The following is a 72,089-nucleotide window of genomic DNA, read 5'->3' on the forward strand; positions in this document are numbered from 1 at the left end:
GCAAAGCAGTAAACCCAATTACAACACTAAGAGTGATAACACAACTCAAAAACACAGACACTTGTTTATCATGATGTGATATACCAATTGTACACAATATAAACCAGCTGCAACATTGTTGTGTATACTGTAACATGCTAGCTCAAACCCACATAAACCTGGCCCAGATACATTTTAATACAACTGGGCCACATTTACAACATTACATCTGGGCCACTTTAGGCTCAAACCCACATGAGCCAGCACTAATTTTGCCATATCTTTGCCAAATCTGGCCCGGATACATTTTTATACAACTGGGCCAAATTTGCAACATTACATGTGGGCCAATTTAGGCTCAAACCCAAATGAGCCAGCACCAACTTTGCCATATCTTTGCCAAACCTGGCCCAGATACATTTTAATACAACTGGGCCACATTTACAACTTTGCATCTGGGCCACTTTAGGCTCAAACCCACATGAGCCAGCACTAACTTTGCCATATCTTTGCCAAATCTGGCCCGGATACATTTGAATACAACTGGGCCACATTTGCAACATTACATGTGGGCCAATTTAGGCTCAAACCCACATGTGCCAGCACTAACTTTGCCATATCTTTGCCAAATCTGGCCCGGATACATTTTAATACAACTGGGCCACATTTGCAACATTACATGTGGGCCAATTTAGGCTCAAACCCACATGAGCCAGCACCAACTTTGCCATATCTTTGCCAAACCTGGCCCAGATACATTTTAATACAACTGGGCCACATTTACAACTTTACATCTGGGCCACTTTAGGCTCAAACCCACATGAGCCAGCACTAACTTTGCCATATCCTTGCCAAATCTGGCCCGGATACGTTTTAATACAACTGGGCCACATTTGCAACATTACATGTGGGCCAATTTAGGCTCAAACCCACATGAGCCAGCACCAACTTTGCCATATCTTTGCCAAACCTGGCCCAGATACATTTTAATACAACTGGGCCACATTTACAACTTTACATCTGGGCCAATTTAGGCTCAAACCCACATGAGCCAGCACTAACTTTGCCATATCCTTGCCAAATCTGGCCCGGATACATTTTAATACAACTGGGCCACATTTGCAACATTACATGTGGGCCAATTTAGGCTCAAACCCACATGAGCCAGCACTTTCTGTGCCATACCTTTGCCAAATCTGGCCCGGATACATTTTTATACAACTGGGCCACATTTGCAACATTACATCTGGGCCACTTTAGGCTCAAACCCACATGTGCCAGCACTAACTTTGCCATATCTTTGCCAAATCTGGCCCGGATACATTTGAATACAACTGGGCCACATTTGCAACATTACATGTGGGCCAATTTGGGCTCAAACCCACATGAGCCAGCACCAACTTTGCCATATCTTTGCCAAACCTGGCCCAGATACATTTTAATACAACTGGGCCACATTTACAACTTTACATCTGGGCCACTTTAGGCTCAAACCCACATGAGCCAGCACTAACTTTGCCATATCTTTGCCAAATCTGGCCCGGATACATTTTAATACAACTGGGCCACATTTGCAACATTACATGTGGGCCAATTTAGGCTCAAACCCACATGAGCCAGCACTTTCTGTGCCATACCTTTGCCAAATCTGGCCCGGATACATTTTTATACAACTGGGCCACATTTGCAACATTGCATCTGGGCCACTTTAGGCTCAAACCCACATGTGCCAGCACTTACTGTGCCATATCTTTGCCAAACCTGGCCCGGATACATTTTAATACCACTGGGCCACATTTGCAACATTACATGTTGGCCACTATAGGCTCAAACCCACATGTGCCAGCACTTACTGTGCCATATCTTTGCCAAACCTGGCCCGGATACATTTTAATACAACTGGGCCACATTTGCAACATTACATGTGGGCCACTATAGGCTCAAACCCACATGAGCCAGCACTAACTGTGCCATATCTTTGCCAAACGTGGCCCGGAAACATTTTAATACCACTGGGCCACATTTGCAACATTACATGTGGGCCACTTTTGGCTCAAACCCACATGAGCCAGCACTTACTGTGCCATATCTTTGCCAAACCTGGCCCGGAAACATTTTAATACCACTGGGCCACATTTGCAACATTACATGTGGGCCACTTTTGGCTCAAACCCACATGTGCCAGCACTTACTGTGCCATATCTTTGCCAAACCTGGCCCGGAAACATTTTAATACCACTGGGCCACATTTGCAACATTACATGTGGGCCACTATAGGCTCAAACCCACATGAGCCAGCACTTACTGTGCCATATCTTTGCCAAACCTGGCCCGGAAACATTTTAATACCACTGGGCCACATTTGCAACATTACATGTGGGCCACTTTTGGCTCAAACCCACATGTGCCAGCACTTACTGTGCCATATCTTTGCCAAACCTGGCCCGGATACATTTTAATACCACTGGGCCACATTTGCAACATTACATGTGGGCCACTTTTGGCTCAAACCCACATGTGCCAGCACTTACTGTGCCATATCTTTGCCAAATCTGGCCCAGATACATTTTAATACAACTGGGCCACATTTGCAACATTACATGTGGGCCACTTTTGGCTCAAACCCACATGTGCCAGCACTTACTGTGCCATATCTTTGCCAAATCTGGCCCGGATACATTTTAATACAACTGGGCCACATTTGCAACATTACATCTGGGCCACTTTAGGCTCAAACCCACACGAGCCAGCACCAACTGTGCCATATCTTTGCCAAATCTGGCCCGGATACATTTTAATTCAACTGGGCCACATTTGCAACATTACATGTGGGCCACTTCAAGTCCACCTCCACTTTGTCCGGGCCACAAGACGGCCTGCAGTGCCACATCATTGCCGGAAGTGGCCCACATACGTTTGCTATCTGGGATACCTGCATGATTTCAACGAGAAGATGTCAGAGGACAAAGAGGAAATGTCAAGAGAGGATGCAAAGTTCATGGAAATCATGGAGAAATCTTTGACCTTCAAAGAGGGACATTATAGTTTGAAGCTGAAGATATTGTTATGTCAAACAATCTTAACATTGTCAAACAGCGTCTTGTTGGGATAAAAATAAAGTTTGAAAAGAATTTTTCAATGACATGGTTATCATAAACACCTTAGAAAACAAAGATAAACACTTCATGAAGCAAGGATCGAAGATTTCCATTACATTCCCCCCTTTTATCAAATATGATTACCAAAATCTGTATGCCTCAACCCGTAAGATGAGCACTGGCCTTTCTCCTACAGGTTTCACTAAACAGTTCTGAAAACAGTGAATTAAACATGGTAACATAATCATAAGCGACAACAACCCTACAAGAATCGGCAATGCCACCTGCATGAGCCACGCTCCCCAACCTTGGCCATTCCACCACTTCAACAGGCTGTTAGTCATATCATCCGGCTCCCTGATAGCATTCTTGATGTGCTTTATGATGTCTGTTACATTATCAGCATAATCCGAAATGTAGAAACAACAACTGACCTCGAGCATTTTGCACACACCACCTTTCTCTGCGGTTTGCATCTCTAAAACTAACCTACTCTGCAATACTACTTCCCTTCTTCCAAACCGTTCAATTTTGTACTTTATTTACCACCTGGTTCTCTGCACTCTGTCTTTTGTTCGGCCTCTGCTGTGTTGGTGCTGTTTGCAACCGTCAACAGGGTTGTGGCCTTGCAGACCCTTCAGCCTTTTCCGGTCCTCTAAAATTAGAGGACTGACTTTCCATGCCTGCTCTCATTTGCATACCACACCAACAGCTGTCCTCTTCTTCTGCCACTTTTTCTGCACTTATCTTAAACCTTCTGACCTGTGTCCTTTCTCTCCTCGACCACATACACTAATACTGACCTGCTTAAACCTTCTGACCTGCTTAAACCTTTGTCACTTTCCACTTTCCCTTATATTAAAATTATAGTTAAAGCTAGTCGAAAACACTCTCTTTTACCTTTTTATTTGGCCGTCCCAGGGACATAATGTCCCACATTTTCAAAATGTATTGCCTTATCGCCTGCAACATGTGATCCGTCCGGTCCCCATGTCGTGGCCACCACATCACCTGAGGTACACGTACCTCTACACAAATACATATTCGTTCCACAGTACCTAGCAGAATTGGGGTCCCACTGTCCCTCCCCATACCATTTAATTAAACCTCTGTATATAGGGTCGCACAGAAACCAAATGTATTTTCCTTCTTCCTCTCTAATTGCCATTGTGATGGGCCTATGGTTGGGGTCGCCAATCCTTGGATACCCCTTTTTGCAGTGGGAGACGTGTCTTTTTCACGACTTCCTCCTGAAATCTTTGACCACCACAAAGTCTCCTGGTTGGAAGCTGTGTAATGATTTATCATCTCCGTCGACCATGCGTCAAAATCGCGAAAGCAGGGAAAAAATGTTTTGGCAGACAGGCGAGGCCATTTGGGCCCCACCAAAACGCTATCTGTGTATTTACATGAGCACTTCTTCCAGAGTGCACGCTCAACTGGTTCTGCAAAATGTTTGCAATGAGCTCTGCTGTCTGAGCAGAGAAATGGTCTTTTCTCTTATCTTATTAACTGCAAACAAAGCCGTGCGCACAGGTGAATTTGGGCATGGCACAACTATGCCTTTTTTGAGAAACTCATTAAATATTGGCCTTATGCCATTGAGGGCTTCTGGTTTGAGGGGGTATTGCTGTTTGCATGGGCGGAAATTGGGCGTTATCACAACAGGGTCACTGTTCTTTATCAATCCAACATCATATTTGCCTGTCACCCACAGTTGTACTGGCACATTCCCCAGAATGTCTGGTATGTCAACATTCATGTTGAAAACACTTCAAGTCCCCTTGTTGCTGACAGACAGGCATGACTCTTATGATGGGCGTGCAATGAATTTGAATTTGGCACGTCATCCCTTTGAACCCATTCTATGGCGTGTGCACATTTGTCGGCAAAAACACCCACATGCAATTGGCTATGTGAGGCTGATGTTAGGCACTACCTTCTTTACATCGTACAGAGACCGCTGGTGTGCGGTGAGCTGTATGAGTGCTGCACTCGGGTCTGGTTGGTATCATGCTCCATCTGTCATCATATACATTATGTCTCTGCCCAGCAAATTAATTGGGCAGCAGTCAGACATGAGAAACCTGTGTTGAAATTTGCCACTCCCCAACTCGCATTGCACCCTTTTTGACATAAATTATTTTACAGTAGAGTCACTAGCATTAAGGGAATAAACAGCTAGTTTAGACAAATTTAAACACTTCTTGTGAATCACAGTATTTGTTGCCCCTGAATCTTTAAAAAATCCAAGCGGTGGACGCATCACGGGCTGTGGCATGTGCAGCACTGGTGCGGGTGGAGACACTGGTGGGGGCACTGGAGCTGCCTCGATCGGGTCTGGGATTGGGTTCAGACGTCGGTGAGGAGGGACACAATCATTCATCCGGTTGGTGTTTGCAACACGTTATAGATGGGGGTAAAGGAGACAGAGGGCTTAAATCATTATATTCAGACAATGCAGGTTACAATGGAGCATGCGGCAGTGGGAGTGTATGACACGGAGGTGGCAGTTCTTTTTAAAGCCTTTTCATTAAAAACATGGTCCCGTCTATTTGCTTCCCTCTCCCATAACTCTAAACATTTACATGCTTCGTCATATTTTTCTCTTTCTTTTCTAGACATTTTAAATATGTCTTTTTAAATATGTCTGTATCACAGTGAAGTGCTAGTCCTGGAGCGCTAGAAACCGTCTTGTGACCCTGGCGTTGGTGTCCTTGGCTTTGGCCATCCATTGTAGCGGTGCGTGATCAGTCACCACGTAGAAACTCCAACCTAGAAGATAATAACGTAGCTCCAGGACTGCCCACTTTACGACCATGGCCTCCACTTTCCACAGATTATCCCGGGCTGGACCAGTGTAATGGAGCTTCCGGAGTCCAAGGTGGCGGTAACCGGTCGGCCATCCACCCTGACCGTTCACTGTGGGGCTTCTGATGATACGTTCTGGTGCACCGCACTGTACAGCCCGGCAGCCACGCAGAGGTCCTGTGGAACCGGGCTCCATGGGCATCGGCTCGTCCATGGGAGTAGAAGCTGTGGGTCTTTGACGGGTTTACCCTCCGGGGTGGCGCTATAGCTCTCTCTCCTCCCTCCCAGGCTGCTGTTGCCTCAGCTAATTCCACTGCCTTGATGACTTCTCGGATGGTGGTGGGGCCCCGCATACTGACTGACGTCCTATACCATCGGGGTAGGGATCGTAGGAGTCGGTTGACCACGACTCATTCGGCTACCTGGAGTGCTGAAGGTTCCCCAGTTAGCAGCCAGAGATGTCCCAGCCGAGTCAGTTGGGCGGCCGAGCTCTTACCGGTACCTGTTCATAGTAGGCCCATTGCTGGAACTGTTGAGCGGGAGAACCGCTAAGATCTCCCGCTTTAAGGCCTCATTGTTCTAACTGGCTGGAGGTTGTAGGGTGAAATAGGCCCGCTGTGCTTCACCGGTCAGGAGGGGGGCCAGGATCCTCACCCACTCGACTTTGTCCCACATCTCCCGCGTGCCTCGATGTCATCTTGCGCAGTGAGTTTCGTCAGCAGCTGTTGGGCGGTATTCCTCGCGTCCGGCAACGGCACCCGGGCAGCGGCTGCATCTCTCAGCATCCCCAGTGCTTGGTCAGTGCTCTCCTGATGCAGAGCTAATTGCTACAAGAACCGTTGCTGGCGTGTCACCACCTCAGCCAGTCTGTAAATAGTTTCATCCATAGCCACCCTGGAGAGAGAGAGAGAGAGAGAGAGCAAATACGCGTCCTGTAAGACAGAGGAATGCGATATTATTAACTCGGTACGTGTCGTAGCTTCGTCACATGTGCCTGCATTCTCCACCAGTTGTGACCGGTGAAGTAACAACACGTACACAAGTATGCAATACATCAAGCCCGAAGGGTAACTTTTATTGAGAGCCTTAAAGCAATTCAAAATAACAATGAACAGCTGAGAGGTGTTGTTTAAGTGTTTTCCTGAGCGCTAAAAGGCAATTTAGGAGTAGAGAGACCCCAAAATTAAAAAAAGGACATTTTAAATGTAGTGCCCATTTGCCTTACTTAAACACAGACAAAGCGTCAACTTCTCACATTTTATTAATGCATAAATAAATGATTCAACGACGCATTACACATTGTAGGCGTTACCAGCATGCATGTTCTCTCTAGATGCACAAGCACTAAATAAAACAAAATGAAAATTGTTTTGGCAAAAATGCTTTTGCAAGAAACAGCTGTCACACATCCTCAGTTCATGTTTTCTGTATTATTAGAAATATGTTTACACAAATGTACAAACATACAAAAGTTTGTTTTAAGCAATTTGAAAAATACCAAAATGTCAAAGGGATTATATCAATGATCAAGCAACAACAGTCCAACCAAAGAAAAAAGACAAATATTATCGGGTTTGACAAGCTGTTCCTTGCACATAATTTCTTTACAATGAAGGAAAGATATAGTTTACCATTAAAAAAATGTAATCCACATTTTTTCACACTATAAAATAATAATTATCAAAAAAGAATAAACTGAAGCTTATTACTCCCTGTCTGCCCTTCCACTTTACCTTGGGATGCCCCTATAATCCCCAGCTGGATGCCAACCTCTCATAGACTCAGAGGAGAGATTACGCCCATCCCAGATATCTGTGACTGACAGACGCACAAATTCTGGATGGGCTGTTCTGGGACCCGTTTCAGAAAGCAGGGTAAGTGCAAACTCAGAGTAAGTTAACCCCAGAAAACGGGATACTCTGGGTTTTCAGTTTCAGAACGCGAGGTATATCAAACCCGTGACCGCGGGGTAAGTCAAGCCCGTTTCAGAAATCAAGGTATCTTATACTTAGAGTGAGTAACCATAGTAACCTACTCTGTGAACCTAACCTGGTCAGAAGCAGGTTTTATTCCACTAACCCGAGGTTTGTTTCAATCTCCGCCCCTTTTAGAAGCGCGAGCAGTGTTGAACTTGCCTACGCCGTTTGTTTTTTCAATCGTTTTCCTTAATCGCGCACAAGTTTATAACACAGACATTAATTATTCAGTACCCGTAGATGAGGAAGATGCATTCATTTGGAGAGAGTTAAATTTACGTCGGTAGAGAATATATGGTGAAGCCCCGTTTGGATGTTTTATCATATCCGGAGGATTTTTTATTTGAGCGATACAGTTTTTCTTTACAGTCCATTAAATATATCCACACTCTGCTTCATCCTTACATCACAAACCTCTCTCGTGAATGCGCTCTTACATCTGAGCAGATTATTTTTATGGTCACGTTTCTTTGCTAACGGAAGCTTTCTATATAACACCAGAGATGCAGAACACGTTAGCAAGGCAACTGTAGGCATAGCAGTAAGAAAAGTGTGAATCGCTCTCAAGCACTTTTTATACATTTGTGTTAAGCTTCCTGTGAGAGCCATCAAAGAGGAGTTTCATAGGATTACAGGTGAATGGTGAACGCCTTTCTGAATAAGCTGATCAAATAAATGTGGTCTTGCTGCCACCTCTGGAAGTAGCTAATAATTCAAATACCCTTAAGGATTTCCCATTGTGATTGAGTGCACATGTAGCCGATCCCACTCGCGCGGTTTTCGAACCGACGTTAGCCCGAATGGGAGACGGGCGCTCTAACGATGAGCCGTAGAGCGTCTCTGTCTGTTGGTCAGGGAGTTAGGCTTACACACTGCACAGCTCTTCACTCCGTTACACACAGCTGGAGGAGGGGCAAGCATCGCCAGTTTTTTGTCTTCTATAGCCACAGTGCTCGGTTCTCATATCCTCATAACTTTCAAAGCCAGTTTATTAAATATATCAAGCATTTCCCAGTCAGGCATCCTACAAGCAAGAGCATTTAAACTCACCGGACTGAATGATGTTTTTATATTTTATTTTCAGCTGCTGCCATGTTCTTTTTATTGCAAAAGGATTGCACCTACATGACAAAAACCGAAGGTATATATGTGTTTATATATATATATATATATATATATATATATATATATATATATATATATATATGTATATCTTACATGTAAATGTGTATATATAGACACATTTTTATATAGTTCCTTCCCATTCGTCTGCAAGAAATAAACGGAACGCTTTTTGTCACGTGGCGTTGCCATGGTGAATCGTGTTGTCTTCGCTCAATTGATGATGGCTTTTTAAAGCCGTGATGAACACGCGTAACCTGGAGTAAACTTACTCAGAGTGGATTGAACTGATTGAAACCAGCTGTTCTGAAACAGAAAACTCAGAGTAGCGATTATCTGAGTAAATCAACTCAGAGTTCATATTTTAACTCAGTGTTGCTTGAACCTCCTTATTGAAACGGGTCCCAGAAGGTACTCTATATGTTTGATTATTTTTATTAATTAATTTTTCGCATGGTCTGTGGATTCTGGTGACACATACATTGTGTAATGCATTGTTGCATGTATTTATGCATGAATAAAACGAGAAACGTTTACTTTGCGTGTGTGTGTAATAGAAGCAAAGTTTTTTAATGGGCAATATATAAACAATTAATAACAACACATCTCAGCTGCTCGTTGTTATATTGAATTGCTGTAAGGCTCTTGAAAAAACAACTAGACAAAATAAAACCAGAGAACATGAAACAAAGCTTCATTTTTAAATGCATCTAAAGACATCTGAGTTTTATTGCAGCAAATGTTAGAGTTGTGAAAGTTACGATGCAGCAACAAAAAATAAAACACACACACACAGCAAGTAGGAACGCAGTTAACAGCTTGAAAATAAACGACAAAACAACAACAAATGTGTTCGATTCGATCTTAGAATCATCATCCACTTAAGCTACACAGCAAAAACATTACCAGCGTTTTTGTAAAATGTAATAAGCATAAGCATTTTAGTCTATTGTGTGAATAACATAAACAGTTATGGTACATCTAAACGGGGCATATGACCATTCGGTTGTATTACCTTAACGAAATAATGAATCAGAAAAGCGCTAAAGAAGAGACGACAACACTACATTCCATTTGCTTGTTCGTAGCTGAAAAGGCCACGCCCACCGCGTAACGAGTAGGAATGTTCACACTAACCCCGCCCACTGGAACAGGTTTCACAGAAACTTAATAAATGAAACAACACCTGGAACTATATCTTAAGTTAGCCGAACGGAGAGAAAACACAGACACAGGTACAGTAACATCATGTTATTTTTACTAAAGCATGTTTAAATCAAACTCTGTATCTCTGTTAACATCAAACAACGAGCAACTGTATGTATTAACATTAATAAAGACCGATAGCTTGTGTTACGCAATGTCAACGAATAGACTTTTACTTTAAAGTGCATGTTTAACAGTCACTGTATGTCTAACTTCTTTAATATGATAAAGTTATATAATAAAGTAGGAATGTAACAATATTATTGATATTGTTTTATCGCAATCAATATTATCGTGGTCAAATGACTGAATGATTCGATAGGTCTTCCAGGCCAGGATAGATAATCACATAGATAATGTTAGAAAAATGTTACCTTTGTCAAAGTCGGTCTGGTGCAATTATTTTTGTGATGCACGATAAACGATCGCCCATTAATTGTCATTTTTAATGTTATCGGTATCGGTTAATAAAAAAATTTAGGCCGATATATTATAGCCGATAAATCATAAATCATTTCCGCTGCTATTAGCAAAGCATTGTTAATGTAGGTACAGTATGTAGATACGGTATTTATAAATGTGTAAATTATAGGAACAAAAGCATATTGTTTGAATCAGAATGCTTGAGATCTGTTAGACTCGTGGCTTTTAAGAACATTTATCTAGGTTGCTCGGGAAGAACATCTATCATTTGTTTGTTGAATAAAATATATACCAGAAAAGAATGAAGGTTAAATCATCTTTAACTAGTGTAATGTAGGCTAGGTACATAATTTTCAATATTGCATCAAATATTATACCGTGGACTTTATACCGAGATATTATCATACAGTGGGATTTTGATATTGTAACATCCCTATTAAAAAGTCTTATTAATGTGAAAACATTATTTTATAAAAAACATATAAACTTTATTTTATGTTTATCTTGACAGTTTAGTTCATGTTTACAATAACACTTTACTACAGGTGTGAAAATATGGATCCGTTCTGTTTCATTTAATTGTTTATTTATCATGACACACTTTTTTATTAAATTTACAGACACGCCTGTTTTCTCAAACACATCCAGGAAGTGTTCTTAAGCTGAGATAAAATGGCCAGTATTTCAGTGGATCAGGATCAGTTCATGTGTTCAGTGTGTCTGGATCTACTGAAGGATCCAGTGACTGTTCCCTGTGGACACACTTACTGTATGAGATGCATCACAGACTGCTGGGATAAAGACGATCAGACGGGAATCTACAGCTGCCCTCAGTGCAGACAAACCTTCAGCCCTCGGCCTGTTCTAGGGAAGAATGTGGTGTTTGCTGAAATGGTGGAGAAACTGAAGAAGACCAAACTTTCTGATGTCTGTTACGCTGAAGCTGGAGATGTGGAGTGTGACGTCTGTACTGGAAGAAAACACAAAGCCATCAAATCCTGTCTGATGTGTCTGAAGTCTTACTGTCAAACTCATCTTGAACGTCATGAGGAATTTCTCTCTGGAAATTCACACAAAATAGTGAATGTGACTAGAAAACTGAAGGAGATGATCTGCCCTCAACATCAGAAGCTTCTGGAGGTTTTCTGTCGTACTGATCAGCAGTGCATTTGTTTGATGTGTTTGATGGATAAACATAAAAACCACGACACAGTTTCAGCGGAAGCACAGAGGACGGATGCAGAGGTCTGAACTGAAATCACACACTGTTGTAGACTCTTAATGTTCACACATCATCACATGACTTATGATCTTTACTTTCTATGTCCTTCCAATACACTTGAAGGAGATGCACAGAAAGTTTCAGATGAAGATCCGTCAGAGAGAGAAAGATGCTCAGGAGCTCAGAGACGCTTTGGAGTGTCATAAGGTGATGTGATGAGATGTCTCGCAGTAACACACCCTGTGTGTGTGTGTGTGTGTGTGTGTAACTGTAATGTGTGTGTGTGTGTGTAACAGCGGTGTGCACAGACAGCAGTGGAGGACTGTGAGATGATGTTCACTGAAGTGATGTCATTCATTGAGAGAAGACGCTCTGAGGTCACACAGCTGATCAGAGGTCAGGAGACACCTACAGTGAGTCGAGCTGAAGGACTCTTGAAACGACTTGAGCAGGAGATTGATGATCTGAGCAGGTGCGACGCTGAGCTGGACAAGATTTTACACACAGATCACATCACTTTCCTACAGGTAACACACAGATGTGTGAAGTCTCTTCATTCATCAACATTACACTGACAGTCTAAACAACATCATAAATTGTGTCAGTATGGCTTGTTTTCATGTGAAGTCATGTGTCAGGTTCGATACGGGAAGAACCCAAGTGCAGGCAGCAGTGCATAAGCAGAAGATTTTTATTAATAAAATAAAGCCCACGATGGGGTAAAACAGTAACAAAACCAAAATACAAACAAGAACAAAAGACTTCCTGCAATGGGGCAAAAACGAGAACACAGGATATAAACCTTTCTAGTGAAAGGTAAGACCAAATAATAGTTCACGATCAAAAACAAGGCATGGGATCAATATGGCAAGGTAACAGGATTACAAGACAGGAATGCAATACAAAACGATTCCACCCAGGACAGCAAACGCAAGGGGAATATATAGGGAGACTAACAAAGGATAATTAACAAGGCAGGAAACACTATTGGAAGCTAACGAGAGAACGCACATTATGTTGTGACCGACAATACTGTGTTTCTCTCCACACAAAACACGTGGTACTGTCATGACCAGTGACTAAGGTTCCCTAAGACTAGAAAAACCTGACACCCAGTGGCAGAACCCTGACAGCCAGGGGGCGTCCTTTAAGTGATCATCACTAACAAGACCTGACGGACTGGGAAAATGGCAAAAAAATTACGGGCGGCTGAATCGCCGCTTGGACGGGTGGCTGGATCGCTGGCTCGACTGCAGACTGGACCGCCAGCTCGACCGCAGACTGGATATGCTGCTGCTGAGTGGAACTGGACCCCCTTCTCGGCTACTTCCTCTTAGACCGGCCGAAAGGACATGTCGCCGGCTGCAGAGAGGCGATGGGGGACCCGTTTACCTCCGTTACAGAGGAGTCGGACAGGGAATCCCACGACTCCCTCCGTCTGCACCTGCCACGGAGGTTTGCTGGTGGTTGAGAAACTGGGGATCCTGAGCTCTCCAGGGTGACTACAGCCAGGGAACAGTGCTCCAGGACGGAAACCAGACCGGAACGAGAGGAGACTGGACGGCAACTAGGAGAGAAGCCTTTACCTAGCTCCTCTCGAACATTCAGCCGCTTCACCAAGTGGGGTAACGGCTGATACACCATCTCCTCCCGTTCCGGAAAGGGTGTATGATCGTCTATCCCGGCCACCAGGTGTGCCCAGACCAGCACTTCGGGAACGGACGGCTTCCTGGCCTCGACGTCACGGGCGTAGTCTAGCAAGGGACGCTGGCACTGGGCGGGGAATGGACCTCCTCCAGCGTGGGACTGGAAGGCGATATTTGGGGTAAAACAGTAACAAAACCAAAATACAAACAAGAAAAAAAGACTTCCCGTAATGGGGCAAAAACGAGAACACATGATATAAGCCTTTCTAGTAAAAGGTAAGACCAAATAATAGTTCACGATCAAACACAAGGCATGGGATCAATATGACAAGGCACGGGATCAATATGACAAGGCACGTGATCAATATGACAAGGCACGTGATCAATATGACAAGGCACGTGATCAATATGACAAGGCACGTGATCAATATGACAAGGCACGTGATCAATATGACAAGGCATTGGATCAATATGACAAGGCACTGGATCAATATGACAAGGTAACAGGATCACAAGATGGGAATGCAATACAAAACGAAACGCAAACGCAAGGGGAATATATAGGGAGACTAACAAAGGATAATTAACAAGGCAGGTGAGGGGAATGAAACACTAATGGAAGCTAACGAGAGAACAAGAGGGGCGGGGCCAAAGACGAGACCCGAGAGAACGCACATTATGTCGTGACCGACAATAAGGTGCTTCTCTCCACACAAAAAACGTGGTACTGTCATGATCCTTCCCTAAGACTAGAAAATCCTGAAACCCAGTTGCAGAACCCTGACATCATGATGGTATTTGTGTGTTGTTTGATAGAGTTTTCAGTCTCTCTCTGCACCTCCTGAATCTCCAGACGACATCAGTGTCACTTTCCTCTTTTCTTTTGATGCTGTGAGAGAATCTGTCTGTCAGCTGAGAGACAAACTGCAGGATTTCTGCACACATCACATGAGAAAGATCTCAGGTAAAAATTATATTTATTAATTTGTCAGAATTGTTTTCTTAAGCACATTAAATTTATTTACAACACAAAATAATTTACAAGGCCATGTTACAATGAGGATTTCATCTGCATTTAAGAGACTCAAACCAGTTGAGTGCAGTACCAGAGATGTCCAGTTCAGACAGGATTTTGAGGTTGTACATAGACTATTTGTTGTGGTGGGTTCAAGATCTAGTTAGAAGTTAGAACAAGATCTAGCTGTTTTCCTCCTCTGTGGATGTGAGGGGAGTTGGTCCTGCCGAGGTCAGACCAGGAGAGGAGAGCGAAGTCAGCTGCTAGTGGTTTGTCTAGGTGGGCATTAAAGTCACCCAGCATTGCCAGTGTAGTGCTATCTTCAGTGGATAGAGGACAGCAGCATGTCATGCTCTTCTAAGAGGTTTCCCGGATTACCTGGAGAGCGATGGATGAAAACACAATGTATTTTTGATAGATAAGTGCTGGTAATTGCATGGAATTTGAATGAGGAGTTACTGTAAGGAATTTCCAGGTGTTGGAAACAAGTGAAACCTGTTCCACCTCCTCACCCAGAAGGACGAGGAGTGTGGGGGAAGTTGAAGTTGGTGGAGAGGGCCGATGGAGTGGCAGTGCTCTCTTTACAGATCCATGTTTCAGTCAGTGCCAGAACATTAAGGTTAGACTGAGCCCTACAGCCAGACAAACAGATTCTAGCGAGGGCTAGTGCAGAGGTAATGAAGCTGGTGCTGAGATCTACATTTACATTTATTCATTTGGCAGTCGCTTTGTAGTACCAAGGTGTTGTGTAGAGAGAGTGTGTGTGGACGCTGTTACTGGGAGATTGAGAGGACCGGTGTAAATGTGGATATATCAGTGTCATATAAGAGCATCATGAGGAAGGGACGGGGTCAAGAGTAGTTTTTTTTACAGTGACACATTACTGCAGAGCAATCAGGGGTAAGGTGCCTTGCTCAAGGGCACTTCAGTCATGACCTGCTGGCACTGAGATTTGAACAGTAACCTTCTGATCACAAGCCCAACACTCTAACCCCCAGGCCACAATCTTTAATCTCTGCTGTGTACATTTGTAAGTGCGTCTAAAGAAGACAGTTTAAATGCACTTGAAACACATGCTAGTAGCAAGAAAAATAGACTGTAGGAAAGTAGGGTAAGAAGGATAGGTGTGGGAGAACTCAGTGTTGTGCTGGTGTCACTGGTCGGTGGAGTTGCACAAGTAATGCGTTTTAGGTTAGTCTTCACAAGAGGGCTGCTGCTTCAGAAATCAGTGCTACTAATGTAGAGGCTTCCTAATTGCTTAATGGGTAAGTGATTGATTCAGGACTGAGCCCTCCTACTCAATTAACAGCTCAAGGTCAGCTCAGCTTTAAGTGACTTAAAGTGCTAGGTGAAACACTGGACATCAGACATCATATTAGAAATACACTCCAGTGAATGGACATCCTGATATCATGAGATTAACATTGTTTCTATCTGCTGATTTCCACAGTCACACAGACCATCACTGTCCCCAGGATCAGAGACGACTTCCTACAATGTAAATAACACACAATAACATACACTTCCTATAGAAGAGCATCTTTCTGAACCATGATAAAGGTTATAACAGGGTTCCTGAAATCTACCCCGGAGGGCCAATGCCCTGCAGAGTTTAGCTCCATCCCTGATCAAACACACTGAACAAGCAAATCAAGGTCTTCAGGATCACCAGAATGTTTAAGGGTGTTTTAGAACAGAACAAAAACAGAACACAGGTCAATGTTTTCTGTGGATTTTATTAATTTGGTGCTATTATGCACAGCAGAGTAAACAACACTTGGGTTTACTGTATGTATGTTCCATGCAGGCGGCTTTCTGCTGCTTACAAACAAACTGCTGCTTTCCTTCGTTCTGCTGAAGGCGTTAGCATTAGCCGTTTTATCTAGACATTGCAGGCTTGTGGCTTTGAGTTAAGTCAGTCTCACCGATGTGTGTGTCATGTTCTTAAACAGCACACCTGGAAACAACATAAAGCCCTCTGATCTATGAAGAAAGCTGTCATGTTTATTTCGGAGTCACTGAACATTTATCACAAGTAACAAATGCTGATTTCTTAAAAGTATGCTAGGTTCATGGTATAAACTCATAAGCGTTATCGGAGAGACATTTCCACAGCCATAAACAAGAGGCGAACATGAAACAAAATGTGATTGGTTGCTTGATCTGTCAGACCAAATGGCCTCTTAGGCGGTCCTTAAACTTATAGCGGTCAAGGTTATAGTAACTAGTAACTGAGTTAAAATCGGCTCTTCGGGACAGTCATTCATACATTAAAGAGTCAATGAAGAGTTCAGATATGAGACAAGGATCAGATGTTAATATTCATGTTTTAATTCATCATTCTGTAATTTGTTTTTTCTTCATCAGATTCTCATCAGTTGACTCTGGATCTAAACACAGTGAATAATAATATCCGTCTGTCTGAGAGAAACAGAAAGATCACATACACTGGAACACTCCAGAAGTATCCTGATCATCCAGACAGATTTGATGTGTGGTGTCAGGTGTTGTGTAGAGAGAGTGTGTGTGGACGCTGTTACTGGGAGATTGATTGGACCGGTGTAAATGTGGATATATCAGTGTCATATAAGAGCATCATGAAGAAGGGACGTGGTCAAGAGTGTTTGTTTGGATGTAATGATCAGTCCTGGAGTTTGATCTGTCGTGACTCCAGTTACTCATTCAGACACAATAAGATCAGGACTGATCTCCCTGTAAAGCCCCGATCTGATAGAATAGGAGTGTATGTGGATGAGAGAGCAGGAATTCTGTCCTTCTACAGCGTCTCTGAAACAATGACACTCATCCACAGCATCCGCACCGCATTCAGTCAACCTCTTTATCCTGGATTTAGAGTTAATATGAATTCATCAGTGGAACTGTGTGATTTATAAATTATAGAGAGATTCCACACGACACAGATTTAGACTGAATGGTGAATTATAATCTGACTATGAGATAAATCCACAAACGCTTTTAGTTTAAAGTGTGAAATTAAAAGAATTGACATTGAACATTTATTATATTACTATTAAAATCTCCCTTCACGTGGTTTTATGTTATAAACATATTTATTATTGTTCTTGTCCAGAACACGGGTCAATATTTCGTTGGAGCCCATACCTTATGATCTGTGTTTGCTATGTGTTCTTCAGTCTTGTGTTTGTCCATGGTTTGTTTTCTGTGTGTTATGTGCTTTTGTCATGATTCTGCTGCATCATGTCATGTTTCTAAGTATAGTGGCTGGATCATGACAGAACCTCATGTTTAATGTGGAGAGAGGCAATTATTGTTGTAATTGCCTTCCATACGCTCTCTCCAGGTCTTGTCTAAGTTCCCATCCTCTCGTTATTGATTAATGCCCTACACATGTTTCCCTCTTGATTTGCTCCCTTACTTAATGCCCTTGTGTCTTCTGTCTTGTGCTGGTTCATTGTGGTTCGTGTGTTGAGTTCATGTGTCCTGTTAGTTTAGTTATTTGTTGTTCATGTTTAAAGTTTATTGTAGTCTTGTTAAAGTGTAGTTAGTTTTAATCCTGTCTTGTTATTGTACCCTTGTCATGTTTTGTTATGTTACCCCACGTGGGTCTTTGTTTTATTATTTATTAAATTATCTGTTAACCCCTTGCCCGCTGTCTGCACCTGGGTCCTCACTCTGTGTCTCACCACGAGAACCATGACAGAATGAACCAGCCATAATCGGACCCAGCAGACAGAGAGATCGTTGTGGCAGCAGTAGAGGCTGCCGGGTTCCCCGCCAGGGTTAGAGGCTGCCGGACTCCCTTCCAGGGCCAAGAACGCCGGACTCCCTTCCTGAGTCAGGGCCGCCGGACTCCCTTCCAGGGTTGAGACTGCCGGATTCCTGCTCGGGGCCGAGGCCGTCGGATTGCCTTCCAGGGTTGAGACTGCCGGTCTTCCCTCCAGGGTTGAAGCTGCCGGAATCCTGTTGCCCGCAACCGATCCCCAGCCAGGCATTCCAGGTCGGTGCAGCTGGGCATTCCAGGTCGGTGCAGCTGGGCATTCCAGGTCGGTGCGGCTGGGCATTTCCGCCTGGTGGAGCTGGGCATTCCTGCCCGGCGGAGCCAGGCATTTCCGCCCGGTGCATGCGGCCATTCCAGCCCAGTGTATGCGGCCATTCCAGCCCAGTGCAACATGTCTGTGTCTGCCGGCTATCCAGTTTGTGTCTGCCGGCGCTATCCAGTTTGTGTCTGCCGGAGCTACCCAGTCCGTGTCTGCCCATGTTTGGACTTCCCTTTGGACTCTTGTGTGCCCCTTACCTTGGACTCTTGTGCTTGCTTGTTTTGATTTGTTTTATCATGTTGATTTGGTTTTGCCTTTGTCATTGTCTGTCTTGTCTTGTTTGTGCCTTGAGGAGCATCAGGTTGCTGCTCCTTAAGGAGAGGCTTCTGTCATGATTCTAGTGCATCATGTCATGTTTCTAAGTATAGTGGCAGGATCATGACAGAACCTCATGTTTAATGTGGAGAGAGGCAATTATTGTTGTAATTGCCTTCCATACGCTCTCTCCAGGTCTTGTCTAAGTTCCCATCCTCTCGTTATTGATTAATGCCCTACACCTGTTTCCCTCTTGATTTGCTCCCTTACTTAATGCCCTTGTGTCTTCTGTCTTGTGCTGGTTCATTGTGGTTCGTGTGGTGAGTTCATGTGTCCTGTTAGTTTAGTTATTTGTTGTTCATGTTTAAAGTTTATTGTAGTCTTGTTAAAGTGTAGTTAGTTTTAATCCTGTCTTGTTATTGTACCCTTGTCATGTTTTGTTATGTTACCCCCACGTGGGTCTTTGTTTTATTATTTATTAAATTATCTGTTTACCCCTTGCCCGCTGTCTGCACCTGGGTCCTCACTCTGTGTCTCACCACGAGAACCATGACAGCTTTTGTGTCTTGGCCCCGCCCTCTCGATTCCTGATTAATCATCATTCTATCATTATAAATTCATGTTCTCCACCACTGCCCTTTCTCTTTTGTTGAATAAAAGAAGATTTGGTGTTACTTTACACTGTTTATAGATTATTATGCAGAGTGAGCAGATACACCTTAAATCATTGCAAAAGAGCAACTCCCCAGATGTCAATCGCACACGGAGAACCTGTGACAAGCAGAAGCCCACAAATTGTGATCATCTCAGAGCACTAATAAGTCAAGAAAGGTTCAATCATCATTCAGGATTTAGCCCAGAAGCTAATATCCAGCATGCCAGAAAAAATTACAGACTGTAATTACACTGTATTACTCTTTGCATAAATTATGCTTTTGCCAATAAACACCTTTAAAACTTTAGATATGTTTATCATCCAGTATACCATAGAAACATGTGGAAAAATTATCTTTATGGCACTGCCATATATTGGCCACGAATTTATAGTTAAAGGTATATTACAAGTACTTCAAGTGCAAACATAATATCTACATAGAATGTTCATAAAAACAAGCATACTTTAACTAATACTTTACTTAGAATACACCTTGAAGTTTTGATCTCGTTAAGATTAGATTAGATTCAACTTTATTGTCATTACACATATACAAGTACAGTGTAACGAAATGTAGTTTAGTTCTAACCAGAAGTGCAATTAGCAAGTGCAGGATATACAGTTAGAATTAATACAGAATACAATATTGAGAAAATATTAAACAGTGATCATGGACTATGAAAATATTTTGCAGTAGGAATGTTCTATGAAAATATGACAATAGGTATGTACTATGAACAATAAATACAGATGACTATATACTATGAACATTAATGTACAGGTGGATATGAACAGATAATAATTTAGACTAAACAATAGTGCAAGTGACATAAGTGTGCATAGATATTGACATTAGCTATTAAAGTTACAATGCAATAGGTGAGTTAATGCAGTTGTTGAAGTAACAGTGCAGTGGATGAGTTAATGTGGTTAATAAAGTTAGGGTGCAGTAGATTAGTTAATGCAGTTATTGAAGTTACAGTGCAATAGATGAGTAGATGCAGTTAATACAGTTACAGTGCAGTTATGAAAGTGGTCCATTAGTGCAAATGAGCATTCAGTTAAATATTTCAGATGTGCAAGTGAGCAGTATAGAGTGCAAATGATGCTGTGCGTGTGTAAACAGTCCGGTAGAGCAGATAAACATGAAGTACTGGTGTGTACAGTTCAGTCATGCATGGCAGCCCTATAGTGCAATGTAAACGATGTTATAGTAGCATTGGAGTTAAAGGTAAGAGAGGTAGTGGAATCATTGGGGGGCAGAGTTCAATAATGAAACAGCTCTGGGAAAAAAGCTGTTTCTTAGTCTGCTGGTTCTTGTCCGGAGGCACCGGAAGCGCCTACCGGAAGGCAGGAGAGTAAACAGTCTATGAGCGGGGTGAGAGGAGTCCTTGAGAATGCTGTGAGCTCGACGCAGACAGCGTTTCTTCTGGATGTCCTCAATGGCAGAAAGTGTAGTCCATGTGATGCGCTGGGCTGTTTTCACAACTCTCTGCAGTGCCTTGCGCTCAGCAACAGAACAGATCCCGTACCAGACTGTGACACAGTTGGTCAGGATGCTCTCTATCGTGCAGCGATAGAAGTTCACCAGGATAGTTGAAGACAGTTGGTTCTTCTTCAGTGTCCTCAGAAAGAAGAGACGCTGGTGAGCCTTCTTGACCAGGCATGAGGGGTTGGTGGTCCAGGACAGGTCCTCCGAAATATGAGTCCCCAGGAACTTAAAACTGGAAACACGTTCAATAGCCATCCCATTAATGTGGATGGGGTCGTGGGTGCCTCCTTTCGCCTTCCTGAAGTCCATGATGATCTCATTTGTCTTGGAGGTGTTAAGGAGCAGGTTGTTGTCTGAGCACCATGTGGCCAGGTGCCGGACCTCCTCCCTGTATGCAGTCTCATCGTTGTTGCTGATGAGACCAATCACCGTTGTATCGTCTGCAAACTTGATGAAGGAGTTAGATCCGTTCACAGGCCTGCAGTCGAGTGTGAAAAGGGAGTAGAGAAAGGGACTCAGTACGCAGCCCTGTGGTACACCAGTGTTGAGGGTGGTGGTGGTGGAGCAGATGTGGCCTAACCTAACAAGCTGAGGCCTGTTAGTCAGGAAGTCCATAATCCAGTTGCAGGTAGGGTTGTTAATGCCTAGGTTTGACGATCAGCTTGGATGGGATGACGGTATTGAAAGCAGAGCTGAAGTCTACAAACAACATGCGTGCATAAGTGTCCTTATTGTCCAGATGTGTGAGCACAGAGTGTCTGTGTGTAGAAACCTTTCCTGGAGTGTAAAGTCTGCCCCCGCAGGCCACACCTTGATGTTCTTCACTGATGGCTTCACACGATTAATGAGCGGTGAGTACTTGGGGGTGAGGAACAAAGAACTATATCTGTATAACAATCAGTATATCTGCATGTTCACTTAAAGAAAGCTTACAAGCATACTTCAAATATATTAGTAGCTTACTGATTTTGAACTTAAATGTGTGCTAGAAGTAATGAACTACTACAATTCAAGTACACCTAAAGAAAAACGACTTACTGGGAGTAAACTTCAAGTGTACTTTCTTAGACTAAACATGTGCTAAATGTATTGAACTGGTAAACATGTTTACTTGTAGTATAGTATAGTACAAACGAAAAACGTAATCCCTTATGGTGGGAATGAGATGTTGTGTAGAACCGACGGATGGTGTTTGATATTGAAAATCGATCAACTCTGATGTACTTTTTAAAAGGCAGGTGAAATTAGCAAATGGCGCGGCACTCACACACTGGTGCCCATTCTTTCACTTTTTGGTCTGAGGAACCTGGGAAGGATACCCGGGTCGCTACAGTGGGCGAAGCCTTGTTGCATAAAGGACACAAGGTCTCGTTCCCTCCATCAGGGAATTGAGGTTACATGTGTAACCAAGACGTTCCCTTTTCCTATATGAAACGCCACTGAGTTTCGCCGTATCACGACCTCAAGCGGCACGGACCTGACTGACCTAGGCAAGCCACAGGTGAGCACTGCCGTAAATTATGATTTCCCAGTGACTGTTGGCTCTTACCAACGGCCGTCACAGACGGGGGCCTTGCTACTTTAGATACGAGATTGCCGCTTGGATGTCACAGGTTCAACCAAGAGTGAAGAATACGTCAGACGAGACGACCCAATGTGGGGGTAACTACGTGTGGAGCATCAGCTCAAGTGACAGAGGTTCACCTCGATGGGGAAACTCGCCTCTTCCGAGCTTTGGTATACGACGTATTCCTGACTCTTGGTTCCCCGCTGGTGAACCTGTGACCTGTGTCTAAAGTAGGAAGGCCCCCATCTGTGACAGCCATTTGGTATATTTGTAACAAGAAGGGATATTAGTGATGGATGGAATGCCTGTACTTCACCCTGTGGGTAAAGTAGGGAGGCAAAAGAGCTCACTAACTCGCCTGGAGAAGGGGAGAAGCCGCTTCACAGGTGTATGCCCAGAAGGCCGTCGCAAAAGTCCAGGTTGTAGCCCAACCCGCAGCTTCTACAGATCTCTGCCAGAGAGGTGCCCTGATCCAGTGCCCACAAGGAGGCTACACCCCGGGTGGAGTAAACTCTCACTGCCAGTGAGCACGGGAGAAAAGCCAGTGTGCCAATCTCTGTTTTGGACAACTCTCCCTGTGTTTAAAGCAGACAAAGAGCTGCTAAGAGCCACCGAAGCTCTCTGTGCAGTTCAAGTTGAGGCGCAAGGTGCATACTGAACACAAGACGGTAGGGGATGGGTCTTCCTTCTGTAGTGGTTTTAGCTGCATGTTAAAATAATGATGAGCTCAGCTCACCACATAAAATTCTCCACCAGATCTATCAAGATCAAATCCATGAACCTAGTTCCAGTCAAGGAATTCATCGCGTGAAGACCGAAGAGAGTAAAGACATCGACTCTACCTGCGCGCGACTCCACTGAGCCCGGGACACCGACAGGGCACTTGAGTATTGCACTTCTTTTGTATTATTATTTTGCTGTTTTGCATCAACACTTGCACTTTTTGTCTTACTTGTTTGCACTAACACTTATTCCTTTATTGTTATCTTAAATGTTTCTTCCTATTTTCTTTCTGCGTCTCTTAAATATGTGTTTTGGTCAGTTGTGGCCTGGGGGTTAGAGCGTTGGGCTTGTGATCAGAAGGTTGCTGGTTCAAATCTCAGTGCCAGCAGGTCATGACTGAAGTGCCCTTGAGCAAGGCACCTTACCCCTGATTGCTCTGCAGTAATGTGTCACTGTATATAAAAAAAAAAAACTACTTGTAAGTCGCTTTGGATAAAAGCGTCTGCCAAATGAATAAATGTAAATGTAAATGTAAATGTAAATGTGTTTTAAAATCCTTTCTGTTATCACAACACGAAAATCATCTGCCGCATGCCGAAGGCGACGCAATGCTAATAACCTTCACAATGTATCACTGCTAGCAACTGCCCCTTCTACTTTCCCAATAGGATTGTGGAACTGCCAATCTGCTGTGAACAAAGCTGATTTCATTACAGCTTTTGTTAAACATTCTGGTCTTTCCATTGTAGCACTTACAGAAACATGGATCAAACCAGAGGACTCTGCCACTCCCGCTGCCCTCTCCCATAACCACACTTTCTCCCACAGCCCTCGCATCACAGGAAGGAGTGGAGGCACCGGTCTACTCATCCCCAAAGACTGGAAATTCAATCAGCTAACACCCTTGTGTGACAACAGCTCCTTCGAGTTTCATGCTGTTACTATCACCCACCCTGTTAAAAGTCATTTTGTAGTTATATATCGTCCCCCAGGTCAGCTTGGACATTTCTTGGAGGAGCTGGATGTGCTTCTTTCATCCTTCCCTGAGAATGGTACTCCCCTGGTGGTACTAGGTGACTTCAACATCCACATTGGAAAGCCACAGGCTGCTGACTTCGTCAACCTGACCGCATCATTTCTCCTCGAGCAGGTTTCCACATCAGCAACCCACAAGTCTGGAAACCATCTAGATCTGATCTTCACAAGGTACTGCTCCACTCATCACTCTAAGGTCACCCCGCTGCACACGTCTGATCACTTCTTCGTCACCCTTGACCTCGACCTCACTGCTCCGGATATCGCTGATGTCTTACCGATGGTCACCTTCCGGCGCAACCTGCGGTCTCTCCCTCCCTCCTGTTTTTCCTCTGCTGTCTTCTCTGCACTCCCCCCCTCTGATGAGCTCTCTCTTTTGAATACAAACAATGCCACAGACACTCTGTGTTCCACGCTCTCATCCTGCTTGGACAACCTATGCCCTCTTGCATCTGGACCAGCCCGTCCATCCCCGTCGGCTCCCTGGTTATCGGATGTACTGCGTGAGCATCGCGCCAGCCTCCGGTCGGCTGAGAGAAAATGGCGCAAGTCAAAAGACCCTGCAGACCTCTCTCTCTACCAATCTCTTCTCTCTTCTTTCTCTGTAGATGTCACCTCTGCAAAAACAGACTACTACCACTTGAGGATCTGCAACTCTCCGGACTCTCGAACGCTCTTCAAAACCTTCTCTGCTCTCCTCTGTCCGCCTGCTCCCGCACCTTCATCGGAGTTAACAGCTGCTGATTTTGCCATCAGCAGCCAGTTCTCTACGCCACCATCTGTCGAACCCGCCCACATCGCTGACACTTGTGTGCTCCCCGCCTTTTCTACTCTGTCTGAAGCTGATGTCTCAAAGGTCATTGGCTCCAACCACCCTACCACCTGCCCACTGGATCCCATCCCCACCCATCTCCTCCAGGCCATCTCTCCAACGGTTGTGCCTGCTCTGACCCACATCATCAACTCTTCGCTCACCACTGGGACATTTCCCACGGCGTTCAAAGAGGCCCGCATCACACCGCTCCTAAAGAAACCCACCCTGGACCCTACACTGCTAGAAAACTACAGGCCTGTCTCCCTTCTTCCCTTCATCGCCAAAGCCCTGGAGCGAATTGTGTTCAATCAGCTCTCCTCCTTTCTCATGCAAAACAACCTCCTGGACAGCAATCAGTCTGGTTTCAAGACCGGTCATTCCACAGAGACTGCAGTGCTCTCAGTCATCGAAGCCCTGAGACTGGCAAAAGCATCATCCATGTCATCTGTGCTTATCCTACTGGATCTGTCTGCTGCCTTTGACACTGTCAATCATCACATCCTCCTGGCTTCTCTCAGTGCTATGGGTGTCTCTGGCATGGCGTTGCAATGGTTTGAGTCCTACCTCTCGGGTAGGTCATTCAGAGTATCCTGGAGAGATGAGGTCTCTGCGTCCCAACAGCTCAACACGGGGGTGCCACAGGGCTCAGTGCTTGGACCGCTACTCTTCTCCATTTACATGACATCCCTCGGCTCGGTCATTCAGAAGCATGGCTTCTCCTATCACTGCTATGCCGACGACACACAACTCTACTTGTCATTTCAACCGGACGATCCGACGGTCGCTGCTCGCATCGCGTCATGCCTGAGTGACATCTCGCTTTGGATGAAGGATCATCACCTGCAGCTAAACCTTGCAAAAACGGAACTGCTTGTGATCCCAGCCAACCCAAAGATTCACCACAACCTTGCCATTCAACTAGGCTCATCAACGATTACACCGTCCAGCACAGCCAGAAACCTGGGAGTGATCGGCTTAACCTCACAAGTCATGTTGCCAGCACCACCCGGTCCTGTAGATTCATCCTCTACAACATTAGGAAAATTAGACCTTTCCTATCGGAGCACTCTACGCAAGTCCTAGTCCAGGCTCTTGTCCTGTCCAAACTGGATTATTGCAATGCGCTTCTGGCTGGACTTCCTGCTTGCACAATCAAACCTCTCCAGATGATCCAGAATGCGGCGGCAAGAGTGGTCTTCAATGAACCGAAGAGAGCGCATGTAACTCCGCTCTTCATCAGGTTACACTGGCTCCCTGTTGCCGCCCGCATAAAGTTCAAAGCTTTGCTCCTGGCCTACAAGACCAACACCGGATCTGCACCATCGTATCTCCACTCGCTAATGCAGATCTATGTTCCTGCCAGATCACTGCGGTCTGCAAAGGAACAACGACTAGTGGTACCATCCCAAAAAGGAAAAAAGTCACTCTCCCGTACCTTCTCTGGATCTGTTCCACATTGGTGGAATGATCTACCAGCTGCTACAAGATCAGCAGACTCGGTTGCCATCTTTAAAAAACGCCTAAAAACGCATCTCTTCCGTCAACACGTCGCTGATTGATTTTTCCTAATTCTCTTCCCTTTCCTTCTTCAAAAAAAAAAAAAAATAAACTACTAACCTCACTATTCTTAGCGTTTTATACTGTGCTAGGCTTTAATGGACTAGTTTGATGCACTTATGTATTTTGTTGCCTATGTTTTTATAATTGCTTTCAATGTTTCCTCATCTGTAAGTCGCTTTGGATAAAAGCGTCTGCTAAATGACTAAATGTAAATGTAAATGTAAGGAATTAGTTCAGCTCAAAGTAAAATATGCATAATAAGGAAGCGATTTGGAAATCCCCTCCACCTCGTCAATCCAAAAAGTGCCCGGAGCCCACAAGGATATACTCTCCTCCGCACACATCCTTTGACGCCAAAGATAAGCTGCTTCAGGTTGTTTGATCTCTTTCCACCACCGTCCAAGGGCAACAATTGAAAATGGTGGATTTCGAGACGGTGCTCAGCAACCCAGGATCTAACATCAGGAGGCGCTCAGTACCCTCGACTAACCATCTCATTCCCTGAATGCACGACTAAGCATGCCGTCAACGTCTACCCCAATAGCTAATCCAACCATCATCCAGAAACCCTTCCAGGACGCAACTGCTCCACCGGCAACATTTACATTTTACCCTGTTACCCTCAGACTTGCTGTGACGTGGCGGTCTTTCTCCGAACGTCCAGTCCCGGACTTCAACTTATCCTGTCTTTCTGCAAATTCGTGATCAGTTTGGCATTTACCGCGACATACTCTGCCAAGTTTATCCGGATAGGAGGGAGGAGCTGGATATTTATTTAGGGAGTTTCACCTCACTAAAGCAGAATCGGTTTGTTGTATCACTGCACTTGTACTTTCTTTCATATTAGTGTATTTTATTCATAGCATACATTGTTACTTATCACTGCTGTTGCTAAACTTATCCTGATATCTCAATGACCATCTCCTGGTTATTTACTTGAAGATCTTAAACCAAAACACTCAGCGCCGTTAGCATAGCACAAGCGTGCTAGCGGGCTTTCTGTTTACACTGCTAAATATCATCTCGCCTTCTAGTTTTCTTGTGTGCTAACGGTTTCTCTCTTAAGCGTATATACTAAGAATCACCGAGCAGCCTTGGTAAGTTGGAATTACTCTTCAAACCCGGTGAGTTATGGCTTCTTCTCTTAATATTATCACTTGCACCTCATGTCAAATGTTTAGCTTAGCCTTCTCTGTCAGCGGCGAGGGCTTTACATGCGATAAATGCAGGGAAATAGCTAGGCTGACAGAGAGGATCTCAGAATTAGAGTCTCGCATCCAATCTTTATCTGAGGATAGTAAGAATGTAAGGAGCTTAGAAAACACTTTCTGCTTGCCGTCTCACATTGCAGAACACACTAAATACACAACATGCGATAATACTTTCTCCCAAACATCATAAAATAGAGACTGTGTCTGTCCCCCGGATTAGCAAGCATAAAATAATGCGTAAACCTCTCAAAGGTAATTGAATTAACGTTAAAGTAACTAAACATCAACTGTTTCGACTCGGATTGCTAAATATTAAATCTCTTTCTAATAAAGCACTTTTTATTAACGATATGATAACAGATAAAGACGCATCTTTTTAATATTGCATACACTACACTATCATAATATATATATTTTTAAAGATCTAGGCTGCACTAGTTAGATCAACCGGAACCAGGGACACTTCCAATAACAACTGATGCATTTGTTGCATCAAAGAGAGCAGAACAGTACTCTACTCTCAGCCAGTCTTGTCTCATTGTTCCAAGGTTACCAGAGCGGACAGGATGCAGTCCAAGGTTACCGGAGCGGGCAGGGCGCAATCCATTCCCAGACCTGACAAATGCTGGACGAAGGACGTGGCGACTCTACAAAACTTCAGTCGCTATTAGATTATTAATGATAATTTTAAATCTAAATTTGTTTTTTATTTTGCCTTGTTGTGCAAGCACTGTCGAGCTTGTGCAGAGGCAGCAGTTTTTGCCAGAGGGGAACTGGAATCCCCTGGTTAGGCCTGGTCTCCCTCTGAGGTTTTTTTCTCCTCCAATGGAGTTTTGGATTCCTCGCCACCGTTTGCATACTGTTTTGCACTGTTTGCCTGGCGGGGGGGCTGCTAGAATTTGATAGTCTTATTTAATTAACTCTGCATATAGGAATTTATTGTGTGTCTGATATTTGAACTGTGTTTGACTTCCATAACCTTTTATGTTTTACTTATAGTCAATGTTTTCTTGTACAGCTGCTTTGTAACAATGAAAATTGTAAAAAGCGCTATATAAATAAAGCTGACTTGACTTGACTTGACGATGGCAGATTTCAGCCAACGCTACGGGGTACACTGTTCTACGAATACCATGCATCTTTCTCTGAAATCTGTCATTTCCATTTTCAATCGACTGGTGAATCGTAGATACAGAACTGCTCGTTCGCCACTTTGGTGGCCACATGACGCTGTATTTGCAGCTCTCACGGTCATTTGGCACAGTTTTGCCCTAAAACAGCCGCTAGTCCAGATTCGCCCTCTGTCCTCGGCGCTGGAAATGTAAGGAAACGTTCAGACGCTAGGGGTCGGGACATCATAACTTTAAACTGCACTTCTCTTTGCAGTAATTTTAATGAATCTGTCTGTTCTTTTCCACAATGTAAATTCGCTCACATATGTAGCTTTTGCAAGGACCCACACCCTCAGCCCCAGGAGATTCAGGCCGGCTATCCGAGAGGAAGCCACGGATCGGAAGAGAAAGTTTTGATCAACCTCGTATCTACTCCTATTAATGTCCCAATCCTCTCAAATGCCTCTCAACGCACACCGATAGATGTTTTGTAGATGATTTGTTAATATCTATCTCAAGGGTTCTGGGTCGGTATTACGTCACAACTCACTTCTTCCTTTGTGGCGAAAAATCTACAATCTGCCATGTCTGAACCTGGAATCGTCTCATCTATGTTGGAGCGAAGTCAATAAAGTTCTTGTAACCTGCCCGTTCGACTCCCCTCCTTATTCCCTGTTTCTCGATTGGCATCGCTACTAGACAATATTCGGGTAAAAAAACGCCTCATCTTCAACATGTCTTCTCCCCACTCCAGCACGACTGCAAGCGTTAACGAATGCATCCCTTTAGAACCCTTTTAACTGCATTACGCATTAGTCGATAACACCATCAGGCTTATAAAGCTAGCCGGACCCGGGGCTTCGCTAGCCAAAGCCGACATCAAAGAAGCCTTCAAAATTATACCTCTACACCCTGCAGACCGCCACCTGTTTGGTGTAAAATGGGAGTCTAAATTTTATTTCGCTGCAAGACTCACATTCGGTTGCAGAAGCAGCCCTCACATCTTTAATTGTCTCTCCGAAGCCCTGTGTTGGATCCTGCTGAATGTTAATTAACTGCCCTCCATCCTACATCTGCTCCACGATTTTTTACTCATCGATTTCCCCAATTCCCAAACTTCCACCCTCGACATACTTTGACAGATCTTTGACGACGTCGCCGTTCCCCTGTCCATTGAGAAAACGCAGGGCCCATCGACGGCTTTAACATTTTTACAAGATGCAAGCTTCCCTTCCTCACGATAAACTCATTAGAATCAGGTCTTTCACAGAAGAGTTTTCATCATGCAGCGCTGCTTCTAAACGCAAAATGTTTACCCTTCAAGGCCACTTAAACTTTGCAACGAGCATAAATCCCCAAGGCCGGTCATTTATCTCACGCATGCTTACCCTGACCCATTCAACTAAGCAATATGATTTCGCTAGACGAAGGAAGCCGTTCCGACCTCAGATTTTGGTCCTTCCTACTTAATAACTGGAATGGACAAACTTTTTTATAACGATGCTTTAGAATCATTGCTCGACTTGAAATTGTTTACCGACACCGCCCCCTCCATCGGCTTTAGGGGATTTTTCAGAGGCCATTGGTTTGCCGAGAAGTTTCTCCAAACACGCTTCCGGGTTCGCTTCTTCCGCTCTTCACGAGATATATCCCATAGCGGTCGGTAGTGTCATCTGGGGCTCGGCGTGGTCTTGTGAACGCATCACTCTGTTCTGCGACAAAGAGGCAACAGTTGACATTGTTAACAAATGGAGATCTCACTGTCAGTCAGTTCTCCATAATCTCATTATCACAGCCAGACACATTCCGGGCCACCATAATGTCATCGCTGACGGACCATCTCGTATTCGTCTGCAGGCATTCAGACAACTTTGCCCATCGGCAGACCAGGACCCATTGCCCTGCCCCGATCTAGAGGACATAAAGATGGATTAGATTATCTCCGACAATTGGTCAGACTCTACATGTCTAAAGGCGTGGCTCCGTCGACACTTAAGTCATATACTTCCACCTGGTCCCAGTTTAACATGTTCTGCTTCTCCTTCCAAATTCCGCTATTCCACATCTCTATCTCGTCAGTCTGCTCCTTCCTAGTCCATATTTATGAGAATCTTAACCAGACAATATCCTCCATCCGTAAACTACTTGGTGGGAATTTTATTTTGCGGAAGGTATTATAATAACGATTATCCGAGTCTCTTCACCAATCCCTCAGTGCGTTTGTTGCTCAAAGGCTTGACCCATTCGTCGTTAAGTCATCCAAATAGATGCAAGCCAATCACCTTATCTATATTGGACAGACTTATCGATTCCCATCGCGGCAGGCATTTTACTCCTCTCAGCTTTCTATGGCTTCATGCGCCTTGGGGAATTTATGTCAGACTCAATCAAACATTTCGACCCAATGCAAGGCTTTTCGTTTTCTGACATCCAGTTTTTTCGTAAGCCTTCTTAATCACCCTTAAACACACTAAAACTGACACAAAGCAAGCCGACGCTACAATGATTTTTCCGAAAATCAACACCAGCTTCTGTCCGACTTCTATGACGCTCTGTCTGAAAGTCCGCCTCAAAAACCACTTTCCACTTTTTACTCTACCTAATGAAGTGCAAGTCACTAAGGCCTGGTTCAGAACCAAACTAGCCGCTGCTTCAAAAGCTTGAAATTCCTCCAACTGAAAACATTAAACGGATGGGAAGATGGTCGTCGTCCGCTTACGAGTTTTACAAAAGACCAGACTCCTCTACCATCATGGCAGCTCAACGAGCCCCATCCGGCCAAGATTCAGGTAATTCATGCATTTACTGGTGGTGGTGTTTCGTTTCCTCAGACACCGGGGCCCATTGGGCCTTGCCTCAGAGTGATGGCCTATCGGGGCCTTGTCTCAGTGTCGTGGCCTATCGGGGCCTTGTCTTAGTGTCAAGGGGCTATCGGGGCCTCGTCTCAGTGTCGTGGCCTATCAGGGCCTTGTCTCAGTGTTGCGGCCTTTCGGGTCATATCATTAACATTTGCATTCTAATCTCGTTCCGCAGGAACTCCTAGAGACTTTAACCAGTAGAAATTCCTTTTCATTTTCGGGGTAGGCCCCGCTCCAGAGGTAAGCCCAAGATCTTTCTCAGCGGTTGGCTACACCCCTCCCTTCATCTCAAGGCGGGAAGTGGAGGACTTCTTGGCCCTCTGGATGTGAGCCACGGACAGGGCTTACTCCAAAGAAACTCAATACTCAAATGGATTCTAGGAAATACATTTTTAGGTTGGGATAAAGCTCCACCTGAACATGTAGGTGTACATCTTTTTTTATTGATTTCACAACAATATAATCACCAAACAAATACAAATAGAGCAATTGGAAAGACATCAAATTGAACCCGTCAAGGAGCACAATGCAATAGCAATAAACATATAAATCCACAACTGCTTAGGCCGTTCAGATGATAACATAAGTAAAGATGGTGCTGTTTCCTCTAACCACAGCAGATAACCTTTCCATAGGACGGATTCTGAAGATCTCACAATACCAAAGTGAAAGAGATATCTATTTGAGTGACCATTTGCATCCAAGGCAATGTCTTTTGGGGGCAAGCCTACCAGGAACCCAGGGGCCTTACTAAATGTTTTATCAAAAATTAAACCCAACTTTGCGTGGCATGAGATCCCAGAACCTTGAAATGGCTGGACAATGCCAAAAACAGTGCATAAAGGTGCCAATTTCCCTCTGACATTTGTTACACAATGGAGGATGTTGTTTACCGATCTTATTGAGTATGCACGGGGTAATAAAAAGCCTAAGAAGTATTTTGTATTGCGTTTCCGCCAGTCTGTTACAAGTAAAGACTGCCTCCGCCCAATCATCATCAATATATCTTTACCGAGCTCTTTCTCCCAAATGTGCCTGATATGATCGATGGTGCCCTGGTCCATCAAATAAAGAACAGAGTACATTTTTTGTTGTTTACGCAGACGCAACAGGAAATGCTCTAAATCGCAAAACCTTGGCGCTTCCGCTTGAAGTTTAACAGTGGCATCAACAAAATGTAAAATCTGAAGGTAGCCCCAAAAATGTTCGCGTCCATGCTTAAACTTTTCCTGTAATTGGCCGAAAGTCATAAAGGAAGTGTCATAATATAAATCCCCAAACGTCTTAATCCCCAATGCATGCCATGTGTGAAATATCGATTTTTGTACCCCGGGGAGAAAGTGTCTATTGCGAATTAAAGGTGTCAGACTTGAAAAGACTCTTCTCCCTGCAAAAGCCATCATGTCCTGCCACACTTTTACTGTATTAAATAAGATAGGGTTGTTTCTTATATTGGGTATAGACAAAAGACCCTCATTATTCATAAGCAGACTTAATAAAGAAAGAGGCAGTGCAGCCCACTCATCTACAAGTGCAAGGTCAAGATCAGATTGTAGCCATATCCAAATTGTACGGGTATGGCATGCTCAGTTGTAATAATCCAAATTAGGTAATGCCTGCCCTCGCCTGTCTACCGGTAATTGTAGGATCTTCATCCTTACCCTGGGCCTTTCCCCCTCTAAATAAACTTGGAAAATTTTCTTTCCAAATCACTTATACTTTTATTGGGAAATCTAAATGGTAACATTTGCATGGGGTATAAGATTCTTGGAAAGAAGTTCATTTAGATTAGGTTAATTCTTCCCATCCACGAGATATATTTTATTGTTTCCACCACCTCTTCCTGTGTAATAAGTCTATCCAGGTCTGCCCTCTGATTCTCAGCTATTCAAGGGAGGTTAATCTGTTAAAAAAACGACAATAATCCCTTGAAGCATTGCACTCAGATGAGTATAACATTTGGTAAAAATCTCTCATTATAGTGTTAATTTGTTTTGAATCATGAGCATTACCCCCCTTTTCCTCCTTTAATGGAGATATTATGTTTGCGTCAGTCCTGCCCTTGGCCAATCGAGCTATCTCATTTCCATGCTCCTTGTGAAAAGCACAGAGGTCTCTGCTCAGACAAATGAAAAAAAACTTCTCTCAACAGGTATTGGTCTAGCTTTTGTTGAAACTAGTAACTTTGTATTAGCACCTATTGTATTATTGACATTATTGACAATTTTTGACATATCGCTTATTGCTCCCCGAACTCTTTGTAAATCGCTTTGTTTTAAAGCGTCTGCTAAATGACTAAATGTAAATTAAAAGTTCGAGCTCAAGTTGTTTTTCAAGGACCTTTTTCTGGGCTGAAGAATATGATATAGCCGTTTCCCAAAGGAGCGAAGGGTCTATATCAGGCTGCTCGTTGCCGTCCATCAAAAAAACACCAATTCTCTCAAGAAACTCCAGAAATTTTGGGTCACTCAGCAGAGATGGTTGAAAATACCAGTGACGGGAGGCAGGGTCATAGTAGGGTGGGGAAATGGATGCTAAACTGGGTTGTGAGCCGATAAAGAGCACATGCCAATCTCAGTTTCATTCTTTGGAAATTTGCCAAAATTTGCCTGGAAATTTACAAGTTCAATTTCTATTCTAGAGGACAACATATGGGGACGAGAATACAAATGTAACTCCACATGTATCAATTAGTGCAATCTAATGCTTTGTCTCGAAATGGAATGTTTAGGTGGGTTTAGGTATTGACAACACAATTGAAAGGTTTTCATCTTTTAACCATGAATAGTTTTTCAAATCTGCAGTTCATACACATTGTAGAATTTTCTGCATCTATGCTTTAAATTAAAAGGATTTATTGGTTTAAAACATGCCCCCCAGTGAATGTCATAGTCATGTGCAGGAGTAATGCGTCAGTGTAAAGATCAGTCATATGTGAAACCATTAGAATCAATGATCATCTTAACTCATTAGGCTCATATCTCCGGTCATATTTATTTTCTTGAATATAAATGGACTTGAATCTTGGGTTATCTGCTCTAGTTCTAGAGTTGCGGCTCTGAACGTGGTTCATCTGTTTCAGCACCATGGACAGTGACATCAGATGACACGTTTTATCAGGATGACGGGGTCAATCGGTTTGTGATGTAATGCAGTGCTCTACCATGTGATGTACACAATGACATTTAATTGTTTGCGTGTTTAATGTCACTGCAAACAACTCAAAACGCATCTGTGGCCTCATCACACCAGTATTACTGTGAGCTGCGACTGTTGATTGGCCACAAAGTGTCTTAAGTAAAATATCTCTGTGTTCATCAAAACAGAAATATCTCTGTGTTCATCAAAACATATAAACAGACTTATTTTTGGGTGAACTATTTAATCGTTATTGGTCAAAGCTGAAGACATGATATCATCCAAACTTGTTTCAACTAGATGTTATTGGATTTTGTTTACCAATAAAGTGACATCTAAACATTACACAACAAACTTTTAAAAAAACAGGAACAAACTACATTGTGTTTTTAAACCAAGAAAACCGCTTAAAGCCTGTTCACAGTGTCTAGTCCACTTGCAATCATACAGAACAGCTACAGCTTTCCTCTTGCATCCTTCAGGTCCAGGTGAAGCTCACACCTAAAGGTTAGAAAGTAAAATTAACGGACCACACATTTAGCAGGCATACACAAACATCACACTGAACTGATCTCAGCCCCATATCCGCAAGTTTCATCCAGCAGTCACCATTACAAACACTGTCGTCATCATCGATCAGAGAGCGGTCACATTCGATTTGGTCATTGCTGAAGTTAAACAAACCTGGCCATGAATCGCCCTGTTCCAGAGATCCCAGATCATCTCTACCTACAACAGAAACAGCTCATTTCAATACTGATCAAGCAAGTGACACTGAATGTTGGACAGTAGTGTGACTGCCACAGACACAAAGCAGACTGAACAGTCAAAGTCTCCCCGTTCATATAGCACAGTCCTGGAGAACCAGGTGCACAGTGACAGCAAAGATCCTCAGGACATGCATTTACTAAAAAAAAGCAAATGAGCTTCAACTTACGAGTTCTTTCAATACAAGTGATCCGGTCGCACTACCATCTAAAACAAGAATAAAAGGATCAGCAAAGCACATTTAGGAAAGAGAAACATGCCATCCGTTCAGTTTTCAGCGGCTCAGATAAAAGAACTTTCTCATAACAGAGCTGCTGCTCTCAGATAGGGCAAGTTCTGGTCATCATAGCCAACATGAAAACAGGAGGAATACAAAACCGTAACAAACCTTCAAGGAGGCATACTGCGGTCCGTCAGATCATCCTAGCACAACTACTGGAAATCTGCAGCCTTGTCGCGGAGACGGTGTTTCGTTTTGAAAATAAATCCTCTTTGTTTGCCCTGCCAAAAGACGATACGACCAAAAAAACGAATGGTTAAATTTTATTTTCAACACCAGAGAAGGACAATCCAAATGGTCAGGTTTGTGCAAAGCATTTTACCAACGATTGCTTCACGAATCTGGGAGAGATTAAGACCAGCTATGCACAGAAGCTTTTGTTAAAAAGCTGGGCAATTCCAACGGTTAAAACTCCGCAAGGACTGTCTGGTGCTTCAGATTCACAGCCTGCAAGTATATTTGCATTGTTAAAGACTTTGTTACTAACACGAGTTGAGTTTGTTGATGTTTCTTTGTGTGATCTGCTAATGCAAACACGCATGCAACATGGAAAAAAAGACAACATGAATCCTAATAACAGCAAATAAAAACCGACTAGAGATCAACTTCAACCGCACACGACAAATGAACATTATACAGTAGAAACAACATCTGGAGACTAGTTCAGTCTACCACACAAGACACGTGGTGATTACTGCTACACTAGACAAAACCCTGATAGCACACGTACACTGGCAGACATATATTTGATGTACGCAATTTTTATCTTAAAGACATCTGGCAGATGCAGTTTCCTCAGCTGCTCTACATGTCAGACCTCTGCTGTCAGATGTTATTAACCTCTAGAAGACGTCTGCAAGATGTTTATGATTTAGAATGGACATACAACAGATCTTTCTAAGATGTTTAGCAGATGTTTTTACACAGCAGATGTTTTCCAGGTAGGGCTGCACAATGAGGAAAATGTCACATCGCAATTATTGAGGTAAAGTGCGATTAGGGCTGCAACAAAGTGCGTTCATTGCACAATATTCAAAAGCGACATGGCCTGGCACAGGAATGTATGTGTGTGTGTGTGTGTGTGTGTGTGTGTGTCTTGTCTGTAATTGCTCTTTGTGTTACTTGCCTTTACACGACTAGTAGCAAAAACTACAAGTATGTATTAAAGTTAAAGTAATTTGTGCTATTACACATACTAATACCATCTTTTTGATTCCAGAAAAAAACAGCAAACCATGAGAGGCTTCTTGATGGGACATGCATCATGTACACCACAGCAAGCTGTAATATTATATTATTAAGTAATAATAAAGCTTTCGAAATATGTTTTTTCAATAAAGGGTTGAAAATGAATGCGGTTTAAATTATCTGATTCATCGAACAAATAAGCAACATATTAATCAATTATTAAAATAATCATTAGTTGCAGCTCTAAGTGCAATGATGATGAACTGGGTATAACGAGTCAACTTGGTTGATATCAAGGACACACAGATAACTGAAAATGCAGAAATTTGTATCTCTCAACTGAGATATACAGTTCAAACTAGCAACAACTAGAAATGCACAAAGTTTTCAAATTAAAATAAAATGACAAAATTAAATAACATTAACATCTCTGCATTACGGAATTAAATTAAATGTATATATTCTCAACAGTAGGCCTACAGGTAAATAAAACAAATAGAACATAAATACGGATGTATTTACATGACTAAGCACACGCGCCACAGAAGACGACTCGTATATAAAATGGGCTTATATCTCTTACTGTGTTCACATCGAGCGCGAATGATTTACATGTTAAGTCAATGCAAAGACGCGATAGACGCGCTTGCGGCGCGAATGAAACAAAATGTTCAAGCGTCCAACTACTCGCGAATAGCGCGGTTTTTACGCCTCATTCGCGCTCGGTCTGAACACACCGTTAGAATGGATGTCTTGTCACGTCCACGAATGCACTTGTTTCTTTAATATAATCGAAACATTTCGCTGTCGTGTTATCGCATTGCCTGAAATAGCGATTGCGATATGGACTAATCGTGCAGCACTATTTCCAGGTCTCCTCATATTCAGCAGACATCTTACACATGTATCTGTGCTACCTGGAACCACCAAACACGTGTCGTTTAAATTGCGCTTCAGAGATTATGTGAAGTATTTCACGCTTACCTCCACACTCGCTGTTCAAGGAAGGACGGAAACAACGTGACGTGCCACTTTATACAGTCGTTCTTAACGCTGATTGGTTGAAGGCGACGTCTCGGCCGCATAGGGATATGGGATATGTAGTTGGGATTTCGAAAGAGGAGGTGGAGGCTGCAGACCTGGTTTTACGCCCCTGTCTTTACTTATTTGTCCAGTAGGGGACGCTGTACATTATGAACTACCAGAACAGACCTAACAACAGATAAGTTCATCGTCCATCGAGAGTTGTGGTTAATAATCGTTGTTGTTGTTATTAAGCAATCGACCTACAAGTATAGGTTTTAAACGATTCATTGATATCGATATTAATTCATTTCAACATCTTTAAATATGTGTAATTTATACTCAAAGACAATATAATTAATACTTTTATTTTCTGTCTGGATCAACTTAAGCTAACCAGATAGCAAACCGACGTTGATCTCTGATGTCGATCCGGAATCGTTTTGCTCATCGGCGTAATGTTGAATCAACGTCAGTCACGCCATTACCTATCATTGAATCGATGTTGATTTCAGCTCGGTGAAATTACTTAACATTAAATGTTAACTTTAACAATCTTAAAATCAATAGATCAATAATGTCACGCACAGGCTAATCTATTAAACACCAAGACAATGCAAGACTAATATAAAAGCCATTTACTCTCAAATACACAGAGGTATAAATGTAGGCTGCTGTTAATAGTGTAAATTTACAAATGAAGTTTATCAAGAATTAAACTGGTCATGTCATTCTGTTCCAACTGCGTAGGCTTGTCTTATATATTCAGTGAGGCACAAAAGGGGATAGAAGATTAAGAGACTGACAGCCCAGACACAATTCACTTTTATCGATTATATTCTAAAAAAACAAACTAACCAAACCGGTCTGTGACTCTCCTTTTCATTCCACAAAAACAAACACACTTGTTTGACTGAGGGACCAGCACCAGTTCAAGTCAAAGACCTCTCAGGGTTGGAGATGAATTTAAAATCCCAAAGCTTACTGTCAGATTCTGGAAGATGAATTCTTCAAACAGTTACAAGTGGATGTGGTGCTGTCACTCTCAACCCTTCTGTCTGCACACGTCAATAAAAGACATTGATTCTTTGAAAACTTTATACCCCCATTAACAATTATAAGGTAGTTACACCTATGCACCTGTGATGGGGAATATGTATAAAATATTTTAATAAATATTTTTTTATATTTGAGCACCTCCAACGAACACAATAGACAACAGCAGCTCATAACAAAACCTTCAATTGACTTTACAACTACAAACTCCACAAACTGTCACAGGTGCTCAGTTTTACTTAAAGGAATTGTTCACATAAAAACATACATTTTCATGATAATTTACAAGATGTTTATGTATGTCTTAAAGCGGTGAATTGTGTTTTTCTTCATCGTGTAGGACACTGTTCTAAATGCACGGCGGATATTTCATTGATGGTTCGTATGATTGCACGTAGTGTCTGATGGGCTAAATATGGTTCATATTTGAATGAAACTTGCTTATACATTCACAACAAACACTCAAGTCTTCTGTATATTTGTATATAACCAGGCTACAGTAGATTATTGTTGTAATGTACCTCTAGGACCCGTTTCAGAAAGCAGGTTAAGTGCAAACTCAAAGTAAGTTAACCCCAGAAAACGGGATACTCTGGATTTTCAGTTTCAGAACGCGAGGTATATCAAACCCGTGACCGCGGGGTAAGTCAAGCCCGTTTCAGAAATCAAGGTATCTTATACTTAGAGTGAGTAACCATAGTAACCTACTCTGTGAACCTAACCTGGTCTGCAGCAGGTTTTATTCCACTAACCCGAGGTTTGTTACAATCTCCGCCCCTTTTAGAAGCGCGAGCGGTGTTGAAATTACCTTCGCCGTTTGTTTTTTCATTTGTTTTCCTTAATCGCGCACAAGTTCGTAACACAGACATTAAATGTCCGTTTATTCAGGAACCCGTAAATGAGGAAGCTGCGTTCATTCAGAGAGAGTTACATTTACGTCGGGAGAGAATATATGGTGAAGCCCGTTTGGATGTTTTATCATATCCGGAGGATTTTTTATTTTAACGATACAGTTTTTCTTTACAGTCCATTAAATATATCCACAATCTGCTTCATCCTTACATCACAAACCTCTCTCGTGAATGCGCTCTTACATCTGAGCAGATTCTCTGTATGGCTTTACGTTTCTTTGCTAATGGAAGCTTTCTTTATAACACCGGGGATGCAGAACACGTTAGCAAGGTAACTCTATGCAAGTCAAGTCAGCTTTATTTATATAGCGCTTTTTACAATTTTCATTGTTACAAAGCAGCTGTACAAGAAAACATTGACTATAAGTAAAACATAAAAGGTTATGGAAGTCAAAACACAGGTCAAATATCAGACACACAAAAAATTACTATATGCAGAGTTAATTAAATAAGACTATCAAATTCTAGCAGCCCCCCCGGCCAGGCAAACAGTGCAAAACAGTATGAAAACGGTGGCGAGGAACCCAAAACTCCGTTGGAGGAGAAAAAAAACCTCAGAGGGAAACCAGGCCTAACTAGGGGATTCCAGTTCCCCTCTGGCAAAAACTGCTGCCTCTGCACAAGCTCAACAGTGCTTGCACAACAAGGCAAAATAAAAAACAAATTTAGATTTAAAATTATCATTAATAATCTAATAGCGACTGAAGTTTTGTAGAGTCGCCACGTTCTGCACTCTTTGATGCAACAAATGCATCAGTTGTTATTGGAAGTGTCCCTGGTTCCGGTTGATCTAACTAGTGCAGCCTAGATCTTTGAAATATATATATTATGATAGTGTAGTGTATGCAAGATTAAAAAGATGCGTCTTTAGTCTAGAATTAAACTGACAGAGTGTGTCTGCCTCCCGGACAGTGCAGGGAAGACTGTTCCAAAGTTTAGGCGCTAGATAGTAAAAAGGATCTGCCGCCTGCACTTGATTTTGAAATTCTAGGTATTACCAACTGACCTGACGCCTGAGAGCGTAGTGCACGTGATGGACTGTAATACATGAGAAGTTCACTCAAGTAGTGAGGAGCTAAACCATGTAAGGCTTTATAGGTAATAAGCAAGATTTTAAAGTTTATGCGATGCTTTATAGGTAACCAGTGCAAGGTTGACAGAACCGGGCTAATATGCTCATACTTTTTTGTACGCGTAAGAACTCGAGCTGCCGCATTTTGGACCAGTTGGAGTTTTTGTAATAGGCCTGCAGGGCAACCACCTAAAAGTGCATTACAGTAATCTAGTCTTGATGTCATAAAGGCATGTATAAGCTTCTCTGCATCTGATGGTGACAGCATAAGACGTAGTTTAGATATATTTTTAAGATGGAAAAACGCAATTTTACAGGTGTTGTCGACCTGGTTCTCAAATGACAGAGTACTATCGAATATAAAGCCAAGATTCTTAGCTGAAGATGAGGGTTTTATGGAACATCCATCAATAGTTAAGCAGTATTCTTGGTTGTTACGTAGGGCGGTTTTCGGTCCGATAAGTAACACTTCAGTTTTGTCCGAGTTCAGTAATTAAAAATTGCTACTTATCCATTTTTTTATATCGACTATGCATTCCACTATTCGATGGAATTGCTGTGTTTCATGAGGCTTCGAGGAAATATGCAGAGCAGTAAGAAAAGTGTGCATCGCTCTCAAGCACTTTTTATATATTTGTATCAAGTTTCCTGTGAGAGCCATCAAATAGGAGTTTCATAGGATTGCAGGATAATGGTGAACGTCTTTCTGAATTAGGATGATCAAATAAATGTGGTCTTGCTGCCACCTCTGGAAGTAAGTTAATAATTCAAATACCCTTTAGGATTTCCCAATGTGATTGGGTGCATAGCTGTCTTACAAACAGATTTAGAAAAACCAGCCATGATTTTCTTGGGGGAGCAGGGGCAAGCATGGCCAGTTTTCTGTCTTCTATAGCCACAGTGCTCGGTTCTCATATCCTCATAACTTTCAAGGCCCGTTTATTAAATATATCAAACATTTCCCAGTCAGGCATCCTACTAGCAAGAGCATTTAAACTCACCGGACTGAAGGATGTTTTTATATTTTATTTTCAGCTGCTGCCATGTTCTTTTTATTGCAGAAGGATTGCACCTACATGACAAAAATCGCATATATATATAGAGAGAGAGAGATACACATTTTCACGGTATCAACAAAATTTCTATAAAAATTGAAAATGTATCAATTATACTTACGCATTGACACGTAAAGCTATTTTCTCCCACGCCGATTCTCTCTCTTTTGCTGCTCTTCTTTCTATAAATGTACTCGTATTCGCTGTATGTTTGTAACAGTTCCTCCAATTCGACTGGCGGATAAAAGGAGCGCTTTTTGTCACATGCGGTTGCCATGGTGAATCGTGTTATTTTCGCTCAATTGATGATGGCTTTTTAAAGCCTCAGGTGAAATTACTCAGAGTGGATTGAACTCATTGAAACCATCTGTTCTGAAACAGAAAACTCAGAGTAGCGATTATCTGAGTAAATCAACTCAGAGTTCATATTTTAACTCAGTGTTGCTTGAACCTCCTTATTGAAACTGGTCCCAGATCCAACTGTGTGTATTATTCATTTCAATTCACAAAAAATTAAATTGAAGTTGGAAATTAATTGTCTCCTGTAAGCTTTATATTAAGACCCTTAGTAGATATCTACAAATATTTTAGCCTCGGCATCTGTAATAAGTTTGATTTCACCGGAAGTCATCAATGCAACAACAACAACATGGTTACTACACTTTTCCCATAGTTCATTTTCACTGGTTCAAGTCATTTCATCATTACATTTTTGTTTGACAGTTTGATTTGGTTACAAATATTTTATTTTGTCGTTAAACTCCCTCTACCGGACAAATAAGGAACAAAAGGGGCATAAAACTGCCTGATCCAGTTCTGCAGCCTCCCTTGTAGTTTCGAACTTTAAGTTAGCCGAACGGAGAGAAAACACAGACACAGGTACAGCAACATCATGTTATTTTTACTAAAGCATGTTTAAATCAAACTCTGTATACTCTGTTAACATCAAACAACGAGCAACTGTATATATTACCATTAATAAAGACCGATAGCTCGTGTTACGCAATGTCAACGAATAAACGTTTACTTTAAAGTGCATGTTAAACAGTCACTGTAATTCCTTGACTTTAACTGATGTTTAAATAACTCATTGATTTGATCTAGATAGATCTGGTGGAGAACTTCATTTGGTGAGCTTGGCTCATCATTATTGTAACATGCAGCTAAAACCGCTACACTATAAAAAAATCTCCCTTCACATGTATATGTAGAACTATTGTCATAGCTCTATAGTTCTTGTCCAGAACGTGGCTCAATATTTTGTTGGGAATTATTAATTTGGTGCTATTATGCCCAGCAGAGTGAACAACACTTGGGTTTACCGTATGTATGATGTATGCTGTTTAGATTATTATGTAGAGTGAGCAGATACACCTTAAATCATTGCAAAAAAGCAACTCCACAGATGTCAATCGCACATGGAGAACCTGTGACAAGCAGAAGCCCCAAAAAATTATGATCATCTCGGAGCTCTAATGAGGCAAGAAAGGTTCATCATCATCATCATAAAATAGTCTTTATGGCACTGCCATATTTTTGACATACTGTCTACATGTACAACGAACGAGCACAAGAAAATAGACAAGAGGGCATTATATAGGGAGACTAACAAAGGAGATAACAGGTGTGGGTAAAGACACAAGTGGAAAGCAATACTAGGAGCGAGAGGGGCGGGGCCAAATGACGAGACTGGAGAGAACGCATATTATTACCTGATTGACAATAATATGTTTCTCTCCACATAAAACACGTGGGTCTGTCATGATTCTGCCCCTAGACCAGAAAATCAAGACAAGAGAAGGCAGAATCATGACATTGCAGTATATAAACTACTTAATTGATAGTTAACTGAGAGTAAACTTCAAGTGTACTTTCTTAGACTAAACATGTGCTGAATGCATTGAACTGGTAAACAGTTTTACTTGGAGTATAGTACAAATGAAAAACGTAATTGTAAACGTCTTGGTTACAGATGTAACCTTAGTTCCCTGATGGAGGGAACGAGAAGTTGAGTTGAACCGAAAGATGGGGTTTGATCTTGAGCTTCAACTCTGATGTACTTTTAAAAGGACAATGAAATTGGCGAATGGCGCGGAACACCAAACTTCACCACGTACATACGGGTATAAAAGGAAGATGCCCATTTATTCAACATTTGGGCTGAGGAACCTGAGAAGGATACCCGGGTCACTGCAGTGGGCGTAGCGTTGTGGCATTAAGGATACAACGTCTCATTCCCTCCATCAGGGAACTGAGGTTACATCGGTAACCAAGACTTTTCCTATATGAAACGCCACTGAGCTTTGCTGTATCACAACCTCAAGCTGCGCGACCCTGACCGGTCTAGGCGAGTCACGTGTGCGCACTGCCGTGAATCAGGATTTTCCAGTGAAAAAAGTAAGGCAGCACTTGAATAAGGGTGAGAGCTCTTACCAATGGCCGTCACAGGCGGGGGCCTTCCTACTCTAGATACGAGATGGCCGCCTGGCACCGTGAGGGAAACTGGGGAGCGCAGGAACCTCGAGAGAGGAGCCTGTGCTACGGAGGTCACATCCTACCGACAGGGAGGTGACTAGTGGAAATTACACACAGTCCCGCCAAATGGGAAAATGGTGCAAGACCCCAACAGGGGAGCATGGAACCGTGGAGACCACATTGGGGACGTTCATCGGCGGGGACAGGAGCACTGCCAGGAATTTTTGGGCCCCATTACAAAAAAATCAAATTGGGCCCCCTCGGTGCAGCTGTTGTCACCACATCTCTAGGACCTTACTGTCCCATCAAAAATTTTAAATAACTCTAACCAAAGGCTTGCAACTGTCTTGCTTCTTGTTGATCAATACTAGTACTAGCAAAATATTTACTGCTGGTGATCTGCAAATGCAAGTCTGCATACAGTATGCAGTTCACTATTTGATGCAAGATTATAAGCCACCATAAAAATGTCCTTAAAGCAATCCTTTACATTCTCAATGTATTTTATTGTAAAAATATTGACAGATAACGAAAAACGAAAAAAACTAAATATATATTAACTTAACTTTAATCAAAATAAATTAACATCATCATCTCAAAACAATGAAAACAGCAGATTTTTTAACTTAGTTGACGTGTAAAACGTAATTTCCACATCAGGGTTGTTATAGAGCTAGAAAACAGATCAAGTGATCACTAAATCAATAGGTTTTGAGGAATATGGTCATAACAAAATAGACTCTAGAAAAAACGTCTCGGTTACGTATGAAACCTCTGTTCCCTGATGGAGGGAACGAGACGTTGTGTCGAACTGACAGATGGGGTTCGCCCTTGAGAACCTATCATCTTCTGACTATTTTGAAAAGGCCAATGAAATTGGCGAATTAAATTTGCATGCCGGGCTCCGCCCCCGGATATCCGTTTATAAAGGGGAGCCGGCGTGCTCATTCATTCACCTTTTGTGCTGAGGAGCCTGAGAGCATCTTGTTACTGCTGCAGCGGACGGCTATTGTTGTGGCATGAAGGACACAACGTCTCGTTCCCTCCATTAGGGAACAGAGGTTACATACGTAACCGAGACGTTCCCTTTCTGTCTGTCTCTCGACGTTGTGTCGAACTGACAGATGGGGTTCCTATTGAAAACGTCTTGAGCACTGAGGTTAGAGCTACATGAGGGTAACTCAGCTTGGGCCCGCCTTGAGTGCTTAGTGATGGATGGACTGCCTATTATTCGCCCGAGGGGAAAGAAGGGAGGCAGATGATAGCGCACTGACCCACCAAAAGAGGGGGATGGCGCTCTTCGCAGGTGTACACCCTACCGGCCGCCGGTCTCACCTGGTGTTACCCTGTAAGACTCGAGCTGACACCGGTTCCACGCGGAGGTTGTAGAACCTCGCGAAGGTGTTGGGCACAGCCCAACCCGCAGCTCTGCATATGTCTGCCAGAGAGGCGCCCTGAGCCAGTGCCCACGAGGAGGCAACACCCCTAGTGGAGTGTGCCCTCACTGCCAGCGGGCACGGGCAGTCCTGAGATCAGTATGCTGTCGTGACGGTGTCCACGATCCAGTGCGCCAGTCTCTGTTTGGAGACAGCCCTCCCCTTCTGCTGACCTCAAAGAGCTGCTCAGAGCTTCTGAAGCTCTGCGTGCGGTCCACATAGAGGCGCAAGGCGCATACTGGACACAACACGGATGGGATTGGGTCTTCCTCCCCGGTGGGGAGCGCCTGCAAGTTCACCACCTGGTCTCGGACACACACACGTACCAATTATCCAGCCATGAGCGCTGGGGCGTGGGCAGTACGGTGCACTGCAGCCCGATGCTCGCGGCGGCCCGAGAGAGCATGGCTGACATCTCGACTTTCTGCCTTTTCCTGAGCTCTATCTCCCGGAGGAGACGGCTCGAAAGGAATCGTCAGGGTCGGATGCCAGTAGGTCGCCCTCCGATGCTGCGAGGGACATCTCGCTGCAAACGGCTCGGAAGCTGCCGCGGAATGGGAAGCAAGTGATGTTGTAGGTGCGTCCCAGAGGACACAGCCAGACGTGACCGCTACACCTCGTACGAGTCGATCGAATCGAAGGTAAGAGCAGCGAGACATGTCCAAGCTGTAGGGAATTTTCAGCTGTTTTAGAAAATTTTCTCTTAGAAGACTCTTTTCCACCAAAACGCAGAGGAAAGTCGTATACAGGAGGCGATTCTGCAAATATGCGTTGTATGGTCCAGTAGGTAAGTACAGAGCGATAAATTGCTTAGCATACAGATGATGCTTTGCAGGTTCCGAAGAACAAAAGGTTAATGAATGGGCATCTTCCTTTTATACCCGTATGTACAGGGCAGAAACTACTGGTACACTACAAAGTATAGTGCTATAGTTTCAAGCTAAATTCCTGGAGGGCTGCAGGTCTAAAACTAATCAAACATACCTGTGACATACCCTCCGAAAGATGGTATGACATACCCTCCGCAAGATGGTAAGAGACTCGACTGAACTTTGGAACAGTCTTCCCTGCAATGTCCGGGAGGCGGACACACTCTGTCAGTTTAAATCTAGACTAAAGACGCATCTTTTTAATCTTGCATACACTAGATTATCATAATATATGTATTTCAAAGATCTAGGCTGCACTAGTTAGATCAACCGGAACCAGGGACACTTCCAATAACAACTGATGCATTTGTTGCATCAAAGAGTGCAGAACAGTACTCTACTCTCAGCCAGTCTTGTCTCATTGTTCCAAGGTTACAAGAGCGGAGCGGGCAGGGCGCAATCCATTCCTAGACCTGACAAATGCTGGACGAAGGAAGTGACGTCCCTACAAAACTTCAGCCACTATTAGATTATTAATGATAATTTTAAATCTAATTTTTTTATTTTGCCTTGTTGTGCAAGCACTGTTGAGCTTGTGCAGAGGCTGCAGTTTTTGCCAGAGGGGAACTGGAATCCCCTAGTTAGGCCTGGTTTCCCTCCGAGGTTTTTTTTCTCCTCCAATGGAGTTTTGGGTTCCTCGCCACCGTTTGCATACTGTTTTGCACTGTTTTGCCTGGCCGGGGGGGCTGCTAGAATTTGTTAGTCTTATTTAATTAACACTGCATATAGGAATTTATTGTGTGTCTGATATTTGACCTGTGTTTTGAATTCCATAACCTTTTATGTTTTACTTATAGTCATTTTTTCTTGTACAGCTGCTTTGTAACAATAAAAATTGTAAAAAGCGCTATATAAATAAAGCTGACTTGATGGTTTTATTATTTATTGCCGTTTCAGAAAATCAACTCCATAAACCAACGTGAGAACTGACAATAAACAAAGCATTCGCATTTGTGTCCCTTTTTGTCCACAATAATTGGTAAATTACCACTGTACTTTCTCAGATAAATAAAAATTATACCAAGCAATAAACCGCTAATACCCCAAGCATGAGGTTAAAAGAGTTAGCATATTTTCCGACACAAATTATAAAATAATCACAGTACGTGCAACAAACACCAACCTTGTGCCTCCTCTGGGGTTGCCAAAATACAATCAGCCTTTGCAGTTTATATTGTTAACGTGCCGTTTCTGTTTTGTTGTCGTATTTTCCTTAGCTTACCATAAACCTTTACCGTTTAGTGTTAGCGCATTCATTCTGTGGTTAAACAGCTTCTTCGTTAGGCAATACAACACTGTAAAAGTCAAGTATTTTAAAAACTGAATAATTATCTTCAGCAGGCCTTTAAAACAGGCAAACATATATATATAAGAACAAATGCATCCAAAGCAGATCAAACAATGCATCTGCCCTCTAGTGTACAAAATAAGAAACAGCAAGCACAAAACAAAATGGGTTTGCTACAACACCGGATTCAGCTGATCATGGTCTTCAGGATTACTAGAAATTTTCAAGCAGGTTTGGGTTGGAGCTGGTTGGAGCTAAACTGTGTAGAGCTGTAGGCCTCCAGGAATTGAGTTTGACACCCTGTACTAGTCCATTGATATTAGTATGCTTACTACACAAAGTATACTTAAAAATATACCTGAACTTTACTTACTCCCAATATACTTACAAAATTAACTTCAAGTATACTTCTTTTTAATGAGGGCAGCTAGCACATATACATCTGTAAGACGTCTGCTAAATATCTGGAGATCTGCTGTGTAAAAACAACTTAGAAATAGCAGTTTTACAACCATTCTAAACCATAAACACGTCTTCTAGATCTGACAGCAGACATCTCCGAGACGTATTGCAGATGAGCAAACAATGTCTTGCAGATGGATCAGGATAGAGTATGGTGCAGCCAACTTGTTCAGGTGCTCACCGCCACCGACTGTACGGGGATGTTCCACCTCAGAGGTTAATGTGATTATTTCAATTTCATAAATGCAACTTGACTTAGTGGTGGAGTGAAACAAACGTTATATGACATTTTGTTTTGAAAATGAAGAGAACGCCCCTATTTTTCATTGGTAGTTGATGTAATGTAAAAGCTCATGCTTCTGATAAAGTATAATTTGTTGGAAACTACAGTTATAGCAGAGGATGCGCTCTGACGAAAAATAGCTCTAATTTCTAGATAAAAATGATTCTTCAGCTTGTAATAATAGCAGAATCTCTTGAGTGCTTAATAGAACCCATTCTGTAAGAATACAAACTTGTGCTACATAGAACCTCAGTGGTGCTATAAAGAACATTTCATTATCAGAAGTTAGGAGGATTTATTATAACTTTTTTTACTTTAAACTAATATATATATATATATATATATATAAATCTGTAGAGACAAAAAGCATAAGATGTGCATAACAGTACAATTAAATACTGTAATTCCTACTTTGTCACAACAATAATCATCACAGAACCTTAAAAATAGATTAGAATTCAATTGCATTGTCATAAGCACCTTTCACAGTTTAGCGTTGTTTTAAACCAGATTTACAGAAAATGCATAAGTTCTACTTTATGCATTTGGCAGAGGCTTTTATCCAAAAAGACTTACATTGCCTTACATAGCATTATCCTATACATTTATACATAATTATCTGCAATCCCCTGGGATCCAACACACAACCTTGCGTTGTTAACGCAATGCTCTTACAACAGAGCTACAGGAAAGTTTTGGTACAGGTCATGATTCTGCCTGCTCTTGTCTTGATTTTCCGGTCTAGGGGCAGAATCATGACAGACCCACGTGTTTTATGTGGAGAGAAACATATTATTGTCAATCAGGACATAATATGCGTTCTCTCCAGTCTCGTCATTTGGCCCTGCCCCTCTCGTTCCTAGTATAGCTTTCCTCATGTGTCTCATTACCCACACCTGCCCATCGTTATCTCCTTTGTTAGTCTCCCTATATATTGCCCTCTTGTCGATTGTCTTGTGCTCGTTCGTTGTACATGTTTCCTGCCCTGTATTTAGTGTGCCAAGTTCCTTATTCCTTGCTGCGCTGGGGTTCGTGTTCTTCAGGTCGGGGCTGTGGGCCTCTCCTCACCCTCTGCACCCTTCGACTCCTCCAGCTACTCTTCTTCACCTCTTCTCCACCGCCGGCCACACCTACCGTGGGCCGGTCGAAAAGGAATCCGAGGAGGGGGTATTGTCCAGCCCGAAGCTCCAGCCGGAAGACAACACCAGGACTCCGCCCAAATATTTTTTGGGGGGACGCCATACGGGCAGGAGGGGGCCTCCTGATGTCTCAAGTCCGGTGGTACCGTCAAGGCCTTCCAGCCGGTGTCAAGTCCTGCCCAGCCGGCCTTCCAGCCGGTGTCTCAGCCGGGGACTCCGCGCTCTCGCGCGCCTCCCCCAGGGTACCCCCTGCTAAGTCCCCCAGGACCCCACGCTCTCGAGCGTGTCCAGGGACTAAGACTGCCCCTCCCTGTCCCAACCCCTTTGGACTTCCTTTCATGGATTCATGTGTTCCCCCCATGAACTCTGTTGTTCCCCCTCCCCCCTCCCTTGTTAAGTTCATGTTCATATCATGTATTGGTTTTCTGGTTGTTTATGTTTGCCCCCTTGTGGGAAGTATTTGTTTTCTGTTTTGGTGTCTTGTTTAGTTAGTGTTTTCCCCATCGAGGGTGTTCTTGTTTATTAAAGTCTGTGTGTTAACCCCTTCATCCCCGCTGCCTTGCATTTGGGTTCTTCCACCACGTTCACGACCTACAGTTCATGTCAGTTTTAGTTCTTGATCGCTCTGTGATTTCTGTCCTTATCACTCGTGGATTCATCACAGCTCTGGTCACGGCACTGTAATGAGTGTATCATTCATAAATACACATTAAAGTTCATTGTTAACTTCCAGTGAATCTGTCGTCTGAGAGATGTTTTCAATAATGTTCACGCTTAGAAAAATCTACTGATATGGCTTGGATTTATTGGTCATTTCACATTTGATTCCCTCTATACTTTCTTTGTTAATTGTCTATTTGACAAACCCTTCAGCCACATGAACAGAGATGTGTGTGTACATATGAGAAAGTCCTGTCATAAACGACTCAAGCTGTGAGAAACTATATGTCCCCCTGAACAGTTCATATAGTTTGATGTTTAACGCCGACATCTGCACCGAGAGGTTAGAAGACATTAGACGCATGTTTCAGTGTAACCATGTTCTTAGTAGTACAATTTCTCTAAACAGAGTGCTGTGGACATTTTTTTAACTCCGATATTCAAAGTCAAGTGAATAAGAACCGCATTAAAAACTGAATCCAGATCAGGAACCGTAATACGTGTTGCAGAACCACGACGGCACGCACTGCACTTCTCTGATGTTTTTACCAGGTCGTCACACTTTGATTGCATTCGTGTTCATCAAACTACTGCATTGCCATTTGGTAGTAGTTTAAAAAGGCAGAGGGGTGATGGATTCTAGGAAATACATTTTTCGGTTGTGACAGAGTTCCTGAACATGTAGGTGTTCATCTTTTAACTATGAATATTGTTTAAAATATGCACAGTTCATACATAAATGTTATAGAACTTTCTGTATCTATGCTTTAAATTAATAGCTCAGTGGTAAGAGCATTAGGTTCCATCCCAGGGGATTGCAGATACCTGTGTACAAATGTGTAGGATAATGCAATGTAAGTCCAAAGCTTCTGCCAAGTGACTAATCATCACTGATCATCTAATCAACTCATAAGGCTCATATATCCGGTCTTTTTTATTTTCTTGAATAGAAATGGACTTGGGTTATCTGCTCTAGTTCCAGAGTTACGGCTCTGATCGTGGTTCATCTGTTTCAGCACCACGGACAGAGCTCGTGTGACGTCAGATGACACGTTTTATCAGGATGACGGGGTCAATCGGGTTGGTGTTGTAATGCAGTGCTCTATCATGTGATGTACACAATGACAGGTTTCATTTCATTGTTTGTTTGCGCGTTTAAAGTCGCTGCGAACAACTCACGAAGCACATCTGTGGCCTCATCACATTAGTATTACTGAGCGCTGCGTCTGTGTTGATTGGCCACCGCTTTGTTTCTGAAGAACTACATTGCTTGGCGGAAGAACATCATTTATTGTTGAAAAATTATGAGCCACTTAAAGCCGAGGTTTGCAATATTTGTAACACAGATATTCAATGTAAAACAAGGCTTATTGGAGGTTGAAAGCAAAAATACTTGATTTGAAGGATAACGCATTATTTTTGCAACATAGGCATGTTTCACTTCCTACTGCTCGAACGTGAAAGCAATTCTACTCTAGTTACATATATTACAGCCTACAGGAAGACTGAAGGTTCATGTGTGAGATCTCGCGTCATCACATGACTGCAGCACATCACCTCTACACCCCCACACCCCTGCGTTCCGTAGACTCGATGTAAACACCGTGCGCCGTGCGCTTTGTCTTCGGGCTCGGACCTCGCCATGCCATGGATGCTTTATGGCAATATCAGTTCAGGATTATTTTACTCGGGGACTCGACGGTGGGCAAGTCTTCTCTGCTGAAGAGATTCACGGATGGCATATATAGCGATGTAGCGGACCCGACGGTCGGGGTGGATTTCTACGCCCGATCACTAGACATTGAACCGGGGGTGAAAATCAAGCTACAGCTATGGGACACAGCCGGACAGGAGCGATTCAGGTTATTATTATTCTTGATGAAAATATCATGTCTCATTCGACGACTGTTTTCGGCTAAGCACATCCAATCTATACCCGCACAGAATGCGTGTATCGTAATATTGTTTTAAATCTTTATTCATGACATGATGAAATAAGAAAAAATATGAAACGAGAAATAATGGCAATCGAAATGCGCCTGTTTTGTGTATTAATGCATGTCGGTTGTGCGTGGATGGTCGTGTATATAGTGTGGGATAGTCCATTCACGATGGGGTTTTGTGTTATTCAGTTAAAGCAGGCATGCACACAGGCCTAACGGTGTTCATGAACGAGTTAAAGAGGCTCATCGCATTGATTTGTTCCAGGTCTCACCTGTCTCTGATCTGTTGCCCTATATTCACATGCGCTGCCTCCCTCCAAGCTCAGAACATTTGTAGTTATTCGGTGAACACAACAAATGAAACAACACACCGCTTATGGTCTTTAAAAAATGAATGACGTATATCTTGGAAATTTTGTCTTCTTCAGGTCAATAACCACTTCGTACTATCGTAACTCTGTGGGCGGGCTCCTTGTCTTCGACCTTACCAATAGGAAGACCTTCGATCATGTGCGGGAATGGCACAGAGAAGTCAGCGAGCACATTCTGCCTCATCACATGGTCTACATCCTGATCGGCCACAAAAGCGACCTAGGCCGCGACCGCAAAGTGTCGCAGGACGAGGCGGAGCAGTTGGCGGCCGAACTCGGCATCCGTTACGTGGAAACTTCAGCCAAGTGCAACAGCAACGTGGAACGAGCTTTCGAGCTGCTCACACGGGACATCTATGAGCTGATGAAGATGGGCGAGATCTCCACGCGTGACGGATGGGACGGAGTCAAAAGTGGCCTCACCGCTAAGGTTCTCTATCCGGCTGAGCAGGAGGCGGAGAGGGAAAAGAGCTGCAACTGCTGACTCCCACAATGCACCTGCAACCTCTCACCTGTGTATCAGTCAGACGTTCTTCACCTCACCTGTGTCGTATCACGGTCACTGTCTGGTCTCTGCTCACCATCGTGTTTACCCTGTTGTTGCTTTCTGAGAATGAAGGTGTAGTTTGATGTGATGAGTAAATAAGCATCAGTGTATCTGGGCTGGAATGAACAGGCCCTGCTTAACTTTACCGGAGACCGTGCCATGTTCTGCAGGCACTCATGGTGAAAAAAGCTTGCAGCAATCTCGTGAACAATAATGTGTGGTTTTATACATCTGTGACATGTCAACAGTCTGTTTCGAGCTCTTGTTTCTCTCCCCTTGGTTATCTACATTATGATTCGCATTTAAAGAAAACATTCAAAAATCTAGTGATTACAATCTTATTGTCCATTCCAGAGCTTTTTAAACTATTTATTTCTGTGTGGATGGGTTTCCTATTGAAATAAGAACTTGGAATGCATAGAAGGTCTAAAATAGTCGATAGCCTTTAGTTTATGACAAACTTTACTAGGTGGTGAGAAATTTCATTGGACAACTTTTTGTCCTATTGAAGAAAAATTGTATACTCATGCAAACAAGGCGAATCATCGATATTTGGTTTATATTGCCAAAATTGTACATTTTAAATGTCTCTTCAATGTTTATTTTGTGAGATTTTAGTATGTGTAGATAGCTTAGATTTTAATTTAAGTCATGCAGCAATTCAGGTGTTATGGGGCTTTTAACTTGGGACAAAAATCTGACATGATTTTGGGTGGACATGCTTCTGGAAATGTAATGGAGCACTATATTCACACACAATATATATAAAACTACACAATTCTGCTGTATTACTCAGATTAGTGGGTTATATTTTTTTCATTAGTAGTTCATCAGTATTTATTTTAAAAGTGATCTTGTTCTCACTGTTCCAAAGCCTAGTTATCTGCCCACCTAGGACGGATTTAAGGGGATCATAGACACCCTATAGATACTCTTTGAACTGAGTATAAATATACATATTATTCTTTCAATGCTTTAAAAAGTATTGGTGAACAGGTCAGTCTGATTAAAAATGGGCTCTTTTACCCAATACTGGTGTGTGTTGAGTTATTTGTGTTTTTAAAAATACTGTAACTCTCTGTGTAGAGTGTTTCATATATCAGTTACAGATGTGGTTGATGGTTTGGGTGTTTGGCTGTGGGTGCTGGGCATTTAGCCAGTCGAGCGACTGCTCTGTGATAAATGGGGATGTATGAGATATCTTTATAAACTTTGGTCTCCAGACAGTTAGGATTCTCCCAATACGTGATACTTGCTTAAGCAGGCAGCCGACAGCAGTTCTGTAGGTTTTGGAGCAGAGCTACAGAGAAATAAATAACACACGGGCAGAAAAAGACTGCCTTTCCTCTCTATAGGAGAAATGTGTATCAGGTTCCTTACCCCTTTTCACGTGGAAGCATGTGTACTTTGAGACAGGATCAAATCTCTGTGGAATATAGCACATTGAAATAAAAGTCAAAACTGGAAATAAACTAATAGATTTGCATTTCGAAACATTGAAAACAATGAAACATGCAAAATCTAATCAAATGAGACATTTTTGACATTGATCACACAAAAATGTAAATGTTGTAATGTTGTATAATGGCAAACTCCTAACTGCACAGCAACGCCCCGTAATCCACCAAACCCAACTCATCGTTTCTTATCTCATGTGATGGAGTCTCAAATAAACAAAAGTCAGCTCTGTATGTGAATAAAATGAATAACATGCTTGCTGAAATCTGAACGCTGCATCAGACTGTGAAGAGATTATTTGCAGGCCGCATAACTGAATGGATGAGCTCTGTCATGTGCTGTTGAGGGTTTGGTGGATGTTTATCGACATAGCCACACATACTGTGAATAGCAACAAGTTTTGGTGGCAGTCAATGGTTTAGTTAGATTAACTTTTGTTTCTTTATTTGTTTGTACATGGCTCAAGCAACAGTTGAGTTGAGACCGAAAAGAAAGAAGAAACAAAGCAACTGTTTGTATTCTTATTTATTGGATCGGCTGCATTTCTTTCACTTTGATTTATGCTATAGTTCAATACAAATTGTAATACTGTATTTTTATTTATGGGGAATTTAAACATGTTGAAACTGTCAAAATACAAACAATCCTAATGACCATAAAATATAAGCTAATATAGACCCTGCATTATAATGTATTACTCTCAGCTCTGAGAAACATATGTTGCTATGTTTTAAGGGATAGTTCTGTCATGAATGACTCACTCTATAGTTGTTCCAAATCTGTATACATTTCTTTGTTCTGATGAACACACGATGGATAAATGCTTATAACCAAACCAAACAGTTCTTGGCCACCGTTGACTACAATATAGGAAAAAATGACAGTGGTAGTCAAAAGTGCCCCAGAACCGTTTGCTGATGTACATTCTTCAAAATATCTTCTTTTGTGTTCAACAGAATAAATAAAAAACAATGTTTCCTTCAATGGTAGTCAATGGGGTCCAAGAACTGCTTGGTAACAAGCAGTCTTCCCGAAGACATTTATACAGATTTGGAAGAATTCTGAGTTGAGTAAATGATGACAGAATTTCTTTGGGGGCTGAACTATCCCTTTAAATCTCCCCGACACGCAAATCTCATGTAAAATAAATGTGTGTATGTGGATCTAATAATGTGTTGCATCAAGACAATCAGTTTTAAGTTTACATCATTTAATTTACATGAACAACCATCAGATACTGTAAATGCGAATGAGCTTGTAAACAAGAGGTGCAGATTCAGTCAAATAATAAAACCCCTTTAAATCTGCATTTCATAGTAAACCAGAGTCATCAGGGTTTCTTTTGTAAAATGTAAAAATGCTTGTTTTCGCAATGTGGTCAAATGCTGTATGAACGGCTGTGGTTCTGAACCATATTCAACTTGGGCGTAATTAATAATGTACTACTATGGTGTGGGGTCCTTTATATTCATAAATAAGATTTTAAATGGTCTGAAGTACTGAAATAAATGACAGAACTGTTTTACATTCTGGATGGTTTTGCACAGCTTGATAACTAGTTTCTATGGTAACTGCGTTTATATCATTCCTGTATATGGTATATTTTTCATGCACGATTTTGCTCAAATTTTTGTAATATGGTGGTGCCCTAAAAACATTTACACATTTCTCAATAATGACTGCAACAACACATTTTTAAGAGAAGGGGAAAACATTACAATGACGTAAATATAGCTAGTGTACATGAAGATCATTGTGTATCATAGACATAGAATAAATAATTTCCACAGAAAAACGTGTTTTTATCAGGAACCCACTATCACCCTTACACTATTGCACATTATACAAATATCAATCAAACTGTAACAAATACTCAAGCCAAAACAACGTATTACGTCAAGCATTGTAAAATGTCAATATATTTGCATTGTGGTTTGATATGCCATACACAGCACCCATGTTTAAAATAAAATGTTAATAAAATAACCTGTGTTATTCTCTCTATTAGTTTGCATTCCGCGACATAAATCAAATATGTGATTTACAAATAATCTCACATACACTATTTACATGATATTTACAATTGTGTGAAAAGAATGGTTTTGTTTAATTCAGGATGTTAATGCACACACGCTATTTTCCATACAGTTGACCTAACAAATGGTTATAAAATATTATATAATACAAAATATAACGTTCTTGTTCTTGAATTCTATCTTCATCACGGTAAAACCATAAGACTTTACGCTGCTGCCATCTGGCAAGCCTGTTTGCAAATTATGTAAACATTTACAGTATATCATAGACTTTATATACCTTTAACTTTATATTATATATGTTTTCCTTCTGTGTTGTTTTTTATAATAATTGCACTTTGGTCTTTGACCTGACGCACATTTCACTGCTGGTTGTATATTCTCTACATAACGGCGTATGTGACGTATACCCATCTTGAATCTGATTGGTCCACGCATATGACAATCATAATTGCGCCGCCCGTTTCCCATGATCCTCCATTTCCCTCCGTTCCCAGCCAAATGCATTGCTTATTTATATCATATCAATGAACAGCAACATAAGCAAATCATTAGAATGAGGTATGATTCCTCCTCATCGTGCGCAGTCAGATAGTCCAGTGTGCGGAAACAGATCGATGGGTTAACCGTCACTGTGAGGCGCTGACTCTGTGACCGGGACACCAGACTGTAGCCGCTTTACGTTAAAAAGGGCATCTGCCATGTTTGGCACAGTGGGCGCAGATATTCTGTTACTGCTGCGGAATCGCTATCAAGAGATTTCGGATGCACAATTTTTATGAATCGGGGCTGCGAATGATCTCTGGTCTTTGCGCCCCATATATAGAGTTTAAATGTCAGATTTAAAGCAAATACACGCTCCTATGGATGTCTCCGAAGTTATCCTGCTGACCGAAAGACGGACGCGACTTTTATTATAAGCCCGTAGCCCGTTTATCGCAGATTCGATAAGTAAGTTATAAGCTTGCACGTAAGGTTGATGAAACCCGGACTTAGAGTTGGTATAGAAAACCAATTTCTCTTAAATGTTTATATCTCGCGACGTGTCTGCTATCAATAGGCGACTCCGCGAGCGCAACACATCTAGTTTTCATGTCTCCGCGTAGCTACAAAATCACATTTTCAATTGCGCGTTTTCTACGATCGGTTTACCGAGCAACATTATATTCGGTGATCCAGCGCGGTGGAGCGTAATAATGTCTGTTGATGCTGTAGATGGAACAGGGACCCGCTCGAGCAGGAAGTCTCGCTCGACGAACTGCGCATGTTCGCTAAAGCCTCTCACTATGTACGGATGACACCGACGGCGATCTAAACGGTAAGGCCGATCCCGCGCCTTTTACTCTCTTAACCGTGACGCTAAAACGTAACCGAGCAGCGGTGAAATTCGTCGGGACGTCGACTTGAAGTTTTAGCGACGGGCGTCAGCAGCTACCACCTCTCACGGCGGCGGAGCGTCGGGTCGTTTGTGTGTGTGTGCGTCCCGCCGCACGAGCAGACGTCATGAGAGCAAAGCACCGCGGCGCGACGCCAGCACGTCATTTATATTCAGTGCGTCCGGTTTGGCGAATGCCTCGTGAATGATCCGCGCTCGAGGCGCTTGTGAACGTCACGTTTGTTCTTTTCAAATATCTAACCGTAAACCGACAGCGAACGGCGGAGTGTGCGTGAGCTAGCATAGCGCGCTAGCACGTAAACGGAGCAGCGCTGAGGAAAAATTCAAATGCTAACGTGCTATCTGAATTAGCCACTGGAAGAAGTGATTTCAGATAAAAAAAATACAAAAGTTTCATAGTAACGTTAGCGTTTATTACCTCATGTGTCATTGTTTCGTATATGTTTTAAACAGTGCGGTATTCTGGCTTATGCTAAGTAGTAACTGTGTTGGTGGAGAGACACTATGGTTACCATGGTAAATTTGTGTAGGGGTGGTGGTGTTATTAAATGGCATTACAATAGCACTGTTCTATATTTATTGACCTCAGTCAATTATATTACCAGTATGCTTCTTGGCGGGGTTAAACCGGATGGTTTGTACACAAGATGAATCACTGAGATCTCCTCACATACTCCGCTGAGTTTATAGCGGGGCTTAGAGAAGAGTAATAAAAGCATTGTCTGTTTGTAGTTCGGGTTTGAAAAGGTTTTTCTTAAACAATTATACGTCACTTTCCCCCCATACATAATATTTGCGATCTGGAGTTGCCAATGACTTCCCAACCTATTAATGTCCTTAAAGTGACAGTTTACCCCAAATTAAAAATGTTGTCATCATTTACTCGCCCTCTTGTCACCTCAAACCTGTACGTGTTTCTTTCCTCCGCAGAACACAAAAGAAGATATTTTGAAGAATGTTTTGCATCTGGCCCCCATTTACATCATTGTTCATACAATAGAAGTGAATGGGTAACGGTGCTGTTCAATTTCCCACTTTCTTCAATGTATCTTCTTTTGTTTGCAGAAGAAAGAAAGTCGGAAAGGTTTGCATGACAAAGGGCAAGGAAATGATGACAGGATTGTCAATTTTGAGTGAAGTTAAGGAAACAAATCACCTGCTAACAACAAACAACCCCCCCCACACACAAAATGACCAGTCTTCAATGGTCAGTGATCAATATGTTCCTACCTAAACCATGAATGTTTACATCTAGTGACGTGCCACATTACAGTAACAAAAGATTTCGAGAATAAAGTTGTAGTGTGTTGAGAATTCTCATAAAACAAAGTCATAAAATGTCACTATGAAGTTATGTTTTCAGATAAAGTTGTTTACTTTTTTATTAATAGTACAACAAACAACATCCAGCAAAATGGATGATTTTGGTAAATCCATAACAACAATATTTAATAACAGAAATGAGATGCGTTTTAACTACGAGAATCTTGATCTATTTTTGGTGCAGCAGTAATGTTGAACATTTACGCATTTGCCAGGCGTTTTATCCAACGCTTCTTGCACAGCATTGGAGGTATATGTTTGTTGCCTGTGAATTGAACCCATGTCCTTTGTGCTGCTAACGCTAGCTGTTGGACAATCGTTACTATATATGCAATATACTTGTCAGAGTTGAAGGAGAGTGCGGGTTATGGCAGAGACTGAGGTCACTGTGTCGGTTGAGGACATGGTGGTGATGAAGGCTACAGAGGAAGTGGATGCCGAGCCTGATGACCAAAACAAGACTCAAGTCATCCTGCAGCTGCAGCCCATCACACCAGGGTATGTGTGATCTCATCTCAGCGGATAATACTCTACATTCATATGTATTCAGTTCATAAGAACGTGAAACCGTTGAGGGCATGAACAGTTAGACGTTGATGATATGGACATATGTTGAATGTTTTAGGCTTGGAGAGGAAAGCACTGAGACTGCCGTTGTGGCCGTGGAGTCACCGGGTGAGGGTTGCCATATTAATACACAGCTATCTGGAATACCTGATTTTGCAGCTTTCAGATCTCATTGTGTGTGTTGTTTTCAGATGAGTTGTCTGCTGAAGGAGAGGATTTAGAGCTGGGCTATCCCATCACGTGTGGCGAGAGCAAAGCCATACTCCTGTTCAAGAAGTTTGTCTGCCCGGGAATCAACGTCAGATGTGTTAAGGTTGGTGTCGAGGATAATGGAGACCTTACGTGAAACCACTTCTTATGTGTATCATCTGGATTTCTGGCTGTATTTGCAGTATGAGGATCAGTTGATAAGTCCCAAGCAGTTTGTGCACATGTCCGGTAAAGCCACACTGAAGGACTGGAAGCGAGCCATCAGGATTGGCGGAGTCATGCTCAGGTAAAATTACATTACATGTACATTTATACATTTGGCAGATGCTTTTATCCAGAGCAACAAGGTGTACATTTTAATCGATATCTGTGTTCCCTGGCAATCAAACCCACAACCTTTGTCCTGCCAACACATTGCTCAACCCAGTCAGCTATAGAAACTCAACATTTTTACAGTTAAGAAGTTTGGCACACGCTTTTATTCCAAGTGACTTGGAGCACATTCAGAACATTTATTAGATCAGTGTGTGTTCACTTTTACACACACACACACACACATGTTGTGTGTATGTTTTGTGAATTCAGCTGATGAACAGTCATGTAAAGTGTGTTTGTGTGTAGGAGGATGATGGACTCAGGTCAGCTGGATTTCTATCAGCATAGCACACTGTGCACAAACACCTGCCGCAGCACCAAGTTCGACCTGCTGATCAACAACACACGCTTCCCTCCGGACGGCAGTGGGCTCAGCACACCCACCACCGCTCAAGGTTAGTGCTGTCTCACACAGACACCCACACCTCGAGGTTAGATCTCAAACAAACCCGGTTTGATGGTGTGACCTGAAGGCCATGTTCCTGTTGGTAACGGAGGTCAGACCGTCGCAGTAGAGGAGAACACCGAGGATGTGGTGGGCACGGTGGAGTGGAGCAGGGCCACGGTAGAAACCTCTGAGAAGAAGGATGTACCTGACATCTCAGGTAAACACAGTGAATAAAACAACATTCGGGAAGACATCTGCAGAGCTCGGAATTGACATCCTATGTGTGTGACCTTCAGATGACACGCTGAGTTTCTGGAGGGGTATCGCCGAGGTGGGGCTGATGGGAGAGGTGGTCTCTAATATCCGTTCGGAGCTATTGGGTCTACTGAGAGGAGTTCAGCTACGCAGTGATCAGAGCTCACTACAAGATACAGGTCGGTCCATCAAAACTTTCCACCATTATTACAAGAAGAAAGTCTGACTGTACAATAAAAGTTAAAAGAACCAAAACTGCCAAAAACACAAGAATAAAAAAACAAGTATCCTGTGCATATGATTTGTGTGCTGTGTTCCATCAATCAATTTATTGTGGCTCAGTGGTTAGAGCATGGCGCTAGCAACGCCAAGGTCATGGGTTGGATCCCAGGGATTGCACATAGTCAGAAACAAAAAAACTAAATGTATAGTACAATTCAATGTAAGTCGCTTTGGATAAAAGCATCTGCCAAATTCGTAAATGTAGATGAAGGCCCTTAAAAATTATTAAAAGTCTTAAATTCCGTTTTACAAGGTATTAAACAACTGTTTATCATCTTGTTCAAAGAGGTCATATGGCAAAGTTTGCCCGAATGTAATCATTGAGTAGGCAATAGTGGGATGTCCATTTACACCCGTTTGTAAAACAACATCGTTGACTAATGGGGAATGCTAGTTTTCGTGCAAATGGTTGGAGGATAAGGAGTTGGAACTATGGCTGAGGGCCATCTCTGGGAATAACAGTGACCGTACTTTGTCAGAAGGCGATTAGCGTAGCCTTGATGGGGATCAACACTATTCGGTCCAACATGCTAAGTGCTAGCCACAAAGCTGGTTTTTCTTTGTAATAAACCTTGCATTGGGTTAGTCCCTCAATGAATTCTCTTGTGCTTCGTTCCCACCTTTCTGAATTATGTTGCATTAATAAGGAGTTTTCACAAACTAAGACTGTTTAGTTGTGCTATCTTACAATAAGTATATAGTAAATGTACGTTAAAGTGTCGCCAATGAAACCGGTAAAAACTTGAAGTCTAACAAATTATGAAAAGAGTCTTAAAAAAGGTCTTAAGTTCTAAATTAAGCTCCGTGGTTCCTGTATATACGCTGTTGTTACTGTAGTGCTCACTGATGAACTTGTCTGTGCTGCAGAGATTGCGGTTCTGAGCAACCTGGCTCAAGTCTTTGACCTACTGGACTCCATCAAACAAATAGTGAGTGTTCGACGGCAGATCACTGACCCAGAGCAGACGCAGGTCCTGCGAACACTGACCGGTGAGTCGAGAGAAAATACTTGAGCTGTTGCTGTTCACTTCTGTACAATACAAGTCAGGAATTTAGTCATAATAATAATTAGATTATAGTAAACATGTTCAATAATTGTACAGATTGTCTCATACGAACACATGTGTACACATTACACAGTTACACATGGATTCCGAGATAGACATGTAAACAATTACATAATATAAAAAATAACATAAAACCTTAATGTAATATGGATGACACAAGGTAAAGCAGCCTGATAGTGGGACTGACTTGAGGCTCCTAAAGGCAAAACAAGATCTTAAAGATTCAAAACAGAAGCTATTATATAAAGAGACCTGGCTTTAAAGGGAAATATATGCAGGACTGCCTGATGCATTGCTGCATGGGAGATCCTCGGGTCAGTTGAGAGATCATCATGGAAAATTATAATTTGCCTATTTAAATATTCCCAAGAAGATTCTTACACTAATGCCGTGACGTAAGCGTTACGTCGGCCGTAAAGGGGTCTATTCGATCCCTGCATCTCTTAAAGGATTACAAGCAGCAAGCATGTTTTATTTTTTTAATCATTTATAAAAAATGTCTGGCCATATGGGATTTTAGTGTGGAGATAAAGGTAGTTATTAAAGGTGGAAAAACTTGAGTGAACATTTGTATAATTAAATGCAAGAACGTAAATAAAATGACTGTTTATTATCATTTGAAGGGATGATTATTGCAAACCTTAACAAAATCACATTCACACAGAGAATATTATTGTACGAGATGTCCACGAGAGAGATGAAACTCGCACAGTCATGTATTAACTTGGTAGTTGCATCAATGATCACATTATACAACATTGACACAGCTCTGTTTATGTTTAGCATTAGAACAGCAGATTGAAGAGCAGAAGAAGCTACAGTCCCTCAGCTGGCTGTCTCAGTCTCAGGCCCTCAGCAGTGTGGCTTTTCCCTCCACCCCTCCAGCAAAACGCGCTCCCAAACGTCCCCACCTCCAGCGGCCCGCATCCACTACGGTGCTCGGACAATCCGTAGGCCAACCTCTTGCCCTCCAGCCTCAACAGTTCACCGTTCTGTCCCCGATCACCCTGTCATCCATCGGCCAGTCATACGCAGTGGCCGGCCTCTCTCAACCCTCCAATACCGTCACTCTTCACGCCCTGCCCCCGGGCTCGCAGCTCTTCACGCGAATCGCCATGGCCCCCGATGGAAAAACAGAGGCCGTCGCGCTCCACCCCGCGTCCGGACTCACGCTGCTGGGCACGGCAGCCGTGCAGGACCACGGACAGATGGGGACGGTGGAGCTGCTGCAGCTGACGCAGAAGGGAACCGGCGTCACTCAGGACGGTCAGGTGGTGGCGGGCACGGTGGTGATGCAGGACGGCGTCGTCAGGGTCGTGCAAGAGGACGAAAACCAGGCTAACACAACCCTGATCGAGATCGACCCGTCGGACGGCGATCACGGCGTGAGCGTCATGGAGCTTCAGCTGGAGGGAAGTGCCGCAAGAGGAGAAGAACAGGAGTGCGGGACAACCGTGGTGCACGGTGACGAGGAGGTGTTGCGAGGAGAATTGGAGGAGGAGATACAGCTGGAGGCCAATGGTCAGTTCCACAATCTGCCGGTTGTAGTGGTGCAGGAAGAGACGCAGGACGCCGGCAAAGCCAAATGAGACGCTCTCGCACAAACCGCCCTCAGAGACTGACAGAGCGGGGCAGACAGGGAAAGGGCTTGTGGCGTCGCAGGTGGAGCGTGCGTGTTTGCCGCTCCAGCTGTCCTTTCATGACTGACTTCCTGCACAGCCAAGCCTGACATGTCCCGTATTTGTCAAAGCAAGTTCAGTATTCCTTTTTTACATGAGAATCGCAACAGTTTGTGATGTTTGTAGGAGCACAGTCAGTATTTGTGTTTGCTTTTGAGCTCGGATGTTTCGGTTCAGCACTTATTTCTCATTTTTGGTGCCAAAATTACGGATCTCCAGTCTCATGCTCACTGCTGTTTAACACACTCTGGTAGGTAGACTTGACACCGTCCGTGATCTGTGGAGGATATAAATGGCTCAAGTGTTCAGTTAAGTGTATAAGCACACGAGAGTTTGGACGTGTGATGAATGTGTCTGTGAAAGGATCCTGCATGTCCTTCACTGAAAATAAACAGTTCTTCCTTTCCCTGTACAGGACGCTCGAGCGCGGTGTGTTTATCTGTTACAGAACCGTAAGTCATGAGTTAAAAGTGACTGACGCTGCCTTGATATTATTTATGATAATCATTTGTTGTAAGCAATTACTAATATACTTTCTATAGAGGTTTATAAATTCTATAAAATTAACTTATTACCGTTAGAGGAAGAACTCAATGTAAAGATTTGTATTGTCTGCTCACCTTCCTCAAAAACTGTATACCGGGATCATGCAGGGGCTTGAAACAGTAATCTGTATGAATCCCGAAGGCCCGTGAGACTTTCAGAACAGACTCAAGTCTGTGTGTGAATAAAATTGAGCTGAACAAAAAGCAGTTAGGATTTCTTTGGTAGGAAGTGACTTGACTTCATCGTAAGACTTTGAAATACAGCATGTAAGTTGTATAAACTACTTTTTGCTTTTGTTTACTGGAGTTTAAGAGTTTAATTATTTATTTTATTTCAAATTTAATATCCCTTCTTTATTGGATAGACTGATTATAGAAACCACTTTGATGTCTTTCTTGAGGCCCCTCATATGGATTGAAATGATGGAATAAGTGATTGACAGGCCATTCAGCCAATCTCAAGGCGTAACAGCTCCACTTTCACAGACCAAAACATAATACATGTAAAAAAGAGAGAATTGTGTTGTTGAAATACTAAATAAACAATAAAGACTTTATCTCTTTAAACTCGTCTGATGGATTAAAATGGGCGTTTAAATGTGAATATAGAGAATGTGAAGCTGACATAACGCCCTGTTGCATGGCGTCGCCATCTTGAGAGGATCATACTCCGCTGCTATTATTCTTTTAATATGTACCGTTACTTGTTTTGTTTGATATATGGAGTAATCGAAAGTAAAAGAACCCTGTGCTTTTCCTGAACGACTCTGTGTAACGCAATTGCAGCTTTTAACACAGCAAAACAGACCTACCATAGTTATTTTTCCAAGTCAAACAAGAAAAACTAAACACTGCATTGAACGCACTATCAGCGATCCTCCCGAGATGAAGCCACATTCAACACACCATGTCGACGATTGACAATCTCTATTGCCGCTATCATTCTGGACATTGTATGTCCAAATTCCCTTTTTTTCAGGAAATGGAAACGATTAAGTACCAAATGAACAAGCACTTTTTAATACTTCTTGTTGCAAAACCCAGTGACAAACATAAAAGGGTGACTAATAATGATTTATGGCAAAAAGATGTAATCACAAAACATGGAGAGCAGCGATATGCAACTGTCCATGCACATGTCTGCACACAACACAGGCGATCTTGACATAGCAACCAAGGCCGCAGATCTTTGAGGAGCCTCTGAAGTGGTTTCCACAATGTTCAAACACACCTTTCTGTATAATTTCATATAAACCTGAAGATGATGTGCTTCAGGTCGGATCTCTCCGGCAGTTAGACATCGACCTGTGATTATACAGTGTATGATGAGATATCCACCAGGGGGCGCATAAGCACCGCTGATTTATTCTGTATGTGAGTGCCGGTGAGTGTGATTATTGAAATGTGAAGTGTGTGTGTGTGTGGGGGAGTCTGAAGTGTGTTTCTGCTTTAATAAAAGCAGGAATAAGTCGAGTAGACTGCTGTAATGGGCATGTCCGTGTCTCTCCGGCAGTGCTGTCAGCTCTTGTATCTCTGACGGGCGACCGCTGTTTCTGGAGATGACCGACTGTCATGAAAGCCACGAGATCTAAACTCTCTCAGACAGCTGAGCATCACTACAGTGCTTTAATGCAACACTTCACTCCTTGCTCTAAAGAGACGTTTCTGAAGAATCATTACGTTGCTTTTGTCATGTAAGGACAGTTCATAGAGACCATGCACGTGGACTTGGACTTCACAGACATTGACTATGTGTATTATGCTATATGATTGTGATTTACTTGTGATGCTTGTGTTATGTTGCCATCATATCACAGGTCACATCTTATATGATTTGCTTCTGTGCACATGAAAATCTACATCACTTTCTTTGAACCTCAAATGTGTTGTTGTCTAGATGAGATAAGCCAACATTTAAATCCTGAATATTTGGAATGTGGGAACTTTTGACACATCTACATAAACTATCTGTGTATTAAAGATTAAAGATATAAGGAACGCCTGTAAATCGACCTTGAAAATATGGTTTATAAGGCTGATATGTGACAAATGTATTACCGAAGACATTTGTGTTGGCAAATCAAAAAGAGAAACGTTTTCTTTATATCAAAATCACTTGAAAGATTTTCTTTTGACAATCAAACCAACCATTCTTTCAAACGGTGAGTAAACGTATTTGCTAAATATGAGATGTGCCCTTTAGCTTTTCCAAAGAAAGAACAGAATGCCACTGTATTGCCTTCAGCCATAACAACACATTCTTTTTATCTGTGTAAAACCACTGAAGTGTTCACTGCTGTCTTCATCTCATTCTTCTAAAGTCATCCTTATGTGGTCTTGGGCGATCTTAAATTCACAACCACAAAATCCAAACTAAGATGATGTTAACTGCCTCACTGCAGGGACCAGAGACAGATTTTCACATGCGCATTCTTCTCATTGTAATTATACGTATTATTTAATAATAATAACAATGATAAGGATAATAACAATAATAATAACATTAATGATAATAATTATCATTATTATTGTTGCGCTACTTATAAGAAACTAAACAGACGACACAGGCGGGAATGATGGCGGTATGTCAAAAAAGTGTGGGGGAAAGAAGCTTTATCTAATAGCGGATGCTCTGCATATGGTAACTGGATTTTTATCACCACACATATGAAGGTGAACAGAGGCTTACAAAGATGAAAAGTAAATATCATCAACATACATCCATCTCAGCAAGGACAAACAACAATGGCTTTGAATCAAAATGGAGCCAATAGTCTACCGAAGCATCTAAACCAGATCTCTGCACCTTTATTGAATGTTACTCGAGTGGGAATTATTACAATAAAGAATATGAATATTTACAGAAGCAATGCATTGTAGTTCCGTTGCAGAGCCATTTGTTGTTGTTCTAGAAAAGAGAATATCTCCCTTTGGAGTGGACTTGGAGATTTATAACTTTACACACTTAAATTTGTGTGGTGCTTAAACAACATTATCCGACTGCAATACCTGATGCTGCAATTCCAGGAGCGGTTCCAGTTAACGCCAATGCTTAAATCAGTATTTCTTCTTGATTTTTTTAAGTTTATCATGTGACATGCTTAAATTAGTTAGTCCAGGACACTTGGACCCCATTTTTGTATGACAGCACCACCTACCGAATCAGAGTTTGGACAGTCCTAAGGAGCCTAGATTTGAGTACCGAAAAAAGTGCAACTAAGACAGTATTTCCACCCAATTCGTTCTGTAAAGGTTTGTTACACCCAAATACTATATTTCTTGCAATTAAACCTTATTGCTAACAGCGAATGTTGAGTAAATGTTGTGACTAACTAGCATACAAGGTAGTTTTAAGATTATGTGTTTTTTATAAATTAACAAATTAACAATTGAACTCGAACACAAAAAAACTAAATCAAATGTTTAAATAAACCACATTCATGCAACACTTCATTAATGACCACTCATGAAATTCAACATCATTGCTGTTCAATGACTTCATCAACGTCTTCATTGAATCTTGAAACAGATAAAGGTTAGAAAGAAAGAGAGAGAAGTGAATGAAATAAGGAACATTCAGTTGAACATATTTACCTCTCTAATTTTCATATTTAAAAGATCTTATAGTGTCCAAAGAGCACGCAGGCATTTTTTTGATGCTGTGGGAACGAAAGGTTCTTGAAATTTTCGTGTCAATAAAGCCCAGATGAACTGAGAAAAAATGATAGCAAGAGATGCAAGAAATCTGGAATTGAATAACATGTAAATGACATGACTTTTTCTGACCTTTAAAAAATTTAACGCTCAGATTCGAAGTATGCAGCAGTTCCTTCGCTCCATTCAATTCTTCCACTTCATTGAAATCGAAAATGGAGAACAAAATCACTGCTGGCTTAACAGAAATACTGTTAAACATTGGACATTGTGTGAAAATAAATTCTACTCTTGCCTGTGATGATAATCTGGACCAGAGATGAAGTCCTATCAAAAGAAAATGGTTATTTAAAAAATATACACAGGTCTGTTCATAAGAAGCATACAGGGCAGACACACGCACACTGCAGGACAAAATCTGGTTTACGTAGCACCATAGAATCACAGTGGATGCTGTGGTAATGCCACTTGGTTCGGCAACCTAATCCACATCTTTGAATGGTATACTCTATATATTGTAAAAACAACAAATCTTAGTAATTAACATGAATGCTGCTTTTCATGCATTCTATACATACAAGATACATGACTCAATTTGCATTTCCCAAAAGAATGTTTGCAAATGTTACCTTTATGGAAAACTGCACGTTTGAAAGGGCTCTCCAAATGGGATATCACTTGGCTCAACTTTGTTGGGTGAATCAAAGAAAACCTGAAAAAAGGGCAGTGGAAATCCTTGCAGCACGTGGTGCATTTCTGTAATACAGGCAAGAGAAGAGTCCAAAAGGTCAAATTACTTGTCCAATTTATTTAGTAATCTTTTGTCATACTATTGCCTGCACGGAGCTGTGTACTTGAATAGACTACACAGTACATGACATAATCTAGCACGTGGTATTTTAACAGTCAAATATCATGATGTCAAATGTAACAATCAACATTATAAAAATAATGTCAACATGGAGAGACGTGGTTGACTGCGAGCACGAGACACTTAAAACATTCAGATTCATTTAAAAACAATGAGTAATTGTATGTAAATGTTTTTAATGTAAAACTTATAAAATGTATTCACATTTGACTGTCGTCCATTTTGCAGATGCACTCATCACTTCTGTTGTCGCATGTTCCTAGAAATGCGTCCCCAGAAATGTGGTCCTGAAAGTGCAGCCTCCGGGTTTGCAGGGAGATGCTACTCCACTTTAACTTGTAACTTAATTATTTTGTGGGACTACATTCTATATTTGAGTTAATTTCACTAACTGAGCAGTTGATTTAGATTACCCAGCATGCCTTGCATGCGACAGCATTAAAAGAGTCATTTTTGTGAAAAAGTGCCAGTGCTTTACAATAAAAGGAAAGAATTAGTGTTTGTTGTTCAGTTGAGATTTAGAAGAGATTCTGTTTGTATTTTTGAGTTCCGTGGTTACCATAGTTCAGAAGAGCGGTGCTTTAGCTTAGCTCACAGGCTCATGGACAGGATCAAGTTCCCTGTTTCTTCACTCAGTGAACAGTAATGGTGCTATTGCCAATCACGAGACGACTCTTAGCTTACTTGTACATCATATATGTTGTAAAAAATACTAATTGTCAAACTGAAGTTAAAAAAGATCAAGAAGTTAAAGCTACAGTTTGTAAAAAACGCCGCTAGAGGGCGAACGATGAAAACCAACAACGATTGGGTAGTTTGATGACGCTGTGAAGGAGCGTGGAATGATGGGATCTGTTGTCTTCAACTCCACCCCTGATGGCCATCAATCAGACGGGAACTAGAAATCATGTTAGCGGACGAGGTAAAATAATAAAGTTTTATTAATGTTGCGTATAATTGTGGTCCATTAATAATTGACTGCTTGAAACAAGCTAGTGGCTTGCTAGACGCTAAACACTTCTTCCGTATTTGTCCACGAAACTGTTGTCATGCGGTTTCTACGTCAGTAATGGAGTTAACAAAGGGTAACGCGGATATGACACCAATGGAAGGTGACTGCAAAGCCCCGTGTTACTATTTAGAATGGCGATTTTCTCATGATTTACAAGTAGATGGAATTATTTGAGATATTGTAAGATATTGTACTCATCTGAACAAAACATATAACACTGGCCTAGTGGTTTCTGGATATTTCTCTGAAATCTTTAACTCCAATGTTCGAATTAGTGTTTCTTCTTGTTTTTTAAGTTGATCATGTGACGTGCTTAAATAATGAAGGTAATTTTACTTGATTTATTAATGGAATAGTGCATTAAAAATATGCTTTAAAGTATATACAAATATTTTGTGTAATTCTTTTTTTAAGTAAAATATTTCTTTCCGGTGAGGTGCCATTGAAATATAAGCTTTTGGAAGTTTCTATATTTTCCTTTTTTTTTGCACTTGACTAGAAAATACCTTCCAGCCTTCTGTTTGATATTCAAAATCATGATTATTTAAATACTTACACAATATGAACACGAAATGTAAATTTCTCCGCACAGCTGGCTATACATCTAGCTCATTGTGTTAAAACATTAATGCATCAGACGTCATAGACAGGCTTAAAAATGATTAATGTGCAGCGTGATATAAAGTGACAACAAACATACTCTTTAAATGAAAAGCTTGGTTCCAAAATGAGATACCAAAAATCATGTTTTTATTATGTGATGGTGTTTCGTTGTGTTAGTTAGCTGTGTTTTTATTGATATTTATTGAAATGCACACAAAAAACAGAGTCAAGAGATTTTATTCTGTAGTGATCAGCCCTAATAATCCCCTGACCAATCAGAGAAGATTGAGTGTTCAGGAGGAGGAGCTTCACAGATTCAAGGTTTGAAATCCCTGCGCTTTGAAGTCTCTGCATTATTTCAGACTTACTGTACGTGTCGGTGTATGTGCTGCCAGCTTTTGTGATGAAGGCCTCTGATGGCTTTAAAGAGACTTCTGGATCAGAAAGCACACATACATTTCAGCTGATGCCGCCAGGCTGCCAGC

At 42.2% G+C, this 72,089-nt stretch overlaps 3 protein-coding genes and 1 long non-coding RNA gene across 5 annotated transcripts; 3 read left to right on the plus strand and 1 right to left on the minus strand.

The window, feature by feature from the left end:
• The first annotated feature begins 10,105 nt into the window (after positions 1-10,105).
• Positions 10,106-19,793, plus strand: LOC306910540 (tripartite motif-containing protein 16-like). Its single transcript, XM_079485133.1, has 7 exons — positions 10,106-10,221; positions 11,236-11,860; positions 11,961-12,044; positions 12,134-12,364; positions 14,300-14,447; positions 15,949-15,996; positions 16,866-19,793. The coding sequence occupies exons 2-7, from the start codon at positions 11,288-11,290 to the stop codon at positions 17,390-17,392; spliced, it is 1,611 nt and encodes a 536-aa protein (XP_079341259.1). The 5' UTR covers positions 10,106-10,221; positions 11,236-11,287; the 3' UTR covers positions 17,393-19,793.
• A 12,490-nt stretch (positions 19,794-32,283) lies between these two features.
• Positions 32,284-38,260, minus strand: LOC306910753. Of its 2 annotated transcripts, XR_013788193.1 has the most exons (6): positions 38,218-38,260; positions 36,368-36,492; positions 36,154-36,266; positions 35,935-35,972; positions 35,682-35,726; positions 32,285-35,498 (listed from the first exon to the last, which is right to left on the minus strand). It is a non-coding gene; the product is annotated as an uncharacterized lncRNA (long non-coding RNA). The 2 variants fall into 2 exon arrangements; XR_013788192.1 differs by lacking the exon at positions 36,368-36,492 and having other exon boundaries at positions 32,284-35,498.
• Positions 38,261-52,374: 14,114 nt separating this feature from the next.
• Positions 52,375-57,317, plus strand: rab42a (RAB42, member RAS oncogene family a). The gene is made up of 2 exons (XM_079484127.1): positions 52,375-52,884; positions 53,394-57,317. The coding sequence occupies exons 1-2, from the start codon at positions 52,670-52,672 to the stop codon at positions 53,818-53,820; spliced, it is 642 nt and encodes a 213-aa protein (XP_079340253.1). The 5' UTR covers positions 52,375-52,669; the 3' UTR covers positions 53,821-57,317.
• A 1,250-nt stretch (positions 57,318-58,567) lies between these two features.
• On the plus strand, positions 58,568-66,021 carry gmeb1 (glucocorticoid modulatory element binding protein 1). The gene is made up of 10 exons (XM_079484752.1): positions 58,568-58,695; positions 60,443-60,594; positions 60,722-60,771; positions 60,855-60,976; positions 61,056-61,159; positions 61,495-61,643; positions 61,722-61,853; positions 61,933-62,070; positions 63,041-63,163; positions 64,024-66,021. Exons 2-10 carry the CDS (start codon positions 60,464-60,466, stop codon positions 64,827-64,829), a joined length of 1,755 nt encoding a protein of 584 aa, XP_079340878.1. The 5' UTR covers positions 58,568-58,695; positions 60,443-60,463; the 3' UTR covers positions 64,830-66,021.
• The last annotated feature ends 6,068 nt before the right edge of the window (positions 66,022-72,089 follow it).

This window comes from Barbatula barbatula (assembly GCF_947034865.1).
Source record: "Barbatula barbatula genome assembly, chromosome: 21".
Taxonomy (NCBI): Eukaryota; Metazoa; Chordata; class Actinopteri; order Cypriniformes; family Nemacheilidae; genus Barbatula; species Barbatula barbatula.

Excerpts from the sequence above, each read along its gene's own strand:
- LOC306910540 (XM_079485133.1), top strand. The coding sequence starts at position 11,288 with ATGGCCAGTATTTCAGTGGATCAGGATCAGTTCATGTGTTCAGTGTGT. Across the intron at positions 11,861-11,960 it reads CACAGAGGACGGATGCAGAG|GAGATGCACAGAAAGTTTCA; the intron begins GTCTGAACTGAA and ends ATACACTTGAAG. Across the intron at positions 12,045-12,133 it reads ACGCTTTGGAGTGTCATAAG|CGGTGTGCACAGACAGCAGT; the intron begins GTGATGTGATGA and ends TGTGTGTAACAG.
- rab42a (XM_079484127.1), top strand. The coding sequence starts at position 52,670 with ATGGATGCTTTATGGCAATATCAGTTCAGGATTATTTTACTCGGGGAC. Across the intron at positions 52,885-53,393 it reads GCCGGACAGGAGCGATTCAG|GTCAATAACCACTTCGTACT; the intron begins GTTATTATTATT and ends TGTCTTCTTCAG.
- gmeb1 (XM_079484752.1), top strand. The coding sequence starts at position 60,464 with ATGGCAGAGACTGAGGTCACTGTGTCGGTTGAGGACATGGTGGTGATG. Across the intron at positions 61,160-61,494 it reads ATTGGCGGAGTCATGCTCAG|GAGGATGATGGACTCAGGTC; the intron begins GTAAAATTACAT and ends GTTTGTGTGTAG. Across the intron at positions 61,644-61,721 it reads CACACCCACCACCGCTCAAG|GCCATGTTCCTGTTGGTAAC; the intron begins GTTAGTGCTGTC and ends TGTGACCTGAAG.